A 61,463-nucleotide genomic window follows, 5' to 3' on the forward strand; every position below is an offset into this window, starting at 1 on the left:
AGAAGGGGTTTAATTCAGTCTTCAAATGTAGTTTTCCAGGAAATTTGGATGGTTCTTACGCTGTCAGGCAAAGCACTGAGAAGAAAGGTGACTGGATAGTAACTTAAGGGATTCAGGGAAATTAAAAAAAAAACCAACAAACTAATTCCTACCCTAGAAGAGGAAGGTGTTTTTAACAGCTGCTGTGTACTTTCATGTGACATAATGATTAAGCTTGGGGGCTTCTCTCAATCTGATCACAGCATCTTGATGCAAGAGTTACAGTAAGGATATAAGATTGCTACATTGAAGTTTGGAACAAGATAATAGTCCAGAATTCATCCATTCATCTGTAATTATGTCTGTGACTTAAGAGGACATTTCACAACAATAATTATCTTAATCCTACACTTCTGAGAGGCAAGAGTCTTTTCATACTACGTGACTTGCATCATTGTCAGTACTGGTAAGGTACCTAAACAGTAAACTTCCCAAGGAAGCTGAAGGCCACAGATAGTACACTGTACTGGCTTGAAGTTATGTGGGTTAAACACCAAAGTGTCAACATTTTAGGCTGATACCAAACTTAGGATTATTATAACCAGATAATTAAAAATAATGTTTCTTAAACCTGACTGTAAAGGACCACACAGCACAGTCAAGATTCACAAGAACACCTAAAACCCCTCAGCTCATCTATCCAAAAGCACCGCAATGAAAATAATTGTTCCTTAATACTGCATGATTGATGCAAATTTGCATCCAATGTCCTACATTAAAAAATATTTAAAAGTACCCCTAAATGTAATACATGCAATTTTGTTATTCAGAAGTGAAAAACTGCAGATAATAAACTGCATAAATATCAGTTTGTTCAGTTGAAAACATGAAGCATCTGATCTGACTGTGAAGCTTCCTAAAAAAAGAATGAAGAATTTAAAAAGAACAGAAAACACCTCTGCTTTTCACAGTTTCCAGCACAAAAGTTTTCTGAGATTTGAACACACTCTTCTTGTCAGCAAGTCTGAGAAGTCTTTCAGTAGTTTGTTTGGTGTGAACATAAATATCCCAACTTAGGTAAGTGTAGCTAAGTATGCTGAAGTTTAAGACATTAATAACCTGTCTACCCCATTTTCTGCTGGTTATTTCAACCTTCACAGGAAGAAAAAAAAAAATAGCATGAAATTTGAGTTCTTCCACGTAAATGCTAGTATCTTAGGCTAAGCTGTTCATAAGACAAGTTCAAGTTACAATACTATACTTTACACTGGAAAACTGGCACAACGGATTTTGTTGTGCCACAGATTTTGCTCCTCCACTCATGGGGGAGGCGAACCTTGCAAGCAGCATTTTCAACGCAGCTAAATGTACCACAACTTGTGCAGATTTTTCCTAAGTCTTTGAACTATGATGATCTTAAAGCATAAAGGTTGTTAGGTATTTTTTTACAAAACCTACTTAAATATTATGAGCTGTAGTTAGGAGAGCTGTATCAGCCCATCTCTTTAAGACAAAGGCCTGATTCAAGTACATGCCTGTGATTCATTATATTTTGAACAGACCTCTAGCATTTGTCTTAGGCAGCAGATGAGTAAATGAGTTCTTAATAGCAGATACTGCTGTATAAGGAACATCAGCCTTGAAATCTACTCCTACTTTCCACATCTAACTACATGCAAAAGCTATTATTACCAAATTTATTTTTTTTAACTTGTGCCCTTTACCTTCCTGATGGCATTATACCTTGCCATGACAACCAGCAGTCTTGCTCTTTCCCTTTCTCCTCCCCACTTTGAGATGTATGTTTGGAAAGATGGAAGCAAACACATGAAGAAAGAGGTCACTGTTCATAGAAATGTGTTTAAGTAAAAGCAGATTTATGATTAATATACAGCTATTTAGAGGCATACCAAGCCCCACTTGTAACTGATCTTACCTTGACCAGTTTTGTCGTGATTTGCAAATTCCACGGAGTACTTGGAACAATCTAGTCCCAAGAGTTCTTGCTGCTGTTTTAAAATTTCATCCATCAATCTTGAATTATTCCTCTTGAAAATACCTTTAAAAAAAACGTTGCATATCAGCCAACTCCTATAAAGGGTGTTACAAAATAAATCTGACTCTAAGCAAGAAGAAAAAATTAGTCAGAACTGGTTTCAGACTGGAGTTCACAAGTGCGGGTAAGAATTCAAAGCAAACATTACTGCACATGACTGATTTGAGTGACCTTGGAAAGACAACTCATGTGCTTTTGTTCTTCTTTCACCCAGCAAGTTGCAACTGCATAAGGGATAGCTTAAGACTTATTTCATTGTCCTTAGTATGCTAGAAATAGAGAAAGCAATAATCAGCAAAGAACAACCAAGTCAGATTAACACCAAAAAATAAATAACACCAAATTTCTTTAAAGCCCACACTGCTTAAGTCTGCTACCACTTATTGCCACATCCCTAAGGCTGGAGGCTAACAAAGCAAGTCACCACTAAATCAGCATTTCGGGTCTCAGTAACTGTCCACTCTTAATAGCATGGATTTCCTAATAAGAGAATTTCACAAGCTGTATGTTTCAAGGAGTTCATGCAGTCTCCAAGGCCTTTTTATACTTGCATATTTAAGGCAGACACATTTTGAATGCAGGAAATCACAAAAGCCTGCTTCAAACATACTTGGGTTCCTGTACTAAAATAAATTCTAGCTTTTGAGAAATATAACTCAATTATTTCTAATTAAACGCCACAGCAAAACTAAATGTTACAGCTTAAATATTTACAATCCTGGCTGGCATATTCACTCAGGAACTGGATAATGCTTTTATCATTATATCACAGGGTATTCAGAGGTTTTTACTGAGCTTTGTTCAGAAACCTTATGTCAAACACTTCTGTTGACCAACCTAAAAATGCCCACACACTAATCTTACAATGTAGACAGTGCAAAAGAACGAAAGACATGCAATTTTATGATCAAGCTTAGGATTCAGCACCACAACCTGACTATAGGATCTGGAACTGCTACAACAGTTCCCACATTGGTCAAACAGTACATAAGCACTTATTAAGATCATAATACACTAGGAGTTAGCTTGCAATATGAGGCAATACAATGTATTTATTTAATATGCTAGCCTTTAGATCTAATGAATTAGAACTTTTCTACAGGCTTCATTAGAGGTTTTAATAGGTAGCAAAATATCTATTTTTCGTCTCATCCTGGATACCTCCTGTAAAAAAAAAAAAAAAAAGGAGTTCATGCAGTCTGGATACCTCTTGTAAAAAAAAAGATTTCATTACAGAAGTGTTAGTGATGCTCATAATTGATTTCGCATGTTTACAGAAAAGCAAGTTGTACTAAGGCACAAACCTCTACAGCAAAAAGTGTGCTAGAAAACTTCTGCTAAATTTAAACTCAAATTGTTGCTTTTTGGGCTCCTGCTTTCTAGCATATACTTATACATAATAGAAATTGAGAATGCTGCTTTAAATAAAACTGTTTGATACAATTCTGCTTGGCTCAGTCTGCTTCATGCTGGGGTTAGCACAAATTGTCTTCTTTATTCCCAAGGTCAGCAGCAGTGCAGCCACTGCAGTTGCTAATCCTGCACCCTCTTCAAGGGAGATCTGTACAAGGCTGCACGTGCCTCACCTTTAGGAGTCACTTGACTTCCATACACTTTTAGATATGAGAAATAAAACTGTGTTCGATATCCAGACAAACATGTGACATAATTAGGGAAAGGCTCCCAATCTGGGAAATAAGCTGCTGCTCTTCTTCCCTTTCCCACCCAACACTAACGGTACCAAATCCTTTCTTGTGAAAGGTTTTCGCCTATTTCTGCCAAAGACTGGAAGAACTAATTTTAAACTTCACACTCCAGCTCTAAAGTAAATTACGACATTGAGGACAATGGTAGAAGAACTGACAAAGGTGATTGCTTCTCAGTAAAAAGAGACATCAGATAATGGAATTGGTCCAGCTCCAAAGTGAAGGTCCTTAACACACACAAGACAGAAGATTTGCTAAATGTGTTCTTAAGATTTATCTGAGTATCACCCTTCTATTCTGTCCGTTTATCTCACCCACCCCCTCAGTTGTTCAAACTTGGGAGTTGCATAGCTCTTGGAATAGCAGTTTAACAAACAGGAAGCTACTGTAGTTGTACCATGGAGCTGCAGTATGCCTTCCTTGGAAAGGCCTCCACACCTAAATTCTCACTGATCCATCAACCTTGACACATACACAATTTTCCTGAAGATCCTGAAGCACAACAGAAGGTAGTAAAAATTCAGACTAACTCAGATCTTAATTAAAAATCAACAGCATTTGGGAATACTCCTTCAACATTTGTCTCTCAGTCACTGCACAAGAGACTTATGAATGCACATCACTGCAAACACAGTCCTGCCAAACACTATATTCACAGGCCAAATTCATATTCAAGAATTTTACATGGTCATGACTCAGCTATATTCTCCTTTCCCTTACAGTATTTCAAAACCCCATTTATCTACAAGGCTCATTTTTTTAAAACTTTGTAAATGCACCCAAGTTAGTTCTGGGAGATGCTGTTGCTTAATTTAAACATGACAAATATAGCAAATAAGTGCATGAGTAGGCCAACTCAGTAGCAGAATTATGTGTCTCTAGGCAATGAAACTTAACTCTTGATTTACTGCTACCCTGCAATTTCATTCACGAAAAGTTAAAGCTAGTCCATAATGTAATTTTAACATTATAAAAAATTTTGGTTTGACAAAGGTTTTGGCAATACAACAGCTGTTTGCTGATAAACGAAAACAATTGCGGCACTACTCATGTTTCTAATATGGAACACAAACATGAAATTGTCACTATTATTTTTCATCAGAAGATCTTCTGGTTTTGAAAAGCAGAAACACTTCTTTGGTCAGAACTCTGGAACCTTTGCAAGCTGGCACAAATGTGTATATTCCTGCAAATGAAGTGTTCTAAGAATTACATGTATTTAAGCACTAAAATTCCCCAATGCAAAAGAGTGTCAAACTCTGTCCTGGTTTGTTTCTTTTAACTACTGAGAACTTGTGAGCTGTTTTCAAGGATAATATTTGTTTTTACAACACAAGCTGCAAGCATGCTATTACAGCTGAAGCAAACTAGAAGTGTTTTAGCTTCCTGCAGTAGTCCTTCATTACACAGGTCTTTTCCAGGGCACACACCTTTTGCTCAGATTTACAGCAGCTACAAGCCATGCCCCTTTGCTTGCAACCATAGTATTGCAATATTTTAGGGTTAGATATTGACAAATGAAGTTTGTAATTAAGAGGCTGCAAATTCATCAGGTGTAGAAGTTACAAGAATCTTGAACTGGAAATGAAAAACTGGCACAAAGAAACACCAAGTGATGTCAACCATTTGTTTGTCTGACTAGACTACCACAGCCACTTGTTAATGCCTTAAAGGCATCTCGAAGTTCAACATTTTTAATTTCCCTGCTTTTTAAAGCAGCAGAATCTGGTAAAACACAGTATTGAGTTAGCTCTTCCTTGCAAGGGAACACCTTACCAAAGCGGAGTCTAGTAAAGAATATATCTCCACAATATTTCAGTTATTTGCTTTCTCAACCTTTCCAGTGCTGACAAGGAAAGAGTAATCAAAAGTTGTAATTGTTATCAGGTATTAACATTCTGAGAACATCAAATAATAAACCACTTCAAAGAATGTACATGCAAGAAACCGTTTTAATACATGAACAACTTTTGCCTGCATCCTGTTGGATCACACTGGTTGATAATGGAGGAAAGCATGGCCATTACCCTGGACCTCACAGGATACGGAAAGCTACCAATACCTCCTTTATTCCAAGAGTCTAGGAATAAAAGTAATCCAAGCTGAATGTAGCTAAAGTCACTTAAATTTCACTCAGATTAAAGCCACTTAAGACAGCATTAACCAATCAAAAATTTTGATTTAGAACTAAGAACTTCATAGGTGACCATTTCTCCCACATTTCTTCTTGGAGGGACATTCTGCACTAAGAGAACAGGGGCTCATCAGCAATTCAGAGAGAAGATACTTCTTTCATATTTCCTATTCCTTTAAGGAGATCACCTTATACAGATTAGTGTTATCCCTTTTAATAAAAGTGGTCTGAGAACTCCTCTCAACTCGACACCAAAGCACTACTGTTGAACGTGAAATTTCACATGGGTGAAGGCCCACAGCAGATGCCATGTGATACTGGTATCTCACAAGTGCTCCAGTGACATAAAACCACAACATATTTATCCTGCCCAGCAAAATGAACTCACTGCACACCCAGAAGATTTTATGGATTAAACAAAATAGCTAAACTAGCATGTAATCTAGAAGAGACTAGAAGCCTACTTTGGGGCTAATTAAATAATTTTTTTTGCATACTCTATCCTTTCAAAGAGTTTTTAAGAGAGAAAAGTGGTCAGAAGCAAAGCAGTTCACTAGAAAGCTAAACCCAGGATGAATAACTCCAAATTTTCAATACAGTCACACTATGGGCTTTAACAAACCTTCAGTGTGAAGCATCTATCTAGGAGTCCGAAGTACCCAAATGCCATGATTCAGCAAGCTCCCAAAAAGCACTGTAGACTTGTCCCAAACTATAGCAGGAAAGCTTCACAGAAGTAACACTCAATTCAACCTCTTCCAAATGGCAAAACAACTACGAAAAGAAAGTTAAAGTATATAGCACTAGTAAAAGGCTTCTGCTCCCCAAAAGGTATTTTAAGTGCTATTACATGAAAGTATTATCAATGCCTTCTGACTGCAACAAGGCTGCAGTATTTCCTCAGATAAGGTCTTGACAAGAATGGCTGGATTTGTACCAAGAAACAACTGGCAATACAGAAGTCAACAGAAAAATTCTTCATCAAAAGCCTGAAACTTTAGTTTGCATTATTTAACTCAGGTATGTAGAGTAGCATTAAGTTTATTATGGCTTTGTCATGCTGCACAACAATGAAAATTGAGAGAAAGGGCTTCCATACATCAGGGGCAGTAAAGCCAGACCACCTTTGGCCTCCAAACATGCTGAGGCAACAGAGAGTCTCAGTTCTGAGCCCTGCACAACTCCAGCCAAGTTGTCTTTACAGTTACTGGTGCAGCTGCTGTAACAAAACAGTGTGAGCTGGAATGCAGCTACTTATTTTGACAGTGAAGAACACATGAACCTTCTATTTAGCAATTTTGTAAAAAATACAGAAATTCATTACTATAAGCAAATAAACAGCTTATCTAGCACTTCTTCATGCTTCCCCTTCCTCCTACAGAAGAGGCAGTTAAGGACATATTTTGAATTTAATCCTTCTGCAGGATTAAATTTCTTGCAGAGAAGGCAACCATGGAAGACCAAGCTTGTAAACAAGGTTTCCTATTGCAATCAAAAGAATCTCAGTACTACAGATATGCAGTGAAGGAAAAAAAAAAAAATTAATGTATCCCTCACCACAGCTAACACTGATCCAGAGCACTCATCATTAGTCTTCCTTCTCCAGTACAGCCAGCACCAGTGGGGACTCTTGATAAATCAACAGCTGGTACGCTTGTATGAACACAAACCCCCAAAAGCAGCTCAGCAGTTCAAAAGCACTACTCACCATCTGAGTCGATGGAAACAAGTGCACACTGTAATTAAGGGTCACCCTCTGCTACTGATAAGAGCATTTTGTACCTGACTTTATTCACCTTCACTATTATCAGTGTTAGTGCTGAGGGTTCCAGACTCCACCACCACTGAGCACCGGATTTAGCAACAGCTGCAACATCCTACTTAATGACAAGTCTATCTGGAAATGCTGTATGCTCAATCAAGGCACCCTAAGGAGCTTAGCACCACAAGAAAGGCAGCATATGTGCTATTACCAGCAGTAAGCATGCACTAGAGCTGTATGAATGACTACGTGCTCGCTCTCTGAAGCTGAAGTCAGCCTAAAAAGCTCTGCTGTGCACAAAACAGTTGTGGCTGCTATCCTGGAGAACCCACTGAACACCTGCATGGAACATGATATGTAATGGCAGGCTATTCTCATCAACCCTAGAAGTTTGGCAAAAGACAGCTTTAAAACTTTTTCGTTGCTCCGCCTTCTTTGATTTTGCTCCAACAAACTGGAAATCAAGCTAGCAATTAAAGTAGTATATTCTAGTATCAGAGGACCAACAGAAGAATAATATTGAAAATACTGAAAAATATGTTTCGATACTGAAATAATGAGATAATAGCCCTATTTTCAGATCTCAGAGGTAACAGCAAAACCTCTTAACATGTAACTTTAGAATGAAAAATTAAAATCCACACTCATCACATAACCTGCACCTAGAACAAAAAGAAGCAAACTAAACAAAATAAATAATTCCCAACACCAGAACAAAAAATAACATTACAACACAGAACAAAAGTGAACAATTGACATAGTAACTTTTGACTGAATGAAACAATACATGGATACAGTAGTAAATAACCCAAGATTTTAGTTTCTCTGAACTGCTAGCAATAACAATTGTTCTGGAAGGTTATTTCAGCTCTTCAGGGGACAAAACCTTTTAATTTCTGGTCATCGTATTTAATCTTCTAACAATCAATCTTTGATCTGACTGAATTTCAACCCATGCTGGAGAAGCAGTAGTAGGTTCTCAAAAAATAATGTTTCAGACACTGCTACAGCTCTGGCTCCTTATTGTGAGACAGGAGCTCAGCAACAGTGGCTACCCAAGCATTGACTGGTGCCTTCTCCCTCCTCAGTGTTGCACAGTAAGCAAGATGAAAACCAAGACAACCAAGAAATACGATTCTCAGCTTGATCTGTTCCTCTGTTCAGTTCTCATACATATAATTTGTGGAGCACAGTGCTGGAATCTAAAAAGTAACTAAGCACTATATTAGGCAATACTGCCCATAGCTAATTTGAGGTTTGAAGTTAAAGATCCTTTACAATAAAAACATCTCTGTTCAAGCTATGAGGGAAACTCTCTTCCTTGGTACTGTTTGCTCAGCAGCATTACACTTGGTTGAACGTTTTGCAAGTTGGGAGTAAAAACAGTCAACATATAAATGACTTCTCAAAAGGTGCTGTTCTCTGTGTGCTTGAGATGTTATGCAAATATTTTATATCATTCTTTGATTTCCAAATGAGGGAGCGTTCTCTCTCTGAAATAACAACATAGCCAAGTTCCTCAACAGCCCTGCACAGATGGCCAGTTTAAACTGCTAGGTGACTGCTATTAAGCCCAGTTTCTCATAATGATCCTAGAGTAATTTAGTGAAAGTCAAGTCTTCCAAATCTTTTATCACATTGGAAGGATCAACCATGAAACAGAACTATAAACGGTGATGGTTTAAAACAAAGTAAAAAATTTAAAAAAAATCACAAACACCCATGCTGAAGGAAAGGCCTCCATACCTCAGATGCTTCTGCACACTTGATAACAAAAGATTTCCCCTAGTTACGTGGGATGCACTGCTGGACACTTCCTGAAAGAGCACTAGAAGACAACTGTACCTCTAACCTGGCAGAAATCTACACAGTTCACCTAAACTGCATGACACTGCTAAAGAGCCATTGGAAGTGGCTCAAAACAAGTTAAACCCTGGTCTCCCATAGTCTCACCCCTGACAGCAAGAGCACAGGGATCTTCAGGATGAAGTTTTCCTCTGCAGGACAGAAACAGGACACTGTCCATGTCATGTATTGTTACTCCTTCTGAGTTGACAGCTTGTCCAGTACAGGTTAGAGATTATCTCTCAACAGCTGGACAGAAAGCTTCAACTAAGAGTATCTTGAATATGCCTGGTTTTAGCTCCCCACTAGGAAAGGACAGGTATGAGGAAGTCAGATTTGTTCCATGATTTCCTCACAGTATGTGAAATCCAAACTCTGATCTTATCTTTATGATAGTAAGTGACGTGGAATCAACATACCTGCAAGAGCCAGAGTTCAGTGGTTTTACATTTGAGACTCAGTAATAAATAAAATCACACAGCAGATATGAAAAAACACCAGAGCTTCCATAAGCACTGGCTCAGAGTTAACTCAAATGCAAAGCAGGACCAAATGCAGATCAGGTTATTTAATTTCACAATACAGACAGCACAAAGGACATCCACGCTTATGTTTAACTATTTGTCCATCCTGTTTCTTCACATAGGAGTACCTGAAAATAGACGGCTACTTTCATTGATTCGCTTCTGGAGGTTCAGCCCCAGCTCATAAACAGCACTCATAAGAGCAGGCAGCCTAAAGCTCTTCCCTACTAACAGTCTCTGTCCTACACTTTCAGATGTCAGCAGTTCCTGTCAGCCCAAGGCTGTGGTCAAGGCTCTAGAAAGCAGGCAGGGCCGGGTCTTCCCGACACAGGACCAGAAGGGCAACTGGACCATTCCCCAGGCTCCTCGGGGCCAGGAGCTCTGCGGCGGCCAAGCAGCTCCAGCGGATAGGAAAGGAGCTGCCAGCAGAGAGACTGGACCGGACTTGGGAAGACCCCAGAACAACGCGTCTCCACGCCAGGAGGCGCTCCCAGGGCGGGCACCACCAGGGACTGGGGCACGCCGGCCGCCGCTCACCGTTATGGTCGTAGACGCTGACGTAGGAGATGCCCACGGCCATGCACCACACGACCAGGCTGGCCATGTCCGCGTAGCTCGGCTCCTCCTCGGTCACCACCAGCCCCACGTGCACCGGCAGCTTCCGCAGGGCGCGCCCGTCCGCGCGCCACCGCTGCCGTGCGCGCGCCGCCCCGCCGCGCGCGGGTCCCCGCCGCCGCCAGGCCGCGCGCGCCTCTCGGAAGCCGAGCGCGCGGGCGGCGGGCGCCAGGAGCGCGCAAGAGGTGGCGGCGGCGGCGGCCGCGCGGCCGCGCAGGCACGCGAGCAGCGCGCGCTGCAGGCAGAGCAAGGCGCGCACCAGCGCGTGCAGCGCGCGCCACGCCAGACCGCCCGCCCCGCTCATGGGACCGACCGACAGGAGCGCGTGGGGAGCGGCGGGGGTGCCTCAGCCGCTGCGCGCCGCCCGCCGCGCCATCCCCTCACGGAGCCCGCGTCCCCCGCCCGGCAACCGCCAGCGCCGCCATCTTCCCGCCGCCCCGCCTGATCTTTCACCTCTCAACCCGCCAAACGCGAGCAGCCCGTTGGCCGCCGGGAGGGATGACGTCGCTTCCGCCCGCGGAGCGCGAATGACGTGGCCGCGAGATAAGGGGAGGGCGGGGCCGGGGCAGGAGGCGGGGCTGGGAACGGCTCGGGGCGGGAGTGCCGCGCGGGAGGGGCGGGGCCGCGCCCCCTGGCGGCCGCTGATGGCGATGGCCCTGCGGGGCCGGGGGCGGGGCCGGGGCGGGGCCGGGGCGGGAGCTGGCTCCAGCCGGGCTCTGCCCAACCTCCCCGCTCTTTTAGGGACCTGTCTGCGTACCTTCCGTCTGCCCTTCCCAGCCTTGCTAGCCCTGGCGCCTGCAGCGCCTCGTTCACGCTGGTGTGTGAAGCAGAGGTGGGGGGAGGAAGCATCTGAACGCCACAGAAGCAGCCGGGCCTCAGGGGTGTCTTTACTGAAATGCAGGTTTCACCCTCAGAGCGCGCTGCGAACGCTCACCGGGCGGTTCCGCAGAGCGGGCTCGGGAGTCGGGGGTAGCGCAGCCCCCGACCCGCGCCGAGACTGCGCGGCCTCGGGCTGCGCACCCCGCTCTGCACTCTCCCGCAAAAACCGCGGCTCGCAGGCTTTTGCTGCCTTGGCTTATAAGGGCCTACGGGGCCGGAGTTGGAAACACCGTTACAGGTGAAAGATGAAGTGAGAGCTAGTGCCAGCCCGATGCTGTCAGACAGATCGGAGGACAGAGACGGCACGGAGATATTTAAAGCAGTCTGCCAATATAAAACGGAATGAAGAATTTTGTATTGCAAAAATATTTCTCTTACTCAGGTGATAACTACTTTCCTGGCTTCTAATACAGACCAGCATTAGCCAGCAAAAATAAGAGTCAAACTGCAAGGAAGGCTTGTGCTGTTTCAGAAATATCTAAATTTTTAGGTACCAAGAATTTGTGTGACTGACCATAGAATCATAGAATCATTAAGGCTGGAAAAGACCTGAAAGATCATCTCCCACTGTTAACCCAGTACTGCCAAGTCCTCTGCTTAACCATTTTGTTAAGTGCCATATCCACATCTTTTGAACACATCCAAGGTGGTGATTCCACCACTTCCCTGGGAAGTCTGTGCCAATGCTTGACAAGGCTTTCCGTGAAAAAAAATTCTCATAATAACTAATTTAAACCTCTCTGTTGCAGCTTGAGACCATCTGCTCTGGTCCTTTCACTGGTTTCGTGAGACTGACCCCAATCTTGCTACTTCCTCCTTTCAGGGAGTTGTGAGAGTGATCAGGCCCCCCTGGAGCCTCCTTTCAGGCTAAAGAACCACAGCTCTCTCAGCTGTTCCTCATAGCCTTTAGGCCCTTCACCAGCTCCATTTCCCTTCTCTGGGCAGGCTCCAGCACCTCAAGGTCTTTCTCGTAGTGAGGGGCCCAAAAGTGAGCACAGCGTTCAAGGTGTGGCCTCACCAGTGCTGAGTACAGAGGGGCACTCGCTGCCCTCGTCCTGCTGGCCACACCATTGCTGACACAGACCAGATGCCATCGGCCTTCTTGGCCACCTGGGCACACACTGGCTCATACCCAGTCAGCTGTTGACCAGAACCTCCAGGTCCTTTTCTGCTTGGCAGCTTTCCAGCCCCTCTGCCCCAGCCTGTAATGCTGGGGGGTTGGGGCAGGGCATGCCACTTGGCCTTGTTCAGTCTCACACAGCTGGCCTTAGCCCATTGATCCAACCTGTGCAGACCCCTCTGCAGAGTCTGATGATAAGGAAACATAAAGAAAAATGAGTTCTGGTGTCTCTATTCCAATTGCATAGCTTAATGTGTTGGGGAACCTAAGAAACGCATGTATCAATCACACTTGCATAAGAAACGTAACCAAATAGCTGCACTCTGACACCTGACAAATCAGCCTCCGTGAAGATGAGTGATTACTCAGTTACTGAATGCTAATGGGATATAAAAAATAATAGAAACTTTGCCTTGAAAAGTAATTTGCTGATGTAATTACTCATCAGTTATCACCTGAGATCACAAACTAACAAGTGATTGTTTGCAAGTCACTGGTTTTAGTGGTCTCACTAATCCAGTTTTGTTTAGTTTTCAAGCTCTTTGGGAACTGCTTGATAAAATTTGTACATATAACAGAGTTAATGCATTAATTATATAGCATTTAGTCATTTTTTGTGTGTATGTGCACAAGTCTGGAAAGTTCTGGCTAGTGAAGGGGGAAACTTGCAGTCTGTACTTGCACATTAAGTATACCTAACTTAAAAGTATACACATGGTATCTTGAGCTATATTATAGCAAATTAGCTATTCAGATACCAAAATAAAATCTTACAAAACCTTCACCTCACTTCATCTTATCCTAATATTTGCCAGGATCTATTTCCTGAGAATCTGCCTTCTTTTGTTTACAACAGAATCAGATCAACTTGACCCCAGTGTTTTCATTCCTCACTATTAACTTCAGGACTACTATTAAATCTCATTAATAGGACACTCATTCTTCTGTTTATTTCACTTGCTGTGATGAAGATAAGCCTTCTGTGTTTTGCCTGCAGCTCAGCTAATTTAGTCTAACATCATTTAAAATAGTTTAAAATAAACAAAAAAGGGGAAAGTTTCAGGAAAACTGAAATGAATTTCTCAAAAGCAAGAATTTCTGAACAATCTCAAAAAATTGCTCACATCAGTGTAACTCTCCATGTCAGCCTGCAGATCCATGAGTTTAAATGTGTTGAATGCCAGACTCCTAGTAATAGTGTCCTGTGGTATTGCAAAATTTTATTTGTGGGGGTTTTATGCAACTATAAGAAATGTTCTACTATAAAAAGGTTCATACAGAGTTACAGATTGCTTTTCTAACAGATAGTAATTGTATTCTTGCTTCCCTCAAACTACATAGTATCAATGGTATAGAAAAACAAAATTTTTTTTTCACAATATTTAGTTCACAATGACAGCCTTCTGTAGCCCTTCTGTCACTGGCTATTATTTCTTGTAGTAGAAATAGAGCAGGAAAAGTTAATGACAGGTGAGAAGACTGCTTGTCAGTAGAGACACTGGTAGCAGTGGGCAGCTCTAGACAACTTTAAGGTTCACTAAAGATAAACTGTGACACTAATCTAATTCATAATCGTAGTAATCATCATCTGTGTTCACTCCAATGCTGGAGGCCTCATTGGGTTTCATTTTCTTTCTGTCCTCTTTGCCCCTTTCCATAGAAGACAGATTGTCTTCACACTGCTGCAGAATCTTTTTGGAAGACATCCAACTTTCTCCTCGGCTTTGTGCTGGCGCTGCACACTGCCCTCCCCAGACATCTGTCCCTTTGGCCACCAGAGCTCTTCTGGTTCTGAGAAGGTCACAGGTGCAGTTCCAAGGGTTTCCATCTAAATACAGATGACGAAGACGAGGTAAATACTCCAAGACTTTGCGATCCAAGAGAGATATTTTGTTATTCCGTAAATTTAAAACCTGAAGCTGTTTCAAGTCCTTCAGCTCTTGTTCTCCAACATCCTCTATGTCATTTCCTTTTAGATCCAATCTAGCAAGGGTGTCTGGAAGTCTGAACAAAAATAAAACAATAGAAAGGTGTTATGTTCATCATACTGTTTCTGTAAGTGATATTTGGTGGTGGGTATTTGTCCAGGCACATTTAATGTAGTAAAATAAAGCTATCACTAAAAAATGCAATCTTCTGCAAAAACAGATGTTCATATTGGGTTGGTTTGTTTGTTCTTTGTTTTTATGTTATAGCTGTACTGTGTGTACACCCTTGAAATGTTTTCCCAAATTACTGCAGTTCTGACCTGTACTGACTGTTCATGCGACTGAACTGAACAGCAGTCTTGTTCTGTATTATGAAGGAAATCAGCTGTTTAATTGATTGTCAAGTTTAAAAATGCTTTTTGTACTCTTCAATGCCAGTGACCAAACTATAGCACCATGAAGGATCAAAAGTTTAGACAATTGTGGCAGCACTGTTCCTTCAACTACTTTTATATATGATTTGTTTAAAAACATTTTTAGTTGATAAAGAATTAGACTTTTTCCATTTTTTCATTTTCTCCTGCTCCCATAAGACTCAAACATTAATCATCACAGCAGTAATCCATCTGATGATAAGGTGTTAAGAAATCAGCAACAGGGAAAATATAAATGCTTTTAAAACAGTACTTTTGAGACTTAGAACTGGTTACATTTAGAAGAGAAAAAGATCATACTCTCTGGATATGATACTGGACAGGCCAGTATAATTTCTTATTTTGACATACATTACACATATATATGAAAATATCTTAATTTCAAAAGTCTTGCTCATTTATGATCTTTTCATTTCTCTCTGATATGGTCAATGACAAGTGCTTAACAGAAAAGCATAGGCATGGAATATCTTTAATAAGATTAATTTGAAAGTAACTTAAAATCACCTTACCGTGGTAGTATGCAAAGTGATGAAATTAAGAGTCAAGGTTACAGATTTTAAGGAAACTTGACTGAACCTCTCAGGGAAATGATAATCATATTACCAAGATCTATTTAGACTAGAACAGCAGTATACTACAACTGGTAAAGTTATGGGATAGTCAGTGACCCTCATTCACTGTTTTTTGTGAAGCCAAGTTTGAACCTCTTAAGCTGAAAGATGGTTTCCAGATCTGTGAAAACCTGACAAGTTCAATGTTACTATTTCAAGACTAGGGCAGTTCTGTATTGTGCTGTTTTTCCTGGGGAGATGAGAACTTCATGTATTGGTATGGTGATTCACTTCACAAAATCTGACCTTACCAAATGCTTATGGCTGCAATAAATCGGTTTTGAAACAACTGCGGACAAATGCCAAATATGACACTGTAATGCCAGAAGGGTACTCTGGGGTAAAACCCTAGTGCCACTGATGTCAAAGGCAGTGGGAAGTCACCCAAGAGATTTATCCAGACTGATTACAGTCCAAAGTCTGACCAGCATGTCATTAAACCTGTGAAGAGTCTTATTGTACTAAAGTTAGACTTAAACTTTATGGCTATATTGTTTGACTTCAGGCTGTGTTGATCTAGATAAAATAATGCCACTGAGTACATGATGGAGTGCCCTGCAGCTGGAAGAGGAGCTATGCTCACCTGGGAGCTGACCATGGCAGCCACACTGTGATACTGCCACTCTAAGGAATATCATCAGATTCTTCACCACGCCCTGTAGGATTTTATGAAGTACAGGTCTTCTCTAAAAGTCCTGAAAATACTTGGACTTGTGGATTATTTTCTTTTCAGAAAAGAAGGGAAAGGAGCTTTCTTTCTCCTCATTTCTGCAAAAAACCTGCTAAGACTATTCACTTTAGCACATCAGTCATATCTTTTAACTTTTACACCTGACAGAGTTCTCAGATAGAAGTCAAAAGTAGTTATTTTTCTGTATATCCATGCATACCTGTTCATCATCAGACAATTAAATTAAGTACATAAGTTTTATTTCTTGTCATTTTTTTTCACCTCTTTTATATTTACAGCCCTCCCTGGAAATCTGTATTTACTGTTGGAATGAAAGGTCTCCAATATCTCTTTAAGAGTCGTACTGTTTAAAGACTAGTAGAGAACTCCTTCCTGTTCATTCTCTTGACTACAAAGGTTGTAAAATAAGATGGATTAGACAATACTAAAGTAACTACAAAGCATTAAACATTCCTGTCAAGATAGACTAAAATCAAATATTTATACACCACTAAATCAGTTTCTGATTATAAAGCTGTTGCCAAATGGATTTAAATGCTAAAGGACATGATACTAAATTAATTGAAATTTTACTGTGTTATTTATTTAGGCTAGTTAAACCTGTCTACAAGCCATAAAAATAAAGTTTAACAGTCCAGTTTTGTTAAAGAAGTTGATGTTAATGGAATTACTTAACTATTTTTATGCCATCTTATTGCACAGCATTTTGTAATAATAAAGTCACCACTTTATATCAGAATAGCCTCCATTTGGCTTAATATACCATCTCTGATAATGGCCAGTTCCAACACTGAGATGAATGTAAGAGATCCTCTAAGCAGAGCATTAATGAACACAGTGTGCCCAAGGGATGTTTCTTCTGTGCTCTGTTGACTGGAATTTTTCTTATAGCCTGAAGCTGGAGACTTTATATGCATTCTGAATACCTTGTAATGTGTGAATTTAATGAAGCTGTGAATGCCAATATCACTGAAAAAGTGCATTATTTTTGATCAGATTCAGCTTCCGAAATCTTAATATTTTAATAATAATAAACTTGGTGTGGTTTGGTAGAAACATCAGCTTTAAAATTGCTATCTATCCTTTATATCAAATGCTCAATTATTTTTTTTTTGTGGGGGAAGGTAAATCTAAGTAGCAGTATAACCTTGGTAGTAAGTCTGTTGCATTCTCCTAGCAGGTTTTTCTTATTGGTGTGCTAATTAAATAAAGTGGTCTCACTGGCAGGGAGAGATGCAAAATGAGCAGATTCATTGGGGGCCACAGATGTAATGAAAGCAGCTCTACTCTGAGACTGCTAACAGGAGTGCTAATTAGTGCTAGTTATGGCAATGGGTTTATGGTATGGACAGACTTCTACTGTGACTAGGTCTGAATACCAATTTTTGGCTCTCATTCTCATAATGCAAGGAAGGAGAGATGACACTTTGGAACCAGCTGTCCTGAGATTCACTTGCCTCAGCGGAATAGAACTGAGGAGATTCTGTTCCAGTGCCAGATTGGAAAGCTGCACGCACTGCTGGAGAGCTCCCGCCTCGAACGTGCTGACAGCATTGTTGTCGAGAAACAAGTGCTTCAGGTCTTGGAGTCCTTGAAAATCCTGTGCTGTCACCGTTTGGATCAGGTTATTGCTGCAGTCGAGTTTCTGCAGCCTGCTGGGCAGCCTGAGGGGCACAGTGTGGAGCTTGTTCTTAGAGAGCTCCAGTGTTGTTAAGTTAGGAAGAAGCTGGGCACCATCTATTGATGTCAGCTGATTTTCTGAGAGAAGGAACTCAGACAGATTTTCTAGGTGTTTCACATCTCGAAGTCTCACCATTTTAAGTTGGTTTTTCTCTAATTTTAGTGACAGCAGGGATTTAGGTAGGTCAAGAGGCACTTTTGTCAGAAAGTTACAACTTAAGCTGAGAAAATGTAGACTTTGGAAAGATGCAAAGAAGTTGGTTGGGAAGGAATTCAGTTTATTATCAGCCATGCTCAGGTACTTCAGCCTAGGAAGCCTAAGTGGTGCAGACACAGATTCCATGTTATTGCCATCCAGGATGAGAGTCTGTAAATTGTAAAGGGAAGAAAATGCACTCGGAGGCAGAGTTGCAATCAAGTTGTTCCGAAGATCAAGCACCCTTAGTTTCATCAAACCTGCAAAATCAGATGCATGCAGAGCATTGATGGAATTATCAGCGAGTCTTAAAATTTCAAGGCCAGATGGGAGAAAGGTGGGTATTTTCTTTAGCTGATTTTTGCAGAGTTCCAGGGACTTCAAGGTGCTCAGAGCTTTAAAAGTGTTGTTTTCTATTGATTCTATGCCACTGCATGATAGGACCAGCTCTTCGAGGACTGACATTCTCCTGAAGTCAGTAAACTTAAAGAGGAAAAAAAAAATAATATGATAGTACATTTATAGATATCCTCACTGCTTAGTACTTCTGGATGCTTGGACAATTGCTAGAATATGCTGAAAAACAATATATTTAGAATGATAAACTAAAATAAGTGGTAACAGTAGAGGTATTACTATAGGTGCCTGTGATTTGCCAGTATTTATTTACATTTCCAGAATTTTGTGGTTTAAGTCTATGCTGTAGTAGGTTTTGAGCAAACACATACATTTGAAGAAGGAACATTCATTTTATTTCCTCCTGGTCGATAGCCTATATAAAATGGAAAGCTAACAACACCAGTGGCAGAAATCTTTGCAAAGAGTGGATGGTTGTTAATGTGCATTGTGTTCAATGGTGCTTGCTAGAGCACTTTTGAGTTCATAATACAGCCATTTCCATGTATCAACAGTACTGTCACTGCAGCATGCATTCCCCAGAGGGAGTACCCATGGATATCTTTACCTCTTGCTACTGTTTTGGCAGAAAACTAAAATTCTACACTTTTCTCTCTCCCACTACTTTCTTTTAAAATAAAAACCTCACATATTAATATGATCAAACCAAAAGTGACAGATCAGCCTGGCCTGAAAAATCACATCTGTGTTTTCACAGAAACTTAGTTTTTATTAGTTGGTAATAAACAGATGCTTTGCAGCTCTAAATAGTACTTAGATGTTGACTATGACTATTATATAGAGAGGCACACAATTGTTTCATTATTTTTCTGCTCTGTTGGAAGGTGCTTGTTTACAAAGCTTGCCATCTTGTGTCTCAAGTTAAGCAGCAAACCTAAGTGAATCTGGCAGCTTTCTCTAAGCTGAGCTAGGAGGAAGTATGCAATGAGGGTGAGCCAGTGAGTTCTCCAAGCACACCAGTTGCTAAAACATTGGTTTTCTGAAATTGCCAGATATGCTTCCCATTGACCTCATTGACTGAGTCTTAAAAGATCATTTATATGGGAATCCCCCCAGAAATGCAACATGAGCAGGTGTTCTGCACAGGAGTGGTGGGAAGGAATGTCCTCATTTGTTTTCTCTTCCCATGTCCAAAAACATCTCACTACAGGTCTCAGGCATACCACACCAGTTAGAGATGCTGAAGTAACAGTAGATTCTTTTTGCTATTTCCCCCAGGGCTTAGTAGCTCCCAGCATATTTTACCCTCAGTGGGGGAAGCTATACAGCCCCTCATCCCAGCACAACCCCTCATCCCAGTCAGGAATCTGCATCGAGGGCAGTACAAGTCCTTTTGCAGTACAGGTACTAGGTAGTAATTTTGTTCCATAATCCTGGTTAGATACATTTGACTATCACACTTGTGTAAGTGAAATCAGATCATAAAGGTGACTGTTAAAAGACGTCTTACAGCTTCATTTGTCCAACTCTTGCATATTTTTGGGCTGTATCTCTTCATCTCAGCTACAGACTCTGCATTTTAACTTCTGTTAAAATTAAAGCCAGCACAGCTGTGAAAGACAAGACAGATTTCATTTTGCTGTGGTATCCTTAGCTTTTCTTTCTGATTAACTTTATTCTGTATTGCAAAGCAATTTCTGAATTGCAAATTTTGATGCAATTACTGAGAAAGTATAGATATGGAACCTCTATTGAAGCAGGTTTCTCCATCAATTATATTTAAATTCAATGAGGTAATCTTCCTCTATTAAAAACCTTATATTTTCAACAGTAAACAACAAAGTTGTCCAAATTATGTAATTTTATTTTTCTATAATGCAGTGTTTTGTGTATATATAGCTATATAGCAATATCAGAACTGCTGATGTCCAGTTTTGGTCATGATTAGGTAGGTGATCTTGTACATGGGAATGAGCTGCATTGGTCAAAAGCACAAAAACATAATCCCATGTAATTATAAAACCATTTAATGGAAATTCAAACAATTACGAATCTTTACAATTCAACACATTTTCTCCTATAAAATACAAAAGTAATGTTTTCTGCTTTTCCTCAGTTGATTTCTTTATGTATCTGAGAGGCTTAATTTTCATCTTATTAAGTGACAGAGAGCTACGTGAAGGTCAATATACAGGCATTTGCTCTGTAATGATGTTAGGCTTCTTAATGAGTATTTTTATAATTTCTGTTTTCCACCTATTTCGTATGAATTGCTAAGCTTTGTGACCATGCTGGTTTGAGACTTAAATATTTATCCATGCTTTTATAAACCACCTAGTCTTTCTAATACAAATCGAAACATATTTGAAACCCCACCAGGTCTTTTTTTGCTAGGAAGCAGTGTTTTATTCTCTAACATTCTCTAACTGGATTGCCTGTAAAATGATACTATAATAACTTTATATTTTAAAACATTGATCTCCTAAAAGTGGATCTAATATGCTGTTACTTAATACAAACATTTTAAGGAATTTGATATTTTAATTACTTTTATTTTTTGGTTTTTGAGTTGTTGTGACTTAGGATATGTTACAAGCAGTTTTTTAAGAACAGTTCCCTATGCTGGAGGCAAGGTAGATGATTTTCTTTTAGCACGTAAAACCCCACTTAATAGTATAGTTAGATATAAACTAAATTTTAAATTAAGAGTAAAAAGGTTATAGTTGATCTTCAAATCAAGGAGGAAGCAGAAAATAATGAAAAAAGATGCTAAAAGTAATGTAGTTTTGTTATTATAAAGCCTTTTTATAACAAACCCCAGGTTGTAAAATTACCAAAAGCAAAAGTGCCAGCCACTGTTTTTAATGCTGATCAGCCCTGTCAGAACAAATACAAAATTGACCAGGGTAAAAGAAACAAAGGATCTACTATTTTTCTTGGGTTTTTTTTTAACATATAGGATTTAGCATATAAATATATATTCTTTTTAAAATATTATTTCTTCACTATTTTAATAATAATGCAAATTAAGGTGCAGAAATAATTGAAACAATATTTTTTTGTTCTTCTGAGACACCTAATTGCCAAACTATAATATTTGTGAATGCTTACATATAAAAGTCTCTTGGAGGTCAGCTATGGGAATTCTGGACTTCCATTCAACTTCTTTAGGAAAGTATGTTATTTTATCTATGAGTAGGTAAATAAAGGAATTTTAAAAACCAAACAAATAAAAACACCCAAATCAAATCAGCCAAATGAATAAAAATCCTACACCAAAACCCTAAAATCCTATAAAGTTATTTCAGTGCTTGCAGACATGTACTTTAAAGCAGAGATGTTTCCCTAAGCACTATAATATGTGCCAGTGGAATTGCTCAGCTGTGTAAAATTAAGTGTAGGTATTTATGATGTCAAAACCAACCTCAGGAGTATAATTTATTGCATGGGGAAAAAAAGTAAAAAATATATCCAAAGACACAGTATCATCTCAAGGAAACAGCCTACATTAGGACATAGTGTGAAAGGGCTTCTTTCCTTTCAGTGCAAAGTCAGTAGTAGCAGTAAGGCAGACTCATAGCCAGTGGAATTAATGTACAAAGTGAAAAACTCTCTTCTTAAATGGTTTCACACACAATTTGTTTTGATGGGTCATAAAACATTTATCCCACTACTTCATTCACTTATATCCAACATTTTAATGCTTTATGGCACCTGTCTTATACTCTAGTCAGAACCTAAGGCCACTTGTAACTGAGGAGTTACTGACAGGTATAGACACCTAGCCTAAGAAACAGAAAATGGCTCATCTTATTTATCTTAGAAAGAAAATAATGGAGAGGAGGAGGGAAGAGTTTGCACAGAAAATGTATTTGCTAATACAGAATTCATTTGACAAACCTTTTGTTTACCCCAAGTACAGCTAAATCACACCAATGTTTGACTCTTGTGGGTGAGTGAGATAAAACAAGAAAACCAGAGATATTAGTAGCAGCTAAAAGAGTAAACTTTCTTAGAGGAAAACTGTACAATCACTATTTGTCAGTGGGCAACAGGCATTCTAGATGCTGCTCTAAGCTGCCTTCCAGCCTACTTCATTTAGTCCTGAGAGCGAAATCAAAGATGCATTTCAGAGCAGTGAAATTCTTTGTAAGAGAAAATGTATCTCATTTGAATTGCAAATTTCTTATTATTTGTAGTAAATTGATACACAGCAAGCATGTGTAATATAGGTGGTTATATTTCCCTTGTGTCTGTCTATACAAGGTGAATTTATTAAATAAAGATATTTATTCCAGGATAGGAAACAAGGAAGCACCATTCCAGAGTGTAGTGCAAGGTGAGCATAAGCGGCTGCCTTTAATAAAGTGAACCACTGGTGCCTCAAGAAACCCAGAATAAACTTTTTCAATAGCACAAATACCTGGCAGCTTTGGTTAGAAGCTGCTCTCCTTTATGTGAGTTATTAGATAGGCCTGGGCTTGCTTTTAGAAACATCTCATGCTGTATCTTAGATTCAAACTTACTTCCTCTGTCATTTCTAATAGCAGTTGTACCTGATGCAGCTCAAGAGGAGAAAAAGAGCTTCAATTTCATTCATTACGCAAATTATTCTAATGACATAAACCCTTTCATTTTACTGTGAAAATATATTATATTGTATCAAAAATAGAAAAAGCTTTTAACAGGTAAAAAATTACTCTGAAAGTCAATGGTTATTTGACCATATATAAAACAAGTCAAGTTATGGCTGCTAGTTGTAAAATACCATTTTTTTGGAGCATGAACTAGTGCTTGGAGACTGCAGGAACATGAAAACACTACAGGAATATATTTACATATCCTTAAAGAGTAAGTAAAAATAAAACCAGATCTGGCAGCAGTTTGTCAGTTTTTAGAGCATGGAATAAGATTCTCTCCTCACTAGATGCCACCACCATCTGGCAAGTCCAACTTTCAATTACAGTGCACTACAAAAAGTACTTTTTCTGGGTTTTCTTACCTGGAGTTGCTTAATTTTGCTGTGGCTGATGTAGAGTCTCCTGGTGGTAAAAGGAATTTCTCTGGGGATCTCTATAGCCCTGTAGCATTGCACTGACTGGGCAGGGTCACAGCTGCATCTTCTAGGGCAAGTGGTACTTAGAGCGCTCTGAAAAGACAAGGCAACTAAAAGGTAAGACAAATACATCTTCCAGAACAGGAACTCTGCAATTGCCTCAGCAACATACAGCTTGAATTAAGCACCAAGGCCCTTTTATACCATGAAATCTGATAAAAGGATATTATGACTGTGTATTTTATCCAGTGAAAAAACAGCAAAAACAATACTGTAATTTGCCTGGGTTAAGATGGTGGCAGGCATTACAAAGAGTGAGAAACTTAAACAGTGATAAGGTTCCTTTACATTTGTAGGTATGTGAAATTAGTGTTATTTATTACCTGACAGCTAATCTGCAAACATCCATATTATCTTCAGTTTCCTAGTTTTGTTAAATGTGACACCATGGAATTAGTGGAGAAAAGATAAAGAGCTGTTTTATAGTGGGGCTGTAAAACCTTTGTATCTTCTGTGACCTGGTATTAGAAACAGTAAAAACACAACTGCAGCCATCACTGAAGCTTTTTCACTCTTCCTCTTGCGTTATTCAGACCACCACCCAAAACCTCAAAACTCAGGCTGCTACTATTTTAGAGCTAAAACATTCTATTAGTTTTCTTAATACCTGAGGTACAGCTGAGTGCTGCTGATTGGACAAAAAAATCACCTCTTCTTGTGTAATTCCCATAAATCAAAATTTAATTATTCTTATATTTGAAAATTATAAATGGGAAATGCTTGAAAGCATTTAGTATAAATCAAGTGGTAGATAATCAATAAGGCCTATTTACTCCATGACAGATGGAGAACAGAAAGATTTCCCCTAGAGTTTTCTCTCTGCTTATTAGTGCTTCTCTGGCATATCTGCTAGCTGTGCCAGCTGGAGATGTAAAGTTTTGAAGGGCATACGGTTTTGGTTGTGATCATTTTCCTTTGCACTCAAGCAGTTTATAACATACAAAGCAGTGTGCTTCTGAAACCTTTGCACCTTATCACATTGATCTGCTTTGCACTATCGCACTTTACCTGCTTGCCTCCATCCTCTCCATCATACCTTGAGAAGCAGGTAATCCTATTCCTTAAATGCAGACTAGGCGAGTTATTTTTCCAAGCAGAAGATAATGTCAAGTTGATTTGACAAATGGATAACAGTCCTTGATGGGAATGCCTATTGGATGCAGCTGGGCTTGCATTGGACAATTGCCATATTCCTTCCTGAAGATCCTTCTGTCTCCTTAATCCTCTATTCTATGAGTGCAGAACTGCAAGCCAGCATCTGCCAAACCAAGCAACAAGAGCAGAAACCTTTTCCAAAAGCAGCCTGTGAAATTGGCGTGTTTAACAAGCTATGCAGAAAAATACTGCCTGACTTATGGCATAGTGATCACTTGAGCAAAAATGAGTGAGTGGGCAGCTTTGGCAGCTGTGCATTAAAAGAAGTGTTTTAATGTATCTCAGTCTAGGGTTTGATACTTGGCTTGTGGCTTTGACTTTCTTTTTTTCCCCTACAAGAGTCAAAGTATTCAGACAAAAGCGTAAATCCTTTCTGCATACTGACAGCTACTTGAGGTATATTTCTTTTATTCCATCTTTCCACTGATTTGGACTTACATTCTGATGCAACTAAGACAGTAATGCTCAGCATCCTATGTAGGAATTTCTCTTGCTTAAAAATGTCATCAAAAACAACTGCTTTCTGCCCCTGGAGGGTCAAAAGAAATGAAGATCCAGCCCTATGGTTTGGTTTTGAGAGCTCTACAGTACTGCAGTCAGTCTGCAAATCCCTGTAAGAATCATAGATTGTAACCTTCCCTATTTTGTAAATTTCAGGTCAGTCAGCTGATGTCAGAATTCCCAGCTGTTGTTACAAGGTAATTGCACCATAGTTAGGTGCAATATTCTTGGTTCTTGGCATTTTTGTGTAATGTCTATATCCTTGGTCTTTTCAAACTAATGAAATGAAACATTATTGGTTTAATAGTTCATTTCCATTATCTTTACATCAATGATTTAATCGAGAATGATGTTATCTATCCATTAATTTCTCATATATGTCTGCTTTTGGCAGCTAGGTAATTTAAAGCAACAGCTATAAAAGATGATGCCCTATTAAACCTGTTCTATACAAATTCTCACACCAGAGCTGATGACTTTGCTTTTGCATAAAATTATGACTTGTGGGCATTTTATTCACTTTAGGAGACCTGATGGCAACAGAACAGACAAAGGACTGTATGAGCATAAGCTTAGAAGGAAGATGTGGGCTATACAATAATTAAAAAACAAGCAAATAAAACAAACAAAAACCCAAACAAAAACCTAAAACAAACAAACAAAAAAACCAAACCAAAGTGAACACCCCCAAAAAAAGATTTATAAACATTCCAGAATCTCTGTACTGGATGTAGCGCTGCTGGCCCATGAGTTGCACAACCTCACAGCACACTATTAGAAAGATGAATCATTGTGGCCATTTCCTGCCAGCAATTTTAATGCAAACTCTCCCCAGCTTTTGATGGGGATTCCTGTGCAGGACTGATGTAGCACTCCATCACTTCTGTGTCAGAAAGAATGAGCAATAGCATCCAAACCTGCCCATGTGAGAAGTCCCAGAGACATCCTACACTGTGTGTGCTTTAACCAAAGGTAAACACTTCAGATCCAAACCTGCAAAATCCCAAGTCTGTGTCAGATATTGTCTTGTTGGTAGCTAATAAGGACATTGATTAAATATATTGGACAAATTTGGATAAAGCACAAGCTCGATTTGCTGGAAATTAGATCTTTCAGGATTGTTGCTTTTATTTCAAATCTGAAATAGGGCTCATAAAGGACTGTAAAGTTTGGTGGGCTTTTTCCAAATATATCAGTTAGCCAAAGAAAAACATGCTATTTTTGTACAAGCCTTGCCTCACACAATATTTCAACAGTACTAGTGTATGGGCTTTTTCTTTCTTCATCAAAGTCACAGGTTTGACAAAAGCACGCATATTTAGGTCAAGACAGAAGTTTTTAACCTAAGATTTAGAAAAGTACATAAAAGTAAGATGACATTAAAATGGGAAGAATGAACCTGCAAAACTCTTATTATGGAGTGTTTAGAAATGTCTGAAGAAAGCCCATAAACCTGCAGGTGGATCCCTTGTAATGTACCTGATGGCACACACCATGCAAAGGAAGATGCTGTCTTATCACAAAAGACATGGAGAAGCTGAGCTCTTGCAGTTGGGGTGTCCCTTGCCCATAGAAAGGAAAAATTGGAGCAAAAGACCAGCTCAGGGCTTGCACAGGGCACAGATAGTAGCTTGATCCCTGAGGGATGTCATAAGCAGAAGCAGTTTGGCAAGTAGGAACTGCTAAGTGATGGCGTATGCTCTAAAGAATCCTTGGCATATTTAGGTGCCATATGCTATCAAGTGCCTGCCACTGAGTACATGTGAATTTATAATTATTTTTTGCTGGAGTTTTTTAATTTGGATTTGGACCAGTTTTTCATAGGGACAGCAAATGGCATTTGTCTGCTGCAAAGGTTACCTCCAATCAAGGAATTCTCTTCAGAGTGAATCAGGCTGCTAAGGGAAACAATCATAACATGGTTTTTCAAAATGTTATGTGTCTCTTAATCATCTGTTGAAATATCCTGAAATGCTTTACAGAAATGTTTCCTAAACAAAGAGCTTCAGGGGGTTACATTGAATCAAGAAAGTCAGCAAATGGATTCTAGGCCAATTATTAAGACCTAATTAATATACAGGTTATAAATTTATAAAAAAATATTTTGTGTTTTAATCCTACAAAGCAGAGATTCACAAAAGCAATCAGAGACCTGTCTGGAAAAAAAAAAAAGTATCCTGATTTTCTTAAGCCAAGAATTTTGTGGAACTATTTTCATCCATTTTCATAGTATACGGAGAAGGTGTGTTCTGACTCCAGGCAAGGTCATCTTCATACACTGGAAACAGCTGCTGGATAAGTTAAAGCAGATTTTTCTTCCACGCAGAAAAGGTAGGTTTCCTTTTCTTCCTCCATGCTGGCAATATAGAAGAGATGCAAGTGATAACCCCTTAGGAATTTCTCGCATTTCGCTTGTCCAGGGCACATTTACATTCCAGAAGAACTAGCACGGTGAAACAGATTTAAAGGAATGAAATTTTGTTAAATGGAAATTCACATATTGAGGAGTTTTACTTATTGTCAGTTTTATGAGTGCTAAGGAATTTTAGCCCAGATCAGATGCATCTAGGGCAGGCACCCCACAAAAAACAACCCACCTAGAGGAGGTCAATTTACATAATTTCATAAACATATGCCACTAATGATGCTGTAACTGGCCTTCAAAGTATTGTAGGCAATGGCATCCACTTGTTGGAAGAAAGTTTTTCATCAATTGAGCCACAGAGAGCTCTGCCCATGAAACGAGAGATTAGGGTATGGTATAATGACAGTTTCCTATTAATGACATTCAAGTAATTCCCAAAAAGGAATGAAAATGGGAGAAGTAAAGAGAGTAGATCTGATGGTCTTTTGTATGCGAACAGTTATATAAGATCTGTAATCAATGTATGTGAGATCGTGTCTTGTGCAGTACCACCTAAAAGTAAAGCGGCAGGGTAGGATTATCCAGTCAATAAGGGAACCAGAAAATCAATGGAACTTTGCTAGTCCTGTAGGAAGCAAGTTAGTTCTGGCCCTTCCATTTCCTGTGAATATCTTTAGCTTTAAAGCAGCCTGCTCATAACTGAGCATCCAACATAATCAGAATGGAGCTTAAACCGTAAAAATTTTCTGCTGCTCAAACTGTGAGGCACAGGACTCTGAAACAGCAGTTTTCTAAATTAAACACACTTTGTGAATAGAAAGAGGGTTTCATTCTTGCATGCTGTAAAGCTGAACATTTTTGGCATGTCTTTTATTCATTTGTTAAAACAGAACAAAAATTCAGAATGAAAATAGCGAAGCATAAGTGTATACATAGAAATAAGCATGAGACTAAGATCACAGTAGCACTCTAAAAAAGAAAAGCTGGTCTGAGAAGTGAATTGTGAGACCAATACAGAGTGGATATTTAGAATAGTTGTCAGTAAACTGTTGCTCCCATGGACTCACCCATGGACTGTAAAATGCAGCCAACTATGAACTAGCTAGGCCTGCAAGGCAGGAATCACCTAAAATATATAAACCAAAATCTCTGGATTTTGTTAGCAGAAATTTTCTGCAATGACAACTGAAAATGTATGGCCATTCAAGTATCAGTGCAAATGGACAACTCCCTCCTCTCTTTCAGAAAGGAGTGTGCTTTAGACAGGCACATTGTAATCATCTTCTCTAACTCCTCCTTTTCTTGCTTTACCATCTCTGATTTTCTCCCATACTCTGATACTGTTAGATATTACCTGTTTTCTCTCCATTTCCCCTTTGGTGCCCCCACTTGTGACTGCACAACCACCATGCAAGATGCTTCAGCACAAACCACACAGAAGGTGGCCTTGACATGTGCAGGCGCTGCAGCCTGGCACGCACAGCTGGGCAGCTGCAAATACAGAGGGTGAACTGACCCTTATGTGCAAACACACATGTTTATATTGTAAATTCTTTGTGCAGAGGCTGGGGCTAACCAAAGGTTTGCATTGTATCTCAAACAACACTTTCCCAGTCTAGGCAGGGACACTAGATACCAAATCTACAGCATTGGAGATGTTGATCCAAGTAATTTGTTTTTAAATTTTGATTCAGGTATTACTTAGGATTTTTTTTTTTTTTGGTCTGAAAATATATCCTCCTCATGCTTAAGGTCATTTATTCTTTAAGCTTGAAGCAAGTTTTCAGATTATTAATTAGGTACTCCAGTAATCAAAGTATGCAGGTTTAAATTTATGAAGGACTGTTTGTACTTAAATGTACTCAATAGCAGTGCAATAAGGAGATCTCACGTTCCCTATACCTTGTCTAACGTAACTGAAATTATGTACATAAATTATGTGTGGAGGAATTAACTGGTGATTAGCTTCATCAGCTATATCACTCCATAGATAAGGTCAAAGGAGCAGATCACAAAGCTTTCAGTGAAATCTCTGACATTAAATGCAGCAAATCCAAATTCTTCTTGACATATAACTTGCTTCAGCTGTATGATTGTTAGAAATATTCCTTGTAGAAAGGATTCTTACTGCTGGACCAGCTGACTCAGACTACTACTGTTCTTTAAATGTTCTTCGATTACTTGGTTGATGTTATCAGGATGTAGTATGCTACAGTTTACTCTAAATTGATTTAATCTAATTGAAGGCCAAAACTACTAACCTTTCTTAGGTCCAATTCCATAATTACTGCACAGTTTCCCTACAGAACAGAGCTACAGTTGCTCTAGGGGATTTTGGGAGGCATTTCAAGGGTAACTGGAACTGATCAGAATTTTCTAGGGGATCTGCAAGCATAGTTTTGAGATAACTAAATTATTTAATTATTTGTGTGTTTACCCTTAGAAGCAAGTGATACTTGCTTTTACTTTCAACCCCTCTTGTACACAGTATTTCTGGTGAGGAATATAATTAGTAGCTAATGATAGCTACATTTACTAATTTTTTTTAATATAAATATTTCTTCTCATTTATCCGTAAGCCAACATGTATTAGACAGATACTATGCTGCATGTAAGCTTCTAAAAGGATTGTATTTGAGAAGCTAATCTTTGAGTGAAGTAGAGACAAAACCTTGTTTGAGTGGTGAAATGTAAGGACATGCAAGGCAAAGGTAGCACTGATAAGGGATGAAAGAATTAAAAGTAATGACTGCAGAACTCTGATACCACTGTAGATAAAGACAATTAAAGATAGAGTGGGACTAACCCCTAAGCTAAAAGGAAAAGGACACTAAAAACCTAAGAATAAGTGATTCTTTAAAAAGAAGTAGTCATACATAAATTACATGTCTAAGTTTTTGAAGTCAGTATTTGCTATAGATATGTTACACAGTAACTATGGGAAAATTCTCTGTTAAGATAAGGAGATACTGTTCAAATGAATGATAGAGATATATGAGCAGAAAAATCCAATTTTTGGCTAAGTGATACATTACTGTTCCAATAAAAAAAGGCAAAGAATGTAACAGAATTCTTTAGGTACTTCTCCAGTGCAGTACCAGACTCAAAGTCAAAGCTAACATAAAAATGGATAGTCCGAAATAATTAATTCTCTTGTGTGGCTGAACTAATTTAAACAATAAAAGTAGTTTGGCTTTTGATCCTGCAAATACTTTGATTTTCTGTTGCATGCTCTTGTGCAAAAAAAGACAGCTGATACAGCTGTGAAGAATGAAAATCAGGATGAAGGTCAGGCAGATGCTCTGTGCAGCTGGGCTCCCTCCAAAACACTTACAGCCTTTTCTCAGCTCCTATTCTGAACACACTGATTTACAAAGCCCGAATGTTTTCTGTACGTATGTAAAGGTGTCTGTAGCTTTTGTTTCCACCATGGATAGGTTTAACAGTAAGAGAATCCCCCATTAGTCACCCATTTTGTTACTACCTGCCTTCAATTGAATTGCAGACAATTTGAGTGGTGTGCTGGTTTCGCCTGGGGTAATTTTCTTCACAGCGTGGGGCTGTAATTTGGATTTGTGCTGGAAACAGAGTTGATAATGTAGAGATGGTTTTGTTATTGCTGAGCAGGGCTTACACATAGCCAAGGCCTTCTCTGTTTTTTGTACTGCCATGCTGGCAAGGAAAGTTGGGAGTACATGGGAAGTTGGGAGGAGACACAACCAGGACAGCTGACCCCAACTGATCAAAGGGATATTTCCAACCATATGACATCATGCTCAGTATATAAAGTGGGGGGAAGAAGGAGAAAGTGGGGGAGATTTGGAGTGATGGTATTTGGCTTCCCAAGTAACCATTCTACATGATGGGGCCCAGATCCTCTGGTGATGGTTTAAAACATGCCTGCCCATGGGAAACAGTTAATTCTGTTTGCTTACTCAGCTTTTGTTTTCCCTATTAAACTGTCATGGTCTCAGCCCATGAGCTCTACCTTTTACCCTCCTGATTCTGTCCCCAGTCCTTCTGGTGGGGCAGTGAATGAGTGGCTGCATGGGGCTGTGGTGAAACCACTAAAAATGGTAAAGGGCAAGTGAACAGGTTTGTAACAACACTCTGTCAGCTCCTTGTCAAGCCTACAATAGCAGGTCCCAGAGGAAATGTGATACCTACTGGTAGTGGTGAAGTTTGCTTTTATCAAGCTCTTCTGAAAGCACAGATTGATGGAAGTACAATTCCTTCCTGCTCTGACATATCTCTTTGCATTCCAGGTGACTGGTCTAAGCACTGAACTGTAAAGTGGTGTCTTTCTGTCAATGTGTGTTCCAATCAGTTATTTATGCAAAGAGGAGAAAGGAAAGAAGCTCACCCCAGGATGCCCTTCAGTCCCAGGGCTGTATGTGAGGGGTGCTGGTGCCCTCACCATTATTTAGGGACCCTCACTGACTGGAGGGTCCCTGGGCTCCCCTCTCTGGTGCTGGCAGAGTAGTTTCTGTAGGCAGGATTAGGGTCCCGGTCTGGGTTGAAGTGATCAGCTTTCTCTTTTGAGGTGGAATTACAACTTCAGTGCAATAAAAACAACCTGCATGTGTTCTCCACAAGAGAAATAAATGTAATAAAGGTCCCACTGAAATCAACCTCAGAGTTGCAGCATTTCAAAGGACATGAGCTGTAACCAAAGAGAGTGCCTTGGAGAAAGCACCCATGTGCTTATTCCCTAAAATTTGTTTTCATTTTCAGAACCAGGATGAGCTTAAAAAAAGCAAATACATTTTATATGGTTCATTCTGCAATTCATTGGTGCTTCTAGAGATGCAATGGTGCTGGCAGCAGTCCATTTGGGACTAGGTTAGATATTAAGAAGGAATTCTTTACTCTGTGGTTGGTGAGATACTCGGACAGGTTGCCCAGGGAAGGTGTGGATGTCCCATCCCTGGCAGTGTTCAAGTCCAGGCTGGATGAGAGCTCGAGCAACCTGTTTTAGTGGGAGCTGTCCCTGCTGGGGCTAGATGATATTTAAGGTCCCTTCCAACCCTTCATGGTCTATGGTTCCATGGTTTCATACAATACTTGCAAACTTGCATCTTTTCTGAGCACAAGCAATGGATGTATCACTGCAAATCCTGCTGTGTGGTTTGCACATGCTCAGCACTCGGTGAATACAGTAGTGCAGACTCCTCTTTCCTCTCACCCTCCCTTATACATAAAAATGACCATACATATTCCAAAATGACCAACCTTGCCAATTCGGCATGGCTCCACTTTAAGTCCTCATGTGTGGGCAAATGTGTAAGTCATAGATCTTTTGTATCTGTTTGCTCAAATGCAACTCTTGTCCATATTGCAGAAGTTGCTGCAATGATAGCTCAGAAAATGAAAAAGCTTTTCCCAAAGCTAAACCCGTTGTTGTTACTTTATCTAATGATGCCATCTCTCAGTTTGCCCCTCACCCCCCTGCAGCTGCTTTCACTATTAGTAGTGGAGGTTTCCTGTTAGCATGGTGTATAAATCACCATCATCCCACTTTGTGAAGTTTTCTCAGTTTCTGTGTGTTCCTCTTCATGCTTTAGATCTTCAGAGGTTACAATATTGTCATCTCCTAGTGCCTCACTCAAGCAGTGATGCTTCTGAGCAGAGCTGTGGCTTCCGCATGGCTTCTGTCTGCTTCCTGTTGGGCACTTCTATACAAAAATACCTCTGTAATTGTACTTCTCTGTTACGTTTATTCATCCTTTCCTTGGTGTATTTACGTTGTAAATGTACGTTGTTCAGGGCGAGGTCCGCATTCTCTTTCTTCACTATGTACATATTCTTATTCTTTACTATGTACCAACGGAGCATAGCTCTGTATGGACTATATGTCAACATAAAGCTGGCCAAAATTACAATATTATGCCCGAGGACGCTCCCAGTGCCCAGGACGGGGACTCGGGAAGGACACGGGGACAGTCCCGACAGCCCCGGCCAGGACGAGCCCCCGCTCCCCTCACGCCCAGCTCGGGCCGGCCCGCAGCGCCCCCTGCCGGCGCGGGCGGGGCGCTCGGTGGCTCGGCGCTCGGCCGGCGCTGCCTGCCACACCAGCAGGCGGCCCCGCGGCCGCCGCGCACGCGCGTCCCCGCGCTCCCTGCGTGGCTGCCCCGAGAGCGGGGCCGGGGGCGCGTCCTGTCCTGCGGGGCGGCCGCGGCGCGGGCAGTGCGCTGGGAGCGGAGCGGGCGGCAGCATGTCGGCGGCGGGCGGTGGTCCTTGCGGTCCGGGCGCGGCCGGCCCGGCCTCGGCGGCGGCGGCGGGCGGCGGCGTGTCCATGTTCCGCTGGCTGGAGGTGCTGGAGAAGGAGTTCGACAAGGCGTTCGTGGACGTGGACCTGCTGCTGGGCGAGATCGACCCCGACCAGGCCGACATCACGTACGAGGGCCGGCAGAAGATGACGAGCCTGAGCTCGTGCTTCGCGCAGCTCTGCCACAAGGCTCAGACCGTGTCCCAGATCAACCACAAGCTGGAGGTGAGGGGGCTGCCGTGGCGCCGGGCGGGGCCGGGCCGGGCCGGGGGCGCATCCCCGGACATGCCGGGGTGGCCGGGCCTTGCCCCGGGGGCAGCGGGAGCTGCCCCGGCTTTCCTCCTGCTCGTCCCCTGCCCGAAGCAGCTGAGGAAGGTTCACCAGGCCCCGCGTTTTGGGATTCGGGCCTGGCCGCGACCATCCTTCCTCTGGGTTTGATAATTCCAGCTCTGGCATGGAGCGGTGCGTGCCAAAGGAGTTCTCTGTGATGTTGAAAGCAGGAATCTTGGGCAACAGATGCTGCTGACTGGTCTTCTTTGCAGCGAGTCAGGACGAGAGGACAGAGTCTTAAGCAGCGCCAGGGGAGGATTAGGTTGGACATTAGGAAGAAGTTCTTCACGGAAAGGCTGGTTAGACATTGAAATGTGCTGTCGAGGGTGGTGATGGAGTCACCGTCCCTGGAGGTGTTTAAGGAAGGACTTAGTCTGGTTACCATGATGGTGATTGGTCACGGGTTGGGCTTGATAATCCCGGAGTTCTTTTCCAGCCTAATTTATTCCTAGATTCTGTGAATTTGGAAAAACTTGTAAAAAGAGGGACAAAGGCAAGATCGAGGTGCTTAAAGCTTAAAGTCAGTAGTCAAAATGAGGACATTGTTCCTCCTTACGAGTAAAGAAAACTGAAAAGTGGATTGGGAATGGACTTTGACAGGTCCTCTTGTTCCTTCACACTTCAAAGCAGATCAAATAGCTCTCTGCCAAGCTTGTAACTGAAAATAATAGTAGGGGTCACACATTCTGTGAGGAGAAGAATAACTGGCCTTCCTGTTGGAAGGTTTTCTTCGTGCCTGATACAGAGTTTCAGTCAGGCTGGGAGAAAAGAAGCCAGAGCCAAGTTATCTGGTCCTGATGCTGCTGAGAGGCAGGGCTGCAGGTCTTTTGGCCTGTGAAAGAACTGGAGTGCTCTGGAAGGAGATTCCGAGGAACTTCATGGTCATTTTATATCTATCCAACCCGAGTGTCTTTGGTTTAGTAGGTATTATTTGTGGTGTCCTCAGCAGGTGTGAATGTGAGCCTGCCCTCTTGTCTTTTAATTACAATTAGAAGGCTTTTGATGTTTCTTCCTCACTTCGCTTTTCCCTGGACTAAAGCCTTCCATTTTCTTCATTGTGTCTTGTAGGCCATACTTTTTAGACTTCTATTGCTTGTTCTTTTAACGTGTAAGGGTATAGCAGTAAGAGGGGAAATTCTGAGACACCGTGAAAATATGGGCTTTGTAAGAGCTTCAGTAGACAGAATTCTCTTCTTTCAGTCCTTTGTGTTATGCTTATTATAATAAAAGAATCTTAGAGTTTTCAAGCAGTAACCTGCTCTTCTGAAGGTGTGTCTTTCAGTAGGATGTAAGTAGATTGTCTTTGGTTTTAATCAGGTTTCTTCCTGGTATGAAGACATTGTTAAGCAAAAGAACCTGTGGAATTTTACAGAGGAGCAGGATTTTTCAGAGTAGAACAAAGATCTCATTAAACTAGGAATTTCTTTCATCTATTTTTTTTTTTCACCAGAATGCTTACTGTAGTGATGTTTTTGTTCCTCTATGTGTTTATGTTGATATGCTGTTTTATATGTTTCATTATTGGGGTGAGATATATATATATATATGTATGTATGTATGTATATGCACACACATATACAGTTCCAACCTATAAAGTAGGCTTTGTGAAGTATAGGTACAGTAAAATGAGATTTATGAGTTTACGGTAGATAATCAGAATTTTTTGCATATTGCACAGGCATGGTGGGTTGCTGTGTGCAGGTCTGTGAGTTTTCAGGTTATTTTAAGAGAGTGGATTTCTTTGAAAAGTTGTTTCAAGCTTAAATATTTTGAAAGGAAGTTATATAACTCAGATCCTGAAAGGTTTTCTGTATCTAATTAAAATCATCAGGAGCACCTAAAACACTGAAGATCTGTGCCTGAATCTCTTACTAATTGAAGAGCAAAGGAGCCCAGTTAGCAGTTGTTAATAATTAGCATTATTTTTGTGTATGCTTGAGGTAATTGTTTGATAAAAATGATACTGATAATCTAGAGTGACTGCTTTGGAAGTGAATAAAAAGTGTTACTTTGTAAAGTATTTTTATTACTGTGAGTAGTATTAGGCCTCATACATATAGAGGAGTTTTTATCTTTCAAATAGACCTTTAGAAGACTTTAGTCATATTGACTTGAAGGTTATTAATTTTAGGACCTCATGTTTATTTGAGTTATAAACTTGAAATGAAAGCTGCCATTTAAAATCTCCAAAAGATGGAGCTGCTCTGTTGAAAATGAGTGTCTTATCTTCTTGTGTGCCCAGATTTCTAGTCAGAAGCCCCCATGACCAATATGAAGAGTACAATTACATATTTTGAAAGAAATCACTAACATCAATACTGGCATTTAGGATATGATTGGTGGTTTTACTTCTTTTTTATAATGTGAGTTAATGTACTTCATGTAACTTTTAAGATTGCAAGTATTTCTTAATAACTCACCATTATAACTTTATACTGTTTTTACATTTTAATACAAAGCTTTTGTGGCAGTCACAAAAATGTCCACTGTAATAGTTTACTTAGGTACACAAGCCAATAAATTAGATCCATCTTGAGAAATACTAAAAAATACAAATAAATCTGTTATTTGGATTAAAATAATACTTGGACTGAATCTAAGTTTGTCTAAGCTTACTCTTGCAGCTGCATTTGACTGGACCTGTCTTACTGAATAAATGATATTATTTCATAAAGAAAAACAACAAAAGGTTATTATTATCATTCTGTCGTTTGTAGATACCATTTCCTTGACCAAAATTGTTGAGTCTTATAATAACATTGCAGGCAAGAATAAAGAAATGCAGTTCAGACTTTGATTTATCTTCTTTATCAGCTTAATACGCGTTCTCTGATTGGTACACTTGCTTTTAAGAGGCACAGCTTGAGGTCTGGTGGATGGAAGCTCCTGCTGTAGGACTTCCCAAAAAAATTGTTGCCATCTTGCTGCATATCTATTGCTAGAGAGAGAGTCTAGGTAAAATATTATATGGAGGATGTTTCTGGATAGTGAAAGAGGTGTTCCAGGAAGACAGTAGTTTCCCAAGAGGCAGCTGTATGTGGGCAATTCTGGGCCAGGTTCTTTTTAGAAGGAGCCTGAAGGTATTTCAGATGCACAGGGGATGTATGCAAATAAATTTACTTGTGCTTAGGATGGTGAAAGTTTATAAATATACTGTGCTAACAATATTTTTAGTCTTAAATTAAACTAATGATATGTTGGGGGGAGGATTAGTTTTCATAATTTTCCTGCTGGTCACAGTAGGATAGACTTAAATTAAGTAGCTTGTCAAAGAGGAGAAAAAAAGGTGTTTGGCAATACAAGCCACTGTCTTTTCTGAGATCAGCCTCATTTCATTGTGAACAAATGGAGAAGTGTATCTTGTTAGTAGGATAGCAAGGACCTGGGTCTTTTAGAGCTGGTGACAGACATTTTGAAGGAGATTTTTTGTGATTCTTTGTTGGAAAGCCATATAAATCAGCAGATGCATGCTGGTGATCAGTGTGTGAGATTTTAGAGAATGTTTAACTGAGAAGCAGTTCATAGTTGTTTTTTTTTTTTTTTTTTCCCTGTTTGACTGTCACTTGACTATGACATGGTCTAAATGTCCATTTCAAAAAATAAAAGTTCTGTGTATCTGCAGTTTTGTAGAAATAAAAGAAGTATGTCAATGTGCCAGTGAAAACTGAGCTTGACTTTAACTCTAGCACTTTGACTGCCAATCTGATTCTGCAATTTTAAATGAACAAGCTAGAAAGGAATGTTTGGTGGAGCACACCCTGTATCTTGGCAGATGTATTAAGCCTGTGTATATGCTAAAGCTGAGGAAACCATGTATGTCTAAGAAGTTAAATGTAGTTTTATGTCAGTGATTCAGTTGGATCAGCATGTTTAGAGGAACATGTTTCTATAAGCTGAATTCTTCTGTAAGTAACTTGTAACCTATTCAGTTAAAGCACATACAGAATGATGTGGGTAATATGAAGATATATATATAAAAAACCCCAACTGCAAACTGGAAACGCTAAATGTAGGTGGCTTTATGTGTATGGTGACTTTCCATAAGCATGCAAGTCCATCTTACGGAACACACTGCAGAGGTACAGTGTTGCTCTGTTGTTTGGCACTACTTTAATTGAGGTAGGACCATACATCTTCTTAGGAAGGTCTGTCTGCATTTTTTTTTTTTTTTTTTTTTTTTTTTTTTTTTTTTTGCCCCTCTCCTTTATTTTGTAGTGAGAAATGCACTTGTCGAAGACCAAGATATTTTTTTTGTCCATGTGAGGTATGTTTGTACATACATATAGAATACTTGCAATAGCTTATTTACTTTTTTCAAATGTCATTAACATAGTTTTTATGAAATATTGGTGGAGTGAGATTTAGTCCAGCTAATTTGATATCCTAAAATGTGAGCATTTTTCACATATTCAGGAAATATAGATTTACATCCTTTTTTCCAGTCAGCTTATATACTAAGTTGTTATTAGTGTGATACATATAACTTCTATCAGAATCATTATGCCCTTTCTAATTACAATTATGCCTATACTTCATTAATATTTTCCTCTATCAGAAGCCTATATACTTCTATACGAATTTAACTAGCCTAATTCATTTTCAGTCTGTATGTGGTAAAGTGTTTTCCTTTTCTGTCTCATTTGTTGGGAGCTACCAAAGAGAAAGTGAGAGGAAACCAGTGTATTAGTTTATATTTCTTACGATTTTTTACTGATTTATGTTGCATAGGTAGTATGGATTTCAAAATAATGACAATAATAAAACTATCAATATAACTTCGAAGAGCAGATTTGTGTCTTCCTGATGAGCAACTAGAAGTGTGAGCAACCTGACAAAAATAGTCATTGTGAGGCAGTCAGAAATTTGTCCCTATCAGCAAAGTGATTAAAAAAAAAAAAGTGATTTGTTCTTCTGTAAGTAAATGCAAACAGAATAAAAAGAATGAAACAGTCAAGCACAAAGTAAAACAGTAGCCAGTATTTTAATGATACAGGTGAAAAAGATCAGTCACAGGTGTAAAAATGTTGGTGGATGTATCCATTTATGTAAATGGAAACCAAATTTTTAAGGTGCTTTATTTAAGATGTGGTATTATTATTTTTCCTTTGATTATTGGGAGGAAAAGTGTGCAGATAATTATATGTCCAGAATGGTCTTCAGCAGCGAAGATAAAAAAGTAGGAGTGTTGCTTTGCATCCTTTTAATTTGCTGACCCTGAATGTTTTGTCAGGACTAGAATAGAACCTGAGAAATGGAGCAACTGATTTGTCTTATGTCCTCTATCTTCTGTATGGGATATAATAAAAACGGATTACATTAATTTATGATTCATTTGTGTCTTCAGTATCATACACTGCATTTTTACCAAGACTACTTACATAGCTACACTACAATACTGTTTATTTAGGGAGTCATTAGTCATAAATTTTGTTGTTCATGTTCTTATTAGCCAGACAATAAAGAGTGTTTTGTTAAATTTAGCATTAGCTAAAAATTGAAGTCACAAAGGTCCTTTTTGAGGTCACAATAATAATGAAATAAGGCTTTTAATATAATCTAATAATTTGTCAGTACAGTCTTTTCCAATAGTATTTTGAAACATTTTCCTCTTACCACTCCACAGTGGTAAGCACTGTGGTGAAACTGGGGGGGGTTATCATAAAAAATACGGTTTCCAAGTATATCATCTATTTAGGAACTCATTTTGTGCAGTGCTGTCACAATGTTTAGCTTTGCAGGGAGCACCATGAGATTAAACAGGGCTCTGGTCTGTTCCATGGTTTCTCATTCAAAGCAGCCCATTAAACTTAATAGGGTTGTGTGACAAATTGCAGCAAACGCTGCTCACTAGGCAGGAAGATGTGAATAGTCAAGACTGAGGAAGAGTAGACCGTTCTTGTCTTTTGGAGAGCTGTAGGCAAAATGGTGGAAGTGATACTGGTGAGACAATCCTTTCCTCAAGGAATTAGAGAAATGTAATAATTAAGAGCTCTGGCTACTTCACACCATGGGCTGATGCAAGGGGACCCCATGGAAATGTGGCAGTGTGTGGGCTCTGCAGGCCAGACTCTGTTGTTGTTGCGTGTCTGGGGTCTGAGTGTGTATCTGCAGGCTGTAGGAGCTGCAGCTGTTGTGTTCTGAAAAACTGTTTTCTGTCCTGCACTTGTGCAATGTTATGGCAACACTGAGGAATTATTTCATTGTTTGTAAAGCATAATTAAAAATTTTTATTTTTTTACCTGCATTTGCCTTTAAATGATGTTTCTGTCTTTAAAAAAAAAGCCACCAGAATGAAATTATAAACAAATATGCTAGCGTCATATCTTGGTATGTATACTGCTTTTTTGTGCATATGCTGGGACAGGAGCCACAGAGTAATTGCAGCATTGTAGTGTGCTCTGTTGTGTTTCATGATCCTGGGTCCTGCAGCCTTTAAATCAGAAGGTTAATAGACCTGATCAGGAGTGAATGTTGAAATACATAGATGCATATGTTGGTAAACTTTATGGAGTCTAGTATAAATTACATAAGGACATGGTGTTGAGGAAATAAAAGCACCTCATAAACTTGATCTGTCTGTGAATTTTGGTTTGATCCCATAGCAAGATACATAAGGACCTGTCCTTTAAAATTACCTGTTAAGTATATATATGTACACCAGAGGTGTTTTATTAGTAACAGAATCAATAGAGCTTGGAAATGTCATGATTTGTGGGGAATGGAAGTATTGAGCACTTTTTCAAGTCGTTAAGGCCTTCTGATTCAGGCAGTTCCTGTTCTCTTGCATGATCTAGGAGTTTCCACATCACAGCATCCTTTCCTTTGCCTTTTCATCCCTACATTTTATGGTTAGTTGGCTGGACATGAGGCAGCAGCTCAGTCTTTAGCTCAGAACTGCAGAGCTGATGTACTGCCTGTACACCAGGCTGTCAGCTTCTGTCTCTGTGTGGATTAAACAAATTAGCTAAAGATCTGACTCTTCCCACATCTCCCTCTGAAAGGGCACTAATTTGTTACTCTTTCCTACTAGCAGCTGTTTAGTGTAAAAGTTGTATGTTGTAGGAACTAAAATCATACACACCTTTACCCTTTTAATAGATTCATTTGTATTTTGAAAATTAATTCAGTTCAATCAACAGGGAAGGAGGGTGAAATAGGGAGAAATGTAGACATACAGATAAAAAGATGGCACTAGATGGCCTTATTTAGGTAACTAAAAAATTCTGAAATGAACTCCTATCTTCTGGCAATCAGAGATTATATGGTGGAAAAAAAATCTTTAGACAGACAGTTTTCAGACCTTTATGAATTTTAAAGGCCTGGCATAAGAATGAATAAGGTGTACACTAAAGGCCTGAAATTAAACAAAAACTAAAGGCATTTGATGAATGCTTGGCCTATGATTTCTAGTCACTTAAGGCTACTAATGGATCCTTTTGTATGTATCTACCTTCCCTTGGCTGAAAAAATCTGAGTTTTCTACTATGTTTGAATTATGCCTAGACTTTTTTTGAGCTAGAAATTCATATACCAAGATGTGCAGTCATTACAGTTTGAGTTGATTCAGGTCTTCCTCTTATTTTTATTTGCTGTGTTGAATAATGCCACTGTCTTGCCCTAGTAGTATGCAGGCCTATGACCCAGCTTGCCAATTCAGCTAGGCTCCACTTTGGGCAATGTGTAAGTCATAGATATCTTTTGTATCTGTTTGCTCAAATGCAGCTCTTGTCCATATTGCAGAAGTTGCTGCAATGATAGCTCAGAAAATGAAAAAGCTTTTCCCAAAGCTAAACCCGTTGTTGTTACTTTATCTAATGATGCCATCTCTCAGTTTGCCCCTCACCCCCCTGCAGCTGCTTTCACTATTAGTAGTGGAAGTTTCCTGTCAGCATGGTGTATAAATCACCATCATCCCACTTTGTGAAGTTTTCTCAGTTTCTGTGTGTTCCTCCTCATGCTTTAGATCTTCAGAGGTTACAATATCGTCATCTCCTAGTGCCTCACTCAAGCAGTGATGCTTCTGAGCACTCATACAGAACTTGTGGTTTTAGCATCTGTCTGCTTCCTGTTGGGCACTTCTATACAAAAATACCTCTGTAATTGTACTTCTCTGTTATGTTTATTCATCCTTTCCTTGATGTATTTACATTGTAAGCTGTTCAGGGAAAGATCTATGTTCTTGTTTTTTACAATGCATGTTCTATTTTATAATGTATATTCTAACTATTCTGTTAGAATAACTAATGGTCACTTTTCTGTGAAAAATGTACCAATGAGAGTTCAGACCATCATATGAAAAATATTATATAAATTGATTGGAAGAGGTTTAAATGCTAATATTTTGTTCTAGCACTCCTGACGAAAACACTAGTTAAGACTTTAAGAACTCTTATTACTATAAATGCAATTAACTCCAGCATTTAAGATGGCATTTATTTTATTTCCAGCTTAAAATACATATTCAGTGTAAGATAATGTAACAAACTCAGTTTTTTGATAATTTGTAACTGCTTGAACAGGAAATAAGGATTGTTGATTAAAAATAGGACATGGTCTGGGTTCTTTTGCCTAGAGATTTTTTTTTACATGTTCTGTGGAAGAAATATTAATTGCTTAATGCCACAATTTCTTTTATCTCCTGTGGGAATAAAAAGAGTAGTTTATAAATTCTTGAGTTATTTCTGTTGAAATTGGCATTTAGTTTTCATAGCTGTAAGCCCTTTTAGAAATACAAAACACCTAGTAAATGGCAAATTATGTCTCAAAATTGACTAAATGTTTAGTTAGCCTTTTAAAACTATTTTTTGGTATCATCTGGATGTTAGATTGTATGGAAGATAAATGCTGAGTTTTGCTATTTGATGAATTTGTCCAAGATCTCCTGTTTACTTGAATTGTAGACTTTTATTTAGAATTTAGAAATAGCCTGTGGTTGTAATCTGAAGCCGTAATTTCATGTCTTGCCTGCTTGATTTGTGTAGATGTAGGTTTTCATGATTAAATCCTACTTCCATGACCACAGCCTGGTGGTGCTGTTTGCTGTGCATTGTCTGGAGCAGAGACACAAAGAAGGGAGCAGAGAGAAACTAAGGTGTAACCTTGCAGTGTTGTGCTTGCTGATGAGTGGTCATTGCTGATCTGCACAGTTGTTTTCTGCCCAGAAGGGTTCCTTTTTTGCCTGAGTCAGCAAGTTACAGTTAAGAGGAGGTTATGAAAGTGAGTACAATACCTTCTCTTCAACCTCTGCCCCTCGTTGTTCCCTGTTCAAAGTTTCTGTTCTGTTTTTGTTGTTTGGTGGCTCTTCCTGAACTCACCTAACCATGAAGCTCAATGGTCTCCTGTGGCTGGATGTTTGTAACTTCAGCCTCCAGCTGACTTCTCTGCAAATTTTCTATGGTAGTTGCAGGTGACCACCAAAATACATGGCATTGCTCTTTGACGGTCTTGTTGGAGAGTGCATTCAAATTAAAGAATTAATACAGTTCCTTGTGCAGCATTAGTTTATCCTTGTGTTTGTCCTATTATGTTTATAGAAATTGAAATATAATATTATCTGGCACCATCTTTTACTACAGAGCCCTTGCCTGATGCAGTGAATGGTGCTCTGGGAAGGAATGGCTTTACTAATAGTCCTTGTTTGTGCTCATGATTTCATCTGCTGTCTCTGCCCCGTCCCTGGTTTTTACTGAGCAGCTTCCAAAATTGAAGATAGAGAGGTTGAATTTCCAACAGTCTTTTCATATGTTTGCTTTATAACTAATTGAGGGAATTTGGATAAAAAAGTGATGCTACTAAGAGTAACATAAAAGAAAATTAAGTGAGCTGGCCAAGATGAGGATGGCAGGACTTCTGTGAGGTAATGTAAAGATTTGTCAGCCTTCATAGAAGTAGATATGAAAGTAGCTTGTTGTGTTTGCATTTTGATGTGACTCTTGTGCCTGCATCGGTTCCTGGGGATAGATTTATGACTTTTCATAATATGTAAACAGATTAATTCCATTATATATGCTCTTACCATTTCTCATTTTTTTTTTTTTTTTTTTTTTCTATTTTGTGCTCTTTATTTATTCAGGCCTTATGGTAACTGGAGGGAGGTGACAAGAAAGATAGGAGAGGGACTTTTTACAAGAGCATGTAGTGACAGAGCGAGGGGGAGTGGTTTCAAACTGAGAGTACCTTTAGATTAGATAATAGAAAAAAATTCTTTATTGTGAGGGCAGTGATGCACTGGAATAGGTTGTCTGGAGTGCCCCATTCCTGGAAGCGTTCAAGGCCATGTTGGATGGAGCTCTGAGCAACCTGGTCTAGTGCAAGGTGTCCCTGTCCATAGCAGGGGGATTGGAACCAGGTCTTTAAGGTCCCTCTCAACCCAGGCCATTCTGTTATTCAATGATTCTATGATTAAAACAGCAGGGTATGAATTTAAATGTCAGGTTATATGACGAGTACTATTTTTAATTTTTATTACATGTTTGACAGTCTTTTTTTGATACGTTTGGGGCATCATTCACCCTGCAAATGGCCATCATTCTTGCTGCTTTGTTATTTGCACAGGGAAATAAATTTGGGGTTTTTTTCCCCACCAGAACTCCAATTGCCATTTTCTATTAGGTGAAGACGATATTAAATTGGTCTAATTTAGCTAGTCTGCCACTTCGCCATTCTACAGGTCTTTTGAATTAGAGTAGATGAGAGACCATGTGTGTGTGTGTATAAAAAAGCAATGAAAGTCAGCATATTAGCTGTTAGAAAGGAGTAAGACAGAAGTGGTCTTATTTTCTTTAAAGTAGGCTTAATATATATAGTATGTAATAATAACAAAATATTGTTATTATGTGAAATTGTGACTGTGTCTTCATTATTAAGGTCTTTGTTATCTGCTCTGTACTGTATCATCAGCTTTTATGCTGGTGATATTTTCATTTGCTGTGTTAGTTCAGGTGTGTGTCTGCTTTTGTTAGACGATGGGTAAACCACAGCAGAGAGACTTTAATTGTGGCTGGTCACTGGGACAGCAATGCAGCTTTGTAAGTAACTAATTTCTCTGAAATTGTTTGGCTTTGTAGTATTTTAAATATCATCTTACTATAAAAGGCAATTCCTGCTTTAGAGTTCTTGCAAGGGTTTGCAAATTTTTCAAGTTATTTCTGCTTTTCTGGCAGTTTGAAAGTGAAAATGCATGCAGCTCCATTTTCTTGGCAAAAAATAAGTGCTGGCCTGATTTGCTGAGGCTCTGCCTCAAGGGACAGGGGGAGGTAGTTCTGCTCTGTTCAGTCCCAGAGATGTGGGGCTAAAGGGCATAGCCAAGAGGCAGGAAGGGAGAGTGTTCTTGGCAGCTGCACACTTGTAGGTTGGTTTGATCCGTCTCATCAGTTGCACTCTGGGTGCTCTGAATCACCTCTGGAAGTGCCTCCTTGTCTCTGAATTACTCTGGAAGCTTGAGGAGGCTGGCCATCTAAACTATTTGCCTGAAGTTAGACGCAGTAAATCTTCCCCACTGATAGTCAAATCCTTCCTGCTTTTTTTTCATTAACAGATACAGACGTTTTATACCAAGTTGCCTTGCAACTTGAGTTTCGCTGTTAATTTGAATGTTAGTATAATGTTGTTGTTAAAATACCCAAAACACCCTGCTTTAATATGAGAAGGTATTTTTGAGTCACTTTTTCATTTTGGTCTTTAGTTCTTTTGGATGAAAAACATACTTTGGGAATTTACCTAAAAATCTCCTGAAATCATAGTATGTGTTTTTTTTGGCAAATAGTAACTCTAAAGCTTATCTAAATGTAACTTATCTTATAAAATGCTACTTGAACTTAGATAAAAAGTAACTTTGTAAACATGTCACTATTTTTTCCATTACAGATTTCTGCTTTGTAACATAAACTCTACGTGAAAACTGTTCTTAAAATGTTTCAAAACCACTTTTTTTCCAAGAGTTAATAACTATTTCTTGTTTTCTACATATGCATTTTAGGGGCATTTCATGACTTCTGGTTTACCCAACTAATTTGGTGTTTCAGTTAAACTGTTGAAAATAGAACATCTGTGAATAGGATTATTTGACTTCAGCATTAGATAAATAACTGTCATTTTACTTTGAGCAATTTTTTTCAGTAAGATTTAATAATTTTACAATTTAAAATTGTGTTTACATTGCTACAAGTGTAAATTCTAGTGTAAACCTATTCTAAAATAAGTTTAATGTCATTGCCTTTTTTTGGAGTGAACATCAGCATCACATGCCATTGTCTGCATGAAGGAAAGCTCAGCTGTTGTTACTCTTGGCAATATAGTCATTTGATGCTGGCTCTGTGGCTGCATGAATTTGGTGGCAAGCTGTGGAGAAAATGATCCAGTGTTAAAGCTGGGCTACAGAGGAATGTGTGATAGCAGGTATTCTTAACCTGTATTCCAGCAGGTACAGCATCCATGTACCAGCAAATGCTGTTAGGTGTCACAGTTCTGGTGACCCTACTTAATCCTTGCTCTCATTACTATGATGGATTGTATCTTCACAGGCACAGTTGGTTGATCTGAAGTCTGAACTGACAGAAACACAGGCAGAGAAAGCAGTATTGGAAAAGGAAGTGCATGATCAGCTTTTGCAGCTCCACGCTGTTCAGCTTCAGCTACATGCCAAGACTGGTCAGAATGTTGACTCTGGGGCTATTAAGGCAAAACTGGTGAGTATGGCAACTTGAATGTGAGGTTATATATAATTCTTCTTCCTCTCTTGGCTGAAGTTCTTCCTTAGAAGGTGTGAATAAGCTGATTACAAATTCTTATGTTAAAAATATTAGCTTTTTTGCTTTTAATAACGTTTATAGTTGGTTGTTAGCAACCATTAAAAATAAGTTGAATAATGTCAGAATAAAGAGTAAGGATTTAAGAAGTTTTTTGTAAATAAACCATTTTTAGTGGTTTTTGAAAATAAAAAAAAAAGAAAATGTTAAGCTTTTCTGAAGACTGAAGTTGCAAAAGATAATAGAAGAAGGCTGTAATAGAAGCACTCAGTAGACTGCATGTTTTTTTAAAACTCAGACCTTTACAAAGCCCACCAAAAGTTAACAACAATTAATCTGTGCAGTTAGTTAGCACTGACTGATCGCCTGGGCATAGACTGCCTTGTTACTAGCCACTCCACAAATTCAGGCTCTAATACTATGACTTTGTAAATTTAAAAATACAGTAGAGTTATGCTGTATACATGTGGTTTCTAACTGTTGGTATGAATCAAAGTCTATCTCTGACTTTCTAAAATTGCTTCACAGTTTGGTTGCAAATACCTACTCCCAATATATGTGGAACTATTTAGCTATTTTGTGCTGTTAATTTATGTACAATAAAACACAGTAGTAGACTATAAGTTTTAAAGGATGTGTAGGGTAATCACTGAACAGCAGGAGTAACAAATTCTTTGTGTTTCAGTTTCAAAAGTGGTAATTGATTAGAGCTGTCATCCTAGGGCTATATAGTTGTACATGCAGTATAAAAGCAACATTTTCTGGATTGTCCACACATAATTTATTCTGTACTAAATTATGGCTACAGTATAGTGAAGTTTATTTAGAGCTCTAAATAATTCTCATGGCTTTTAAATAAGCATTTTTTAAATATAACCAGCATTTTTAAAGTGTTAGACTGCAGGTTTACATGTAGAAAATTTAAGTTAACACATCACTGTGAATGGTTTTGATCCCCAAATTTTCTTAGTTCGTCTTAACTTCTGACTAATTCACAGACTAGTACTTTAAACCTTTTTGTTTCTTGTTACCTTGTTAACCTTGTAAATGATTCCTAAAGATACATTAAATATCCATGCTATTGACTACAGTCTTCTTCCCACAGGTGGCAATAAATACATTTTACATACATTGGTTCAGTTTTATCTATGTTGAAATTGAACTCTATTAATTGAACTTCAGCTTAGACTGATATTCTCTGCTTATTTTCCTTTAGTTTTTCCTTTTTATAAATACGAGGACTAGTGTTTTGTGTTTGTTTTACTTTGCCTTTAGGGAATTCATAGCTTTAATGGACAGAAGCTCAACTTTAAACTCTTCTAGATAAGGAAAGCTATGAAAGTTTGCAACGCTAGAACAAGCAAAACTGAGGCTGCCTAAATGACAATAAAATGAAACCTCTGATGTTTGGGTAAATGAAACTGTTGTGTTGACCTTCTGGCAGTCAGAAGGTCTCCAAGGGCAAAGAAGAACTGTGTCAACAGAATGTGCAATAGGGAAATAAAGCTCTATTAATTGACTTCCTGCTTTCTTGAGGGACAGACACTCTTATTTTGTATTTAGACTCTTTAGACTCTTAGCATAAATGTATACTCTGTAATCTGTAAAACTGTACACAGTGGTGAACTAGGACATTTTAAAATGTTTAGATTGCTAAGCAATTGATAATTGTGTAGTTTAGGCCACGTCCATTTTTTAGGAGTGGGAATCTTCTTAGTGCAATCATAATAACTCTTTGTGAGAGTAGGAAGATGGCTAGTTGAATATTTTTTGTTTTTGCTCTTGATGCCTTTTCTGATACTTCTACCTGTCCTTTATGTTCCTCTTGTAACTCATGTTGTTCTTTCTGAAAGGAAAAAAAAAATCTATTACCTGTATAATGTTATATTACAGAATGGATTTTCTGTGATTTTTTCATGTATATTGTATTATTTTGCTATTTACAGAGATTTTTGGTGTTTTAGGAGAAGGTATTGTTTTCAATACTATACTAAAGTTTTTAGTAAGGTTTTTAATAAATTTCACTGTAAAATACCAAAATTATTGCTAAATAGAATTGTAGCAGTGTGCTTGTTCTTTACACCATCTAATGAAATATATAGTCTGCTGGTGAAGTCCTTTTGGACTAAGTAATTTATGTTGTTGCATTTTCTTGAAGTTCCTATTGCCTGTTTCTCTAATTATGGAACTCTTTTCTTCTGTCTTAAGTCTGTCCTTTCTGTGGATGAAATGGTAAGTATGCTGATTGCCATTTTTTTATGTTTAAGCAGTGCTTTTGTTTTGTGCAACTTATATATATGTTGGCCTCAGAAACTGGCAAAACAGATCTGGCTTGTTCCTTCTTCACAACAGTTGGCAAGGTGCTGTGTAAAGAATTTCCTTTGCATTTTAATTTTTCTTCTCTAGACGTGGTGCCCTCTTTCCTAATTCTGTATGCATTCTGTTTATTATTGCTACAGCTAGTTTGGGGTGATATCTGGCAACTTGACATTCTGAAGGATTGTTCTGGCAGTATCTCAAAAATGTTAAGGTGTTATACCATTGCTAAAGCATAAACACTGTACACATCTATGAGTGTAATATGAAGTATTCTGCATGTTGTATTTTAAAAATTCCTGCCAATTCTCCTTTTTTCCCCTTATTTTTGTCATGGGTATGATTTAATATGGTTTACTGGCTGATGTAACAGCCAAAAGTGTATGCAGTCAATAATACATAGATATAAATTAAAAGTGAGGCAAACTTGACTTTTATCTTTTCACTTAGACTTGAAAGTTTTTTAAACAGCTTTTCTACTTTTATTATGTTACATGCTTCATTATCATTACTCAGTATTTGGTTTTTTGAAAAACTGCATAATAATTGGTAACTGTAAGCTTTAGTCATCAACCTTGCTGTAACATTTATTTTTTATATTACCAACAGAAAATACATTTTCTTTTATCAGAACCTATGCCATACTATGTACACTAGAAAGCATGAAACAAATGTATTTGTTATATTACAGAATATCTCTTATATTCTGTAACTTAACTTCCTTGATTTCTTTAAACTTTTGAGTCTTTTGTCAAATCTTTTAACAGTCACTCAAAACAGGACATGCTCTTTTAGGACATCTTCAGAGATTCTGTATTGCAAACCTCTTAATTTTTTTTTTTTTTTATTTCATGTGGTGATCAGTTGGAGACAGTCCATAGAAGATTGGCTTCTGGGTGTAATTTTGCACCTCTGTCACAAAACAGTAGTCATAATAATGGAGAAAATAGGAAGAGAACACTTCTATGGGATTGCATTTGCCTTGTATTTTAGGTGTAACATTTAAAATGCATGACTAAAAGTGATTCTACACAGAATTGTAATGTTTGGCTTCCTGTTTAATTTAAATGACAGACCAAATTCAGAGAAAATCAATGGAAAATCTGAGTCTGGATGAGGGTGTTTAGGCTGGCTACTCTGTATAAATACTGTAAAATGTGCTGCATGAAATTCGCTGGTGTAATCAAGAATATTTGATTCCTTCAGCAATTCACTTTTCTGAGGGAGGTTGGAATATGCCTATCTTAAATTCTAGTCTTTGTCTTTCTGTATTTGTCAAATAATAGATGTTCTAAAAGTGGACAAACAGGGAGCCTATACTACTATTTAGATCACCTTAATGCAATATTGACAATAGGAACAGAGCTAAACAGGAACACTGTTTTTATATATGGATTTTGTAGCTACTGTAAAACAGGTGTTAAGTCTGAACTGTGACCCTTCTTATTCCTCAAGTGCTTGGCAGAGATGACACAGCATGGTGGCACTCTTGAATTCTTGTAATGAAAATAGCCCAAGACCAAAATAATAATAGAAATAGACTGGTATAATCTTAGAAACTCCTGGTTTGAAATGTAGATTAGTCAAAGTTCTTGGCTTAGGTGTGATCCTGCAGTTCAGAAAGAGATTTGCTGCAGAGTCATTCACACAAAACAACCCCAACCTAAAAGCCAGAGACCAGAAGTGGCTTTGTGTGGCATCTTTTCTAATATGCCTATGGAGCCAAACTTGATCTGAAGGTAGGTCATCATGGGAATTGCAGGAAGTGAAATGCCAGTGATTTCAAGAACTCTTTGAGCTGCTCCTCCTGAGCACTGTGCTGGGCAATTCTTGACCAACCTGTACATAGGTGTGTACTCTGTTCTTCTAAACTGATAAAAGTATTTAACAGATGAGGAAGGCAGTAGAGTCTTACCAAATTCAGAGGTAACTTTCTGGCAAAGTCAATAAATGCTTCCATATATCTGTTGTGAAAATAATTCCATTTGGAAGGACCAACTTTGTGTAGTTTCTCAAATGTGGTGATATCAACCATACTAATGGTTTTATATCCAGGCTTGGAATAGTAAATAGCATATGCACAGTTTGATAACAGATTTGTCTTGCCAGTTCTGTAAAATTTTGTATCTGTCCTGTTGCTTCTTTAGTAGCACTTCCTGGTTTTATTTGTTTAACAATGTAATTGGTACAGGTACAGAGGATGTGGTTTTTGGGTACTCCAGGTGTCTTCAAAAATGCATTATGGTGAACTTAGTTTTTATTGCTGTTTCAGTTTACAGCCATTTTTGAAAGGAAAAACAGTATTTAGACCTGTGTCTTCACTATTTTCTTGGTTTGTGGTGGAGGATTTCCTCCACTTTGTAAAAGGGATGCAGAGCAAGATATAAAAGATACAAGTTATCAAGCATGCTCTCCTTAAAGTAGATTTTGTAGATTAGCAATCTAATTCCTTTTGCACCAGTACGCTGGGTATTAGAAAAAGTAATGACTGTGCAATTTGTGTACATTTGGGATGGAGCAGTGTAGGACTAATTTATATTTCCATAATTCGTTTTTCAGGGGGTGAAACACAATGCGATAGCTTGCTCAAAGTGTGGTTTGAATGTGGGTTTTGTTTTTGTTTTGTTTGGGATTTTTTTTTAACAGAGCTATTTTGCACTAATTTTCTTCTAGTTTTGTCAGGATAGGCATCTTCATGTGTAGAATCCTTGGCTTTATTTATGTTGTCTCCAGACTCTAATCTGGAAATGTCTCTGGCTGGACATTTCTTGGTTGTTTGCATGAAAATAATTGTTATTTTAAGGACATATGGACTTAAGTTTCCATGTCATCATCATAATAGTTAAAGAATTTAGTTAAATTGAGATATTTAGTAGCTTCATGGTTACTCTTTAATTTTGAAAATAGTATTGCTTAACTTTCAATCTCCTATTTGCAAGACAAGAAACTGAAAGGATGATATTCAGGCTGTTTAAATTTTGCCACCTTTTTGTAGGGTAGTATGCAAACCACAAGCTGTATTGTCAAGAGTCCCTGCTTTCTTTTTTTTTTTTTTTTTTAATTTCTTTTCCTGCATGCATGTCTTGTACACAGGAAAATAATTTCAGATTGTGTATGCAGAAATAGTAAGTGTTCTTTCTTTATTAACTTGGATAAAAGCTTTTTAACATTCTTTCCTTGTTTATTTTTTGTGGGTTTTTTCTTTTTTTTGGTTATTGTAAAGGAGAGAGAACTTGAAGCTAACAAGAAGGAAAAAGTCAAAGAAGCTCAACTGGAAGCTGAGGTGAAGTTGCTGAGGAAGGAGAATGAAGCCCTCCGTAGACACATAGCTGTGCTTCAGGCTGAGGTTTATGGAGCAAGATTGGCAGCCAAGTATTTAGATAAGGAACTAGCTGGAAGGTATGTGAAGTCAATCCATGTCCCCTAGCATAAGATGTTTGTTGTTGTTTCCTTCCTTTGCATCCCCAGAGGCAGGTTCAAGGTTAAGACTAAGGAGGAAAAGCCTCACGTTTCCAGTTAATTAACAAAAGGAAGAGCAAAAATCCCCAGGGTTCTTGCACCAGTTGCAGCATGATCATGTGCTGCAGCCAGATGAGGTGTATGAGTCCTACTGTGCATTGCTTTTCCAGCTGTAATGCAGCATTGTTTTACTCTCTTTGTCACTGTGTAGGGTCCAGCAGATTCAGTTACTGGGCCGGGATATGAAAGGACCTGCTCATGACAAGCTGTGGAACCAGCTGGAAGCAGAAATACACCTTCACCGCCACAAAACCGTCATTAGAGCTTGTCGGGGTCGGAACGATCTCAAACGACCAATGCAAGCACCACCAGGACATGTAAGTTGAAAAGATGAGACATTCCTCCTTGATTTCCAGACATGAGTTACCTCTTCATCCTTGTGATTGTTTTCACTTCAGTGTTGTGTTTTTTTCAAATGTTACCTGTAAATATGTTTTCCTTTTGTATGCTGAAGCACAGTTCCGTGTTGAATAACATATCCCTATAAATGACCACGGAAGATGATACAATTCCTTTGACTTACCTAGGAACACTCAGTCCTATTGAAAACTGAGCCTCTGATATAAATATATATATTTATGTGTATAAATACAACTTTAACAGCAGAATTTTGTAACCTAGATTTCAAAATGTGGATCTAACTTATTTACAAAAACCAGGAATAAAATTTTTAGCATTAGATTAAACTGAAATTGATTTTGATTTTTTTTCTTAAAATGCCAGATAAATTGACACTCTGTAAAAGAATTATTTGTGGGTTGTTTTTTTTCCCTCCTAAAGATACTTTCTGAAACAAAGCTTTTAAACAGCATGTCACTATGGGTATCTTTGGTAAAACTCACCCAACAAGGCACATATCCTGTTAATCACCCCAGTGTTCAGTACAGAAAACTAGATATTTTCAGCTAAGTGCTTTTTTGATCTGTTCTAAATACCTTAGTTGGTCAGATGGATCTTACTGCTTATGTTGCTAATTGCATGTAAAACATTGATGGATAAATACATGTATTTGTGGTTTTAAAGGTATGCATAATGGCATCAGTGACTTAACAAAAGGAAAAAGAAAACCTTGATTTATTTAGTCTCTCTTTTAGATTTGTGTTCAATGGCTTTTGATGTGGTTTATTTTTATTACAATAAAAATAAACTAGAGTAAGCAACCTCTTCCTTGGGAGTATATTACATCATCTTCTGTCATTTGGTTATTTTTAAGATGAGTTTACATCATATAACATTTCAGCAGTGATCAGCAAATCTTCATGTAGTCCCTTAGTGTTTTTAATATGTGGCTGATTTCCTTCTTTTGAAGTTAAGTTCTGTGTTGTGCACTAATCAGCAGTGAAGTAATTTAAACAACTATTCTTATCAGGGATGCATAATGAGGAATCTTTTCTGATTTCACTCCCTTTCTGTAAAGTTTATCCTGCCTGAAGCTAGTCTGAAACTCTGTTGCTTATAACACTGCCACTATATAATTACAAAAACCCAAAATGCTGAAATGCATCAGTTTTTGGTTCACACATTTACGTTTATGCTATGTTTGTTTCTTATCAAACCAGGATCCTGATGCCTTAAAGAAGAGTCAAGGTGTTGGTCCAATCAGAAAAGTTTTGCTAGTTAAAGAAGACCATGAAGGACTAGGAATTTCAATCACAGTAAATATTTGCATTTATTTTCTATGACACAGAAGCAGCAATTCAAGTTTGTATTCCTACTTCTGTAAAATGCATGGATCAGTAAATGTGTGGTTAGAACAAATGAAAAAAGCATACACCATAAATATGGTCATAGAACTTCATTTGATAGATTAGAACATTTTGATAGATTAGGAAATAGATAATTGCTACTTTGTGTTAAATTTAGGATTTCGTTTTATGTGTAGGGTATAGATACTTCAGCAGATTAGCCAGTGGTGATTCCAGGTGTAAGTATTTAGAAGAGCAGAGACAATCTGAGACCTGACTTCCAAGGCTTAGCTGTTGTGATTATAAGTTTTTAAAAAGTATCTGTATTGGCATCTCTCACCTAACAAAAGCGGTGTAAACTTTTTACAACAAATTTGGAAAATTCTGACTTATTAGGCTTTTATTCTAAATATGAATACTGTTTCTTGCAAGTCAATATGGTGCCTGATATGCTTTTAAGTGAGGTTTTCTGCTTTTCATTAGTTTGTATATGATTTTATAGTTTTATTAGTATTCAGAATTGCGTGCTTTGACTTTGAGTGCATATTCAAAATTTTCCATTCTGTGGGGAGAAAAATTAAGGGAAGCAGCTCACACATTCTTAAACATTCTTTGTTTGAAGAATGATTTCTAATTTTCTAAAATAGAAGTTGAAATAAGCACTTTAGGAGCTACTATCTGAATGTCAATTTTACACTAAAAGACATTTCAGTTAATTAACATTTGCCCTTTTTTTTTAATAGGGTGGGAAGGAGCATGGTGTTCCAATACTGATCTCTGAAATCCATCCTGGGCAGCCTGCTGATCGATGTGGAGGACTGCATGTTGGTGATGCTATTTTGGCAGTAAATGGAGTTAATCTAAGAGATGCCAAGCATAAAGAAGCTGTAACTATTCTTTCCCAACAGGTCAGTTTGGATCTGTTATCCATAGGCACATTTAGGTGCTTCCTGCGTAATTCCTGTTGAATTGCCTTGAATTTTAATGTTTCCTGTTAAGTACAGTGTAATGCTAAGCTACAGTGATTCTTGAGGCTCTATCACGTTACACTTAATCCTCTTACGTTTTGCAATTTAAGGAGAAAAATTCTGGGTCAGTAGTGGTTCTGTTAAACATGTATTGGCTAATCATTATTCAGTAAGGCTGATGAAAATCAATTTATTACATTGCCCCACGGAAATAACTATTTAGTGACAGATGCTTTACTCTTACGACTGAACAGCTCTGGCCAAACAATGTTTTTCATATGTTTTGTGGTCTAGAATCTTCCTGGTTTGCTTCCCATTTTCTGACAATTAACAGGTGTGCTTAATTTATCAGAAAAGTTCCTCATTAGAAATCACTGTTTGAAATGTACTGGCATATAAGAAATATGGGTAGTTTTGGTAAAGCTTAGCTATAGAGCTGTTCTACTTTAGACAGTAAAAACTTAGATACCTATCCAAAATATTCAACACTACTGCAAATGTGTTTACAACAGTAAAATGTATTTGTTTTAGTAACCTAGCTTGTCTTGGTAATCCTGCTGGGTAGCTGTGCAGTAGGAAGTAAATTTGTATTTTTGGCTACATTTTAGAGAGGTGAAATCGAATTTGAAGTAGTGTACGTTGCTCCAGAAGTTGATTCGGATGATGAAAATGTGGAATATGAGGATGAGAGCGGACACCGTTACCGTTTATATCTTGATGAATTGGAAGAAGGTGCGAATTCAAGTTCTAATAGGAAAGATGCAAATGTGGATGTCAAACCCTCACAAGGTAAACCTTCTGATATGTGTTACGTGCAGTTTCATTCTGAAGTCTCAATATGCAAACCAATTTCTGGAAAATATTTTTTTTATATTCATTGTAAAATTAATCTGCTGTCAATTCAATTAACCTACTAATAGACTGTCAGTTCATCTGGTTGGTCCCTCACTGTTTGGCCTGGTTTACTTAGATACAACTGAATTAACTTATGAACTTTTTTCTTGGCCATCTTTTCCCAAAGGTTGAAATTAAAATTTATTCTTATCTTTTCCTACCTCTGACTAGGAGTCAGAGCTAACAGTTAAGATTCCTCTTAACACTTCGTGTTGGTGGCTTCTTCAGATACATTTTTTAAATGACAAAAGCAAATAAACAGTTCCTGTTTTCCTGCCATGCTCTGTTCTGCTAAAAACCTGTCAGCTTTAATTTTAGTAGTCATTTCAGCAAACATTCCAGCTTTTGAAACAAGGATCACTGATCTGTCCTTCCCAAGATTGCTTCTTTCCTTAAATCAATTTTCTTTTTAACTTGCAGTGTTTGATAAGAAGCCAAGTATTGATGGACATGAAAATGGAGACCTGGGGAATTCAGTTGAAGCTTCATTAGAAGACACTGCACCCAAATTAGCCCGTTCTGCTGAATCTTTATCCTAAAAACTATCAAAAAAAAAAAAAAGCAAAACCTGGACTGATCCCATCTTTGGGAACAATTGATAATCATATTGACTGCTTAAAGTTGCATATACTAGTATAGGTTGTAAATGGAAGATTAAATGTCAAAAGGAACTGTATTACTGTTGCCTGGAAAAAAAAGGCGGTTACCTCAGGGCTTCATTGTGAGCAATTCTAAATGTGGAAAACTGTCTTTTGCGTGACACACAGTAGTTATTGAACACACAGCATGTGAAATGAATTTCTTTTAATAAAAAAGAGTAGTCCCACCAAAGTGTGGGATTTTTAAAGTGGATAACCTCAGTACATTCCACTTTTAATCTCATAGATGTCCCTAAGGAAGGAGAATAATGTGTGACTAGCCTAATTTTGACCCTCAGATGTTTTAAAGGGGCAACTGATGTTCAGTTTTGTGTGGAACATGCTTTAACCCTGGACAGATGCGGGGGACACTTGTTCCATTACATCCATGTGTTTTGTATTTAGGATTTTTGAACTGTAAGTTTAAAAAACACTTTTTTTTTCCTCAGAATGGTAGAGATGAGAGCTTTTATTTGAGCAAAGACTATCAAAACCCATGTAAGCAGTGGAGTGCTTGCTAATCATGATTGTTCAGCCCATGGTAATTTCATGAGTGAGGTTTTTGGATTTGTTGTTTTTATTTAAATTCACCACCATTTGTTCCATTCGAAACTTGCTCCAAAAGTAGTTAAACAGAATAGTATGGGGTTTTAAAAGTGAAATTAATTGAAAAATTACTCACAATTAATGTGAGCCCTTTGGTATTTTTTTCTGAGCATCATCAATTTAGCATTTGTTTTTTAATGGATATGGTTACTGCTAATGCAGAGTTGTTTGAATTGGTCATCGTTAGCTTTACCTTATGAAATAATGAGTGCTTTTGATGGGTACTGAACATACGCATTTCACATTAAAATAATTCTTAAAGAAGTAGAAGTTGAGTGCACAGTACTTTACAGGATGTTCTCAGAGTCATACAGTGCCTGGCCCTATCTGTGTTATGTTATGGCAGTCCTATTAACCTATAATTGTCTTACTGTTGAAGCAAATGTTACTCCCTTTGTGAGAGCAGTGTATCTTAAACTAGTTTTTTATTGGTGTGCATCTAAAGGCCCCTGGTGTGTCTGCAGGTGGGGAGGTTGAGAATGGTGTCTTGAGCAGTTTCTCATGCTCCATTTGTAGCTGCCTTGCTGAAGTGCAGCACACTCCACAGACAAGCTCTACATTGTCTTCGCACTTACTATTTCAGCATGCAGTGCCATCTTTCCTTTTCACTGCTCTGCAGGCTGTTGAACTGTAATGTAAAATGGTTTTGTACATTGAAAGAGGAACTAATGTGAAAAGATATCTTTGCAAGTGTTAACTGTGTAGGGTATAAATATATAAGAAGGAAACATCAAAGGTCTTTAGAGTAACATCAATTAATCTTATGTTCTAAGTTGTGATGTAGAACACAGTTTCCTTGTCTCTCCTAGGAGCACTATATATATTTATATGTTTATAGAAAAAGCCTAAAAATGTATATACTTTATTCAAAGATTTTGCTATTTATAAATCCCTTAACTTCGCTATTTACACAATCATTTTGTGTGTGTGTGTGCGTGTGCATGAGCTTCACTTACTTAGTGGAGTAACATTATTTGGTTCATTTTTTATACTAGTGTTTGTCGTACAGCATACTGTTGAAGGTTTTTAAAATAGTCAAGGCTGTACAGTTTTCACTGAACAGAAACTAGTATTTAAAAATAAATCTGTGTGAAGAAGAAACAGGTCCCCAGGCATGTTTCTTTTTCTGAAGCTTCAGAAACTTGAGGACACATTGGCTCTGTGTTAGCAGATGAATCCACTGCCAGAACTTTTGCATCCAGATTTGTGTTTTTCCCACAGCTACTCAAGCAGAGTGCACTCTGAAACTGTCTGTGGCCTGGAACACACAGTGTCCTCTCTGTCAGGAAGAGACAGGTGAAAGCTAAGTTTTGGTCATCTTGTCTTTGAAAATCATTGCTGTGTGGAATATTCCTGCAATTCTTAGAAATTAGACTTGTCCAAATAGTCTTGTAATTTTTTTAAAAGACATTCAATTTTCCTGTACAGTTTCCCTTTATTTGAGGGAAAGGTGAAATTTTTTATTTATTTTTTCTTCCTTACTTCATGGCGCACTGTATTTTCTGTTCAATGCATTTGATCAGTTTTAGCCTGAAGTGGAAGAATGTTTCTAGAGTTATTTTCCTAACATTCCTTGTCTGCCAGTTTCATGTGATGCTGTGCTCTCTTCTTCATCTGCTGGACCTTTTCTCTGCTCCTCTTTATCTCTATATGAGATCAACAGAAGGAACAATTGCTGAGGAAAATGACTGGGAGTAGACATATCAGGTAGCAGTAAATTATCACCAGATTTCCTTCCCAGCAGTTTTTGTAATCTTTGTTTAGGAAGCCATGGATGGGAGGATTTCACTCAGACACTACAGTCTGTCTCCATGGACACTGGACTTGTTACCACCTGATTTAACATACTGGTTTGTTTGCAATCGTACCAAAATGCTTAGAGATTAATATTTAAACTGAGAAAAGTTCTGCAAGTTGAGATTTCCAGATTCAATGGACAAATGTGTATTCTCCCCTTTGTCAGTAACTGGAAAACTCAGTCCTGCTGATTCCCAGAGGTTGAATGAGTTAGACTTGGAAGAATTTCTGAGGAAAGTCAGTGTTCAGACTTCATTTTTATTTTTTAAAGTGTAAAACAGTTTACTTGCGTGTGTATATATATTTTTACTTAAAAAATAAAATAATATTCTAAAGATAATTTTTCAATTTTTTTGGTATATAATTCCTTTCCTATTAAAATCTTCAGTAAGACAATTGTATTTTAAGCTAAAGGTGGACAGTGTTTGTTGGCATCTGGGACCAATGTTAATTAAAAGCATGTAAGATAAGGAAAGTGCTTTACGGCAATAAATATAACTTTGATCAAAGGTTGTATGTAGTATTTCCTTTGTAGAAGTGTATTCTTGGCAGTGAAGAGGGTTTGTATCCATCTCAATATATGTTAATCCACAGTTGTATCAAATAAAATACAGGTATTTATTGTATTTGTTCAAACATAATTACATTATGGGTTACTCTCATTTCTGTAGCAGAACATTTGGCAAAACATGTATACACCTAGCTAAGCTGAATATAATATATTTTTATTAGACTGTAAATAAATATACTGTTCTGCATTGCAGTGATTTCTGCACCCAATTCAGAGTTGTATTTCATTTTCTTCTCTTTTTACATATAAAAAAGCCATGTGTGTGTTTTTTGTCTGTTAAGTGTGTAGTCCACACCTGGCCAAAAAGCTAATATGGGGGAAATCAAAACAGCATAATGTGAAGTTTCACACTAATCTAGTCTTGGCTGGCAATACTTAAGAGCAAAATACAATTTTTTGAGAGACATAGTTACAGGACATGTCTCAAATTTCATTGAGATGCATTTTCTACTAAATGTTTTTCAGTTAAAAACCAAAAAGTATTTGCAGATCTGACTGTGTACTGTAAATATTCTGAAGCCCTTGACTAGGAAGAGCTATAAAGACCTAGACCTGCCAAAGGGTTAAGTAATTTGGTTAAAATTGTGGAAACTGCTCTTTATCTCTATTTTGTTGGTGTTTGTTTGTTTTCCATGCATTTTGAAATATTCAAAGTTTTCCACTGCAGTTAGAAATCGCTTCCCTTTAAGTTACAACTTTCAGTCCTGATGTTTAAGTCCTTTTGTTCAGATTGAGTGTCTGTTTTGTGTTTTAAATTATATTGTAAAAGAAATAATCTCTCACCTATACTGGAGTAGTCATCTCACCATAAAGCATGGAGTTCATCTGAATGAGCAGAGAGCTCAAGTGAATGGCAGTGCTGTGGTAACTGGTAGTAGTATAATTATGGTGCTTATTGGGAGTGTGTAAGCAGAGGGCAGAAAACTGTGAGCGTAGGAACTATCTCAATAGACAAGGCTGAGTCATATTGGATGAAAAGATGTAGAATGTACAATTGGTGAGGCTTGAAACTGTTAACTATTTATTTTTTAGCTCTAAATTTTTAGGAGGGTTTAGATATGGGTGACTTCAGCAGATGGAAGGAAGAGGGAAAGGGGAGAAATTTAGCTAGAGTTGTTGTAAAACAAAATGAGGAATAGAGGCAGCTATTAATGAAGATGATAGGAAGAGGAGAAACAAAATTACTTCTTTATGTTACCTGAGGTCAAAGAAGATCATTCAAAATTTCTTTGTGTTCCAGTGTCCTGCTGAAGCAGCTCAGAGGCTGCTCCCAGTGACTGTGGTCACTGAAGAGTCCTCTGCGTTTTTTTCCCCAGAGACCCACACGTGACAAGAAGAGAAACGCGTCCTGACTTAGGATATATGTAAGAAGTCTGGTTTTGCGGATTAAAACCTCAGCTCAATGGCCTGAAAAAAAATGGGCTAACATATTTCAAGCTTGCCTTTATAAGCTTGAACTTTATACTAC

General features: G+C 38.4%; 3 protein-coding genes across 4 annotated transcripts in view; 1 reads left to right on the plus strand and 2 right to left on the minus strand.

Annotated features, from left to right (window-relative positions):
* Positions 1–11,063, minus strand: part of NUS1 (NUS1 dehydrodolichyl diphosphate synthase subunit) — a 16,564-nt gene extending 5,501 nt beyond the window's left edge. The window contains exons 1-2 of the mRNA XM_053938551.1: positions 10,544–11,063; positions 1,916–2,038 (exon numbers count right to left, since the gene is read on the minus strand). Coding sequence (XP_053794526.1) covers positions 1,916–2,038; positions 10,544–10,925 — 505 coding nt within the window. The 5' untranslated portion in view covers positions 10,926–11,063. The remainder of the gene's footprint in view (positions 1–1,915; positions 2,039–10,543) is intronic.
* A 2,785-nt stretch (positions 11,064–13,848) lies between these two features.
* LOC128785746 (nephrocan-like) lies at positions 13,849–23,708 on the minus strand. Its single transcript, XM_053938548.1, has 3 exons — positions 23,523–23,708; positions 17,745–18,646; positions 13,849–14,624 (listed from the first exon to the last, which is right to left on the minus strand). The coding sequence occupies exons 1-3, from the start codon at positions 23,706–23,708 to the stop codon at positions 14,177–14,179; spliced, it is 1,536 nt and encodes a 511-aa protein (XP_053794523.1). The 3' UTR covers positions 13,849–14,176.
* Positions 23,709–33,848: 10,140 nt separating this feature from the next.
* GOPC (golgi associated PDZ and coiled-coil motif containing) lies at positions 33,849–60,204 on the plus strand. Of its 2 annotated transcripts, XM_053938299.1 has the most exons (9): positions 33,849–34,150; positions 46,777–46,941; positions 49,210–49,233; positions 52,541–52,716; positions 52,988–53,153; positions 54,396–54,491; positions 55,265–55,429; positions 56,098–56,278; positions 56,804–60,204. In XM_053938299.1, the coding sequence occupies exons 1-9, from the start codon at positions 33,872–33,874 to the stop codon at positions 56,920–56,922; spliced, it is 1,371 nt and encodes a 456-aa protein (XP_053794274.1). In that variant the 5' UTR covers positions 33,849–33,871; the 3' UTR covers positions 56,923–60,204. The 2 variants fall into 2 exon arrangements, with proteins under 2 accessions (XP_053794274.1, XP_053794275.1); XM_053938300.1 differs by lacking the exon at positions 49,210–49,233.
* The last annotated feature ends 1,259 nt before the right edge of the window (positions 60,205–61,463 follow it).

This window comes from Vidua chalybeata, chromosome 3, assembly GCF_026979565.1.
Source record: "Vidua chalybeata isolate OUT-0048 chromosome 3, bVidCha1 merged haplotype, whole genome shotgun sequence".
NCBI lineage: Eukaryota > Metazoa > Chordata > Aves > Passeriformes > Viduidae > Vidua > Vidua chalybeata.

What these genes read in the sequence shown, in the direction of transcription:
- GOPC (XM_053938299.1), top strand. Translation starts at nt 33,872, where the DNA reads ATGTCGGCGGCGGGCGGTGGTCCTTGCGGTCCGGGCGCGGCCGGCCCG. An exon ending in GATAAGGAACTAGCTGGAAG is followed by an intron (nt 52,717 to 52,987) that starts GTATGTGAAGTC and finishes GTCACTGTGTAG; the next exon opens with GGTCCAGCAGATTCAGTTAC. An exon ending in TAACTATTCTTTCCCAACAG is followed by an intron (nt 55,430 to 56,097) that starts GTCAGTTTGGAT and finishes GCTACATTTTAG; the next exon opens with AGAGGTGAAATCGAATTTGA.
- LOC128785746 (XM_053938548.1), bottom strand. Translation starts at nt 23,708, where the DNA reads ATGTATTTGTCTTACCTTTTAGTTGCCTTGTCTTTTCAGAGCGCTCTA. An exon ending in GCAAAATTAAGCAACTCCAG is followed by an intron (nt 18,647 to 23,522) that starts GTAAGAAAACCC and finishes TTCCTCTTTAAG; the next exon opens with TTTACTGACTTCAGGAGAAT. An exon ending in CTCAGTTCTATTCCGCTGAG is followed by an intron (nt 14,625 to 17,744) that starts GCAAGTGAATCT and finishes ATTTTTGTTCAG; the next exon opens with ACTTCCAGACACCCTTGCTA.